At 49.6% G+C, this 66,980-nt stretch overlaps 6 protein-coding genes and 1 non-coding gene across 12 annotated transcripts in view; 4 read left to right on the top strand and 3 right to left on the bottom strand.

Moving 5' to 3' along the window:
- The window catches only part of C2CD2L (C2CD2 like), a 10,007-nt gene extending 3,066 nt beyond the window's left edge, over positions 1 to 6,941 (bottom strand). For both annotated transcript variants that reach the window (XM_043900790.1, XM_043900796.1), the window contains exons 1-11: positions 6,163 to 6,941; positions 4,098 to 4,193; positions 3,405 to 3,524; positions 3,138 to 3,248; positions 2,934 to 3,050; positions 2,725 to 2,836; positions 2,474 to 2,582; positions 1,502 to 1,566; positions 1,281 to 1,408; positions 1,017 to 1,191; positions 1 to 87 (exon numbers count right to left, since the gene is read on the bottom strand). The exon at positions 1 to 87 is cut by the window's left edge and continues 15 nt beyond it. In XM_043900790.1, the coding sequence (XP_043756725.1) occupies positions 1 to 87; positions 1,017 to 1,191; positions 1,281 to 1,408; positions 1,502 to 1,566; positions 2,474 to 2,582; positions 2,725 to 2,836; positions 2,934 to 3,050; positions 3,138 to 3,248; positions 3,405 to 3,524; positions 4,098 to 4,193; positions 6,163 to 6,516 (1,474 nt within the window). In that variant the 5' untranslated portion in view covers positions 6,517 to 6,941. The remainder of the gene's footprint in view (positions 88 to 1,016; positions 1,192 to 1,280; positions 1,409 to 1,501; positions 1,567 to 2,473; positions 2,583 to 2,724; positions 2,837 to 2,933; positions 3,051 to 3,137; positions 3,249 to 3,404; positions 3,525 to 4,097; positions 4,194 to 6,162) is intronic.
- A 4,249-nt stretch (positions 6,942 to 11,190) lies between these two features.
- Positions 11,191 to 16,040, top strand: DPAGT1 (dolichyl-phosphate N-acetylglucosaminephosphotransferase 1). Its single transcript, XM_043900772.1, has 9 exons — positions 11,191 to 11,555; positions 11,854 to 11,974; positions 12,147 to 12,360; positions 12,633 to 12,779; positions 13,883 to 13,967; positions 14,516 to 14,704; positions 15,019 to 15,106; positions 15,273 to 15,428; positions 15,512 to 16,040. Exons 1-9 carry the CDS (start codon positions 11,395 to 11,397, stop codon positions 15,575 to 15,577), a joined length of 1,227 nt encoding a protein of 408 aa, XP_043756707.1. The 5' UTR covers positions 11,191 to 11,394; the 3' UTR covers positions 15,578 to 16,040.
- A 218-nt stretch (positions 16,041 to 16,258) lies between these two features.
- On the top strand, positions 16,259 to 18,119 carry LOC122693233 (histone H2AX). Its single transcript, XM_043900787.1, has one exon. It carries the CDS (start codon positions 16,860 to 16,862, stop codon positions 17,289 to 17,291), a length of 432 nt encoding a protein of 143 aa, XP_043756722.1. The 5' UTR covers positions 16,259 to 16,859; the 3' UTR covers positions 17,292 to 18,119.
- Positions 18,120 to 18,438: 319 nt separating this feature from the next.
- HMBS (hydroxymethylbilane synthase) lies at positions 18,439 to 25,707 on the bottom strand. The gene is made up of 14 exons (XM_043900780.1): positions 25,514 to 25,707; positions 23,102 to 23,155; positions 22,677 to 22,749; positions 22,257 to 22,306; positions 22,112 to 22,167; positions 21,653 to 21,730; positions 21,368 to 21,445; positions 21,178 to 21,253; positions 19,960 to 20,073; positions 19,674 to 19,712; positions 19,433 to 19,552; positions 19,155 to 19,208; positions 18,933 to 19,019; positions 18,439 to 18,848 (listed from the first exon to the last, which is right to left on the bottom strand). The coding sequence occupies exons 1-14, from the start codon at positions 25,544 to 25,546 to the stop codon at positions 18,675 to 18,677; spliced, it is 1,086 nt and encodes a 361-aa protein (XP_043756715.1). The 5' UTR covers positions 25,547 to 25,707; the 3' UTR covers positions 18,439 to 18,674.
- A 3,316-nt stretch (positions 25,708 to 29,023) lies between these two features.
- Positions 29,024 to 39,333, bottom strand: VPS11 (VPS11 core subunit of CORVET and HOPS complexes). The gene is made up of 16 exons (XM_043900766.1): positions 39,110 to 39,333; positions 37,944 to 38,092; positions 37,711 to 37,846; positions 37,225 to 37,388; positions 36,373 to 36,620; positions 35,457 to 35,658; positions 34,907 to 35,058; positions 33,862 to 34,048; positions 33,045 to 33,191; positions 32,547 to 32,735; positions 32,282 to 32,443; positions 31,719 to 31,858; positions 31,425 to 31,627; positions 31,126 to 31,297; positions 29,651 to 29,873; positions 29,024 to 29,527 (listed from the first exon to the last, which is right to left on the bottom strand). Exons 1-16 carry the CDS (start codon positions 39,294 to 39,296, stop codon positions 29,363 to 29,365), a joined length of 2,826 nt encoding a protein of 941 aa, XP_043756701.1. The 5' UTR covers positions 39,297 to 39,333; the 3' UTR covers positions 29,024 to 29,362.
- Positions 39,334 to 39,382: 49 nt separating this feature from the next.
- HYOU1 (hypoxia up-regulated 1) lies at positions 39,383 to 60,050 on the top strand. 5 transcript variants are annotated; one of them, XM_043900752.1, is made up of 26 exons: positions 39,383 to 39,503; positions 49,543 to 49,640; positions 49,882 to 49,975; positions 50,164 to 50,242; positions 50,397 to 50,551; positions 50,675 to 50,751; positions 51,179 to 51,360; positions 51,609 to 51,724; positions 52,807 to 52,999; positions 53,212 to 53,346; positions 53,489 to 53,571; positions 53,664 to 53,796; positions 53,967 to 54,154; positions 54,397 to 54,535; positions 55,057 to 55,117; positions 55,253 to 55,332; positions 55,832 to 56,017; positions 56,115 to 56,287; positions 56,370 to 56,457; positions 56,567 to 56,689; positions 56,821 to 56,954; positions 57,036 to 57,120; positions 57,738 to 57,978; positions 58,071 to 58,118; positions 58,391 to 58,444; positions 58,558 to 60,050. In XM_043900752.1, exons 2-26 carry the CDS (start codon positions 49,550 to 49,552, stop codon positions 58,626 to 58,628), a joined length of 3,009 nt encoding a protein of 1,002 aa, XP_043756687.1. In that variant the 5' UTR covers positions 39,383 to 39,503; positions 49,543 to 49,549; the 3' UTR covers positions 58,629 to 60,050. The 5 variants fall into 5 exon arrangements, with proteins under 5 accessions (XP_043756687.1, XP_043756685.1, XP_043756694.1 ...); XM_043900750.1 differs by lacking the exon at positions 39,383 to 39,503 and adding an exon at positions 48,430 to 48,561; XM_043900759.1 differs by lacking the exon at positions 39,383 to 39,503 and adding an exon at positions 48,431 to 48,561 and having other exon boundaries at positions 58,394 to 58,444.
- Positions 60,051 to 64,494: 4,444 nt separating this feature from the next.
- LOC122703552 lies at positions 64,495 to 64,598 on the top strand. The gene has a single exon (XR_006343519.1). It is a non-coding gene; the product is annotated as a U6 spliceosomal RNA (small nuclear RNA).
- Positions 64,599 to 66,980: the final 2,382 nt, after the last annotated feature.

Genomic DNA, 66,980 nt, shown 5'->3' with positions numbered 1-66,980 from the left:
ACGTGCTGCTGGGGCCACCACTCTCACTCAGCACAGTCGTCGTCTTCTCGGTCACCTCCACCTTGGACGGGGAGCGGGAGGGGGAGTCTGGTGGGTGGGGGAGGGTCAGTGAGCTGGGAGGTGCTTTAGAGTGGTCCCCACCCCCTACTGTCTTTATTGAGAGGCAGACTTTGGCTGACTCATGGCTAAGGCATGATTAATCACAGGGGTGACTAAGAAGATGCCTTGGGGACAAAAAGATACCACAGGAACCAATAGGAGTGTGGGAAAGAGCCAGGGGGCCCATCAAGGGCAAGAAAATACTGAGAGTGTGCCGAGATGGCATAGAGGTCCAGTAGAAGTAGGGGAAATGCCATGGGACCCGTAGAGCTGGGAGAAATGTCATGGAGAAGCCCTGGGAGTAGGAGAATTGCCGCTGAGGTCACTGGGTTTGTTGGAGGCTCCCTCGGGCTGCTACAGGTTGAGGGGTGAGGGAGGGGCAATTAGGCAGCTGGGGCTGGGAAAAGGGAAGAAGACAGACGTGTGAAAAGAAAGAGGGGAACTTGGGGAGGTGGAAGTATGAGTACTGTCGTGGGGGCTGGTAGGTCCAGGCTTAAAGGGGAGAGGGCTAGTTAGGGAAATGGACAGATGTACGGGAAAGTTTAGGGCTTCCCTGGTGGCTCAGATGGTAAAGCATCTGCCTGCAATGCGGGAGACTTGGGTTCTATCCCTGGGTCAGGAAGATCCCCTGGAGAAGGAAATGGCAACCCACTCCAGTATTCTTGCCTGGAAAATTCCATGGACTGAGGAGCCTGGTAGGCTACAGTCCATGGAGTGGCAAAGAATCGGACACGACTGAGCGACTTAACTTTCACTTTCAAGGGAAAGTTTGAGAGAGGCATAGGCGATATGGAAGATGTGGTCAGAAAACAGAGGGAGTTGGAATTAGGGCTTTCTTTGCCCTCTCCCTGTCCTGCCATGGATCTGCAGTCCAGGGCCCCTGGCTAGAGCTGGGCTCCCAGGCTCCTCCTCTTTACCTAACTTGCCATCTACCCGGGGCCGGGACTGGACAGTGGTGACCGTGGTGACAATGGTGCCATCCGGCATGATGGTCCGGTCCAGCTCAATCTTCTTGGTAGGTGTGATGCTGGGGCGTGGAGTCGAGGGGGTGGAAGTGCCCAGGTTCCGGGGGGAACCCTCCTCATACTGAAGCTGCCAAGGGGGGAAGAGGAAAGAGGCAGGGCCTCAGGACTGGCCTTCCCCCGGATCTTCCCATCTCCCCCCCAGGGGCAGCTTCTCACCTCTATTGCCATGGTGGCTGCCTGCCCCAGGGCTTTCCCGGGCCCAGGGGTGAGTGGGCATACCTGTCTTCGGGACAGTGGTCTGGAAGGGGAGGCCACAGACAGTGTGGCCTGGCCCAGGAGTTCAGCTGGGGAAAGGGGTGGCACTGTGAGTTGGGTCCATGACCAGGCGGCCCCACTCAGCACCCACCCAGAGGTGCTCCTTCCTGCCCCATACTCACTGTCTCCACAGCTGCTACTCCTCAGCACTTTGAGGATCAGCTCCCGGCTCTGGGGGCCCAGATCCCTGTGGCCAACAAGAGGTGGGGCAGGGAGGGGGAAGATTAGCAAACTGAATCCACCCTTGAGTTGATCACAGGCCAGAGGCAGAGAGTGCGTGCATGTATGCTCAGTTGTGTTTAACTCTTTGCGACCCCATGGAATATAGCCCACCAGGCTCCTCTGTCCATGGGACTTCCCAGGCAAGAAAACGAGTGAGTTGCCATTCCCTCCTCCAGGGGATCTTCGAAACCTAGAGATCAAACCTGCATCTCCTGCATTGGCAGACAGATTCTTTACCACTGAGCCACCTGGGAAGCCCAGAGGCAGAGAGAGATGGATGTAAATAAGATGGAACAAGTGTTCCAATATGCTTCCAAAGACAGACTCTTCCTTAGAAAATGGGATGGGGCTGAGCAGGGACCATACTCCTCAGCTGGGCATTCAGATCTTCCAGGTTCCTGCCTTTCTAGTTTCTATGTTGAATCACCCTCTCTTTCTTTTACTCAAGTTGTTCCCTCTGCCATGAACCCTTGGTCTCTCACACTCCGTTGAAATCCTACTTTTGTTCAAAGGTGTGGTTTAAATGCCACTTCCTCTATGAAGCCTACTCTGATCTTTATTTCTATGGAATTAAGCACCCTCACCTAAGCACTCCCATGGCACTTTTCATAAACCTGGACTGGAGCACTTATACCATCTTCTTGACATACATCTGTCTCTGCTTTGAGCCGGTGATCAACTCAGGGTTGAGGTAGGTGCATCTTGGTCATGTCTGTAGCCCTTGGAACTAGGCCAGGGCCTGGCATACAATAGAGGCTCACACCAAAAATTAAGACCTGAAAACAGCTGATTCATGTCAGGGCTCTGCTGGAAGGACTTGATCTCAGTTCACCCGTGGGAGCAGGGGTGGGGGCTGGGGAGTCACTCCTTACAGTGTCAAGTCCTCGCTCCACTCCACCTCAGGCCCAGCCCTCGTGGGCTTGGTCCACTTCTGTTGCATGGGGTTGTCAAGCTCAGCTACACAGCACACTTCCCCAGTGCCTGTGAGGAACCAGAAACATAAAAATGCTCATATCCAAGCTGAGAGGCCATTGAGTAGTAGAGAGGTCATACCCTGGGCAGAGGGGCCAGGAACACCTGCAGCCACAGCCTTGGTAGCCCACCAGAAGCTTCTGGCTCTCACCTTCCAGCTCACCTCCCAGGTGAGATGCTCGAAGCTGCCTTAGGAATAACCGGATAGGTCTGGGGATGGATGGCTGGGCCTGGGGCGCTGTGGGTGGCTTCTCACTGGGAACCTAAGAGCAGGAGGAGGTAAAAAGAGCTGCAAGAATCCCAACACAGTACACTGGAGACAACATGCACACAAACTATTTGCTTGGAGTGCCTACTCACCAGGCCCCCAGGGGCAGAGCAAGCCCTAAGGTTGACCATCATAGCTGGCTGGGTGCTGACTATGGCATCCTCAATCAGCTCCTCAATAGTAGAAAGCTCTACTTGCTCCTCACCTCTCTGCGGGGAGGGGAACAAGGAGGTGAGGCCCTCAGCTCTGCCTCCCCCTCCCTGTTCTGTCTCTTCTCTCCAGCCCTTCCCCCTTACCTCCCTGGCCTGCAGCTTGGGAAGCACCGTCAGGCTGAGATCTGGGCGATCGGTGAAGGCCCAGGATACAAGCAGGCCTTCGCCAGGGATTTCCTCCAGGTTGACTTCCAACTGGGGACAAAGGGACTGGGTTGACTTGCCCCACTCCTCCAACCCCCTAGGACCCTCTCTTCCCAAATTCCATCTTAGAGAGGAACCAAACAAAAAAGGCAGAGGCAACTGAACCTCCCACCCCCTGCCCAACTCAGTTTCCCACACCCCCTCCACCTGTGTTGGTGGCAGTGTCAGAGTGACGTGGTAGGTCTCCATGGAGACGGCAGCGGGGGACTGCTGGGTCACAGAGACTGGGAACATCACCTCCTCAGCAGAGAGCTGGCAGTGCAGCACCTGAGACAGCCGAGGCACGGAGGCAAGGAGGGTTAGGCATGGAGGAAGGATGCTCAACTCGGCCCTGCCCTGTCCTGCCTAAGAGTGGGTCAGCAGACCCCTCTCCAGTTTCCCTTGGGAATCACTTTTTGGGGGGTCCAACTCTTTTGTGACTCTTTTGTGACCCCAAAGACTGTAACCCGCCAGGCCCCTCTGTCCATGGGATTTCCCAGGCAAGAATACTAGAGTGGGTTGCCATTTCCTTCTCTAAGGGGATCTTCCCAACCCAGGGATCAAACCTGAGTCTCCTGCATTACAGGCATATTCTTTACCACTGAGCCACCAGGCAAGCCCCTGGGGTAGTCATAAATCCATAAAAGAATGATAAAATTCAGACTCCTCCAAAAAAATGCAGATATGCACACAAGTACTACATTTTGCCTGTAACTTCAATGGGATTCTCCAACCTCCTGAAGTCAATTCTGGGATTCCTAAGGCATTCACAGACTTCAGGTTAGAACCCTCAAACTAAAGGGAACTCAGGATCAGCCCCCACCCCAGTCCTAAAGAAGGCAGTACCCATCAGACCCTTACCATGGTGCGCTCTGATTGGTCTACACAGGTCACATGACTAATGCTGGCTTTGGGTGGGAGTTGGGGCACCTCCTCAAAGGCGATTTGGATGGAGCTCTGGGGGAGGAATGTGGACATAGGATCAGGTCTCTGGAGCTGCCCCCGCAGGGCTGACCTAATCAGTTGCTGGCTAGGCCCTGGCACTGCAGAGGCCTCAGCTGCAGGCTGGCTTCTGGCCCCTCCTTGGCTCAGGGCTTTAGGACAGGAAGTGTTTCTTTTGAATCCCACCTCTTTAGGGGTCTGCAGCTGTGAGGCAGACCTGGGGAGCTAGACCACCTCAGAGACCAGATCACCTTGAGCTGAAGACCCTAGATTCCTCCTTGAATGCCAGGAGCCTTCCTTCTTCCCCCACCTCTTCCCTACCCCTGAAGAAAGGTGTGCATAGAAAAAAATAACAGTAATAAAGGTGTTGGTGCCACCTATATATCCTAGCTGGACGGGAAGAGGCACAGCTGAGCCAAGGGTGAAAGCAGTAGGGCCACTTATTCAAGATAAGAACTAAGCCTTCTTCCAGCTAAATGGGATGTGGAGGCACAGGAGTATGACTCTACCCATATTCTTGGAGATGAAGACTAGCTCAGCATGGCCTTGGGGAAGTTTACCAGAGGAACTGGGAAGAAAAGCAAGCTCAGAGGGCTCAGGGGCCAGGGACCTGGCTAATTCCTCAAGGCAGAGAGTAAGGTGGCATTAGGGAGCAGAAAGCTGCTTAGCTTAGGTGTTGTAAGAGCTTCCTAATTCTTCCACAGCAGTGGAAGCAAACTGCTGCAGCCCCATCCAGGGAGCAGGATGGGAAGAAGTGAGGAGGGGGCACAGCCTGAGCACAGACAGAAACAAATCTATAGGGCTCATTTGCCTGGCAAACTGGGGAAAGCCAACTTCTCTGCTACTGTAGCAGTCTTGTCTGAAGGTCAGGCCAAGGGAGATGGATGGTTAGAACCCCAATCTCCCCACCCCCTCCAAGGGAGGCTAATGTCCAGCTGAGTCAGCTATCGTGGGGAGTCAGTCCTGACAGAGGGACAAGGTCCAGGGAGAGCTGGGTGGAAGACTGAGTTCATGGTGCAGACTGACAGATGCCATCTGGCTTTCTGGTCAGCTGGGTGAAGGAGGAAGAGCAATTTTTTGTGTGTCTACTTCTGTTTCCAGGCATCTGGGCAGCTAGTTGAGTGAAGCCCTCCAACTAGTGGTGGCTGGAAATGGAGAACCCTCTGAGCAAGGCGGTTCATAGGCTGTGAAGGCCAAGATGAGTGGGGACCCCAAGACAAGGAGGTCTCCACTTCCCACTCCCACCTCAGTCTTATGACCATGCTTCCTGCCCCACTTCCTGGGAGGCCAGCTGTTGGTGGTGCAATGGGAGGAAGTAGGCTGGGCTGGTTTGTGACTGACCCTCAAGGGACTGCTCTAGGCTCATATGCTGGGAGAGCTATGGATTGTCAATCTCCTTTCCACCTGAACACCTTTCCTTCCACACAGACATGGCAGGGAGCATGAAGAAGGATGTGTTAGACTGGAGCCATGAAATTACTGAGGGATTGGGGGTGGGTGGGATTCAGGCTTCTCGGGGACCTGCCTGGTCACACCAGGGATCTGGTGCATGAAGTGCTGACTGGGTGTGGTGGCAAGAGGACCAGGCAGATTCTTTCACAGGTGCACCTGTCTCTTTTCTACGCCTGCCAGCCCTGCTCTCCCCCCACTCACCCCCCTCCACACACACAACTAGCACCCAGGCTAGGCGGAAGTGCCCTGGGGCACAGGGATTAGTGTTGCTATGAGAACAGCAAGTTGTGCACCGGTGTGAAGCCAGAGAGTACCTAGACCACAGGAATAGAAAATTTGGGATATAGCTGGATTTCCACAACGCCCAGTCACACCTGAACCCTTCTCTCTGACCCCAGAGGGGAAGAGATGCCATGGGGTTCCTCAGTTGATCCCCACCCCCATATGGTCCTCCTGGCCTGAGCAGTCCTTCCTCTAAAAAAAAAAAAAAAAAGGCAGAGTGGGGGGACCATCTAGGTCCTGTCCAACTCACCCCATCCCTGCAGGCCTGCTCGTTCAGCGCTCGCACCCAAGCCCGCTGCCAGTTCTCCCGGAAAGACTTGAAGGCGAAGAGAGATGCCAGAAGGCCCCGGACGCCTGGCTCCTCGGGTGCGCCGGCCCGTGTCGCCCTTAGCCTCAGCAGCGAGCGCCACACGCCCAGCTCCCGCAGGGAGCCGGCGGGCTCGGCAGCGAAGGCGGGTCTCTGGCCCCGGCCCCCGCGGGCCCGCGCCAGCCACAAGCCCCGGGCATACTGCAGCAGCCAGCCCAACACCGTGAGCAGTGAGGCGGCGAAGAGGATCAGCAGGGCTGCCCAGCCCACGTCCCGTTGCCCCCAACCCGGATCCATGCTCCGCGCGGGCTCCGGTCCCGGTTCCAGCTCAGGCTCAGCCGCTGCCCCGGGGGAGCATGGCCCGAGCGGGCCGTGGGGCGGGGGCGGGCTCCCCCGGGGCTGGGCGCGCGGGATTGGGGGCTCTCCGGGGTTGGGTGCCCGGGACTAGTGGGTGCCACAGATCGAGGGGAGGAGGTTCCTGGGGGGGTCGCGACGCCGGAGTCCCTCTCTCCGTAGTCCGGGGCCCTCCTCGGCTGATCCACCAGTGCGACCGGGTTAGTCGCCGGCCAGCGCCCGACTCCTCCCACGGCGGGGGCCCCGCCGGACCCGGGCGGAGACTTGTCTGCAGAGACGCTGTGGCTCACGGGCCGGCACCGGCTCCCGGAGGGCTGCGTGCGCAGAGCTGACACTGACAACACGGCCGGCCCCCCGCCCCCACCCTGCCTTAAAGGAGCCGCACCCGCGCGGGGCGGGGCTTAGGGAGCCGGGAACTCCAGCTCTGGAAGACGGTGGGAGGAGGAGCGGAACGGGGAGGAGGTTCCTGGGTGGGAAATGGGCGGGATCTTTAACTACCCCGCCCCATCCTGGAATCGGGGGTACTCCTGCTCTCCTGAGCTCAAGGTAAGAGTAAGCAAGAGTAACTGCACTCACCAGAGATGCCGCCTCTGCTTTCCCCTACGCTCCTTAGCTTTCCGTAGTCTGGACCCCTGTGGGGTTAAAAAGGAGGTACCCCCTGTGGATAGCATCAGCCCCTTATCCCAACACTCCCAGGTTCCGCAGCTTCTTGGTTCCTATGTCCTGGCCGAAGCTAGGCTCTGGGTGTGTAGCTGCAGAGCATCCCTCCTAGATAGAAGTGCCTGGCAGAGGTCCAGCTGATACCCACCGGAGAGACGGTGAGAACATGGAATATTGACCCCCCTCATCCACTCCCATCCTTTGGGGCCAGGACGAAGAGACACCCTATTAACCTCCTTGCTCGTGTGGAGATACTTCCCAAGCCTGGGGCTGCTTCTGTTTTTAAAAATAATGTATTTCCATAGTAACAGCTTCTGCCTAAGGAGCACGTGTAGAGGGGGTGGTAATGAGAAGGGAGCTGGCAGTGCAGCACTGGACTATCAATAGATTCAGCCAGAGGACTGAAATATGTGATATCTCAGCACGCATCCAAAAATGATGTTATAGGTACACTCTGGCCTCAGAATCCATCCCTTTTCCTAGATGTAAGGGGATGGATTCCATTCCCATAGGACAGAGGCTTGTCATTGCTTCCTGGAGGCAGGGGAAGGAAAATTCTACAAAAGGATTCGGAATCTCCATTCCCCAAGAGGCTCCTTTTCTCCACGTACATATGGCAGGCCTTCCTTAGAGAGGTAAACAGGAAGGTGTTAAGTATCTCTCTCCCAAATCCAGTCATTACTCTGAGCAATGAGCACATGGAAGTAAACAATGTCCTCTTCAAGTGTGGGGTTGCAGAGCTAAGCAGAACCTGCCAGGTTAGCGACAGGGTGCCTGAGCCACGGGAGGTGTAGGAAAGCCTGGGGCATTCCCAGATTTCACTCTAAGGAATGGGGTGTGGGTGACCTTGCTGTGGCCCTGCCCATGCTTCATCACTGGATCCCCCAAACTATAGGTTTCCCTTGTAGCTCAGTTGGAAAAGAACGTGCCTGCAATGTAGGAGGCCGGGGTTCGACTCCTGGTTTGGGAAGATCCCCTGGAGAAGGAAATGGCATCCCATTCCAATAATCTTGCTTGGAGAATCCCATGGACAGAAGAGCCTGGCGGGCTACAGTCAATTGGATCCCAAGAGTCAGATATGACTTAGCAACAAAACCACAAACTACAGAAGTCTTAGAGTGTGGATTTTAGGGGCAAAAAGAGTGGGGACCCTGTCTTAACTCATCTCTCTTTCCTCATATTCAGTCAAGATACCTTAATACAATGAAGTCACCTCCTTCAGGAAAACAATCATGTTTATATCAGTTTGTATCCCTACAGTACTTAAAAGTTTCCTAAGCACAACTTCTTTGTAATTTTAAGAAGTCTAACAGAGGGACTTCCCTGGTGGTCCAGTGGCTGGGACTCTCTGTGCTCCCAATGCAGGGGCCCCGGGTTTGGTACCTGGTCAGAGAATTGGATCCCACGTGCCACAACTAGGAGTTTGCATGTCACAACAAAGATCGAAGGTCCTCCGTCACGTGGCTAGGACCCAACACAGCCAAATAAATAAATATAAAGAAGCCTAACAGAAAATATTCCAATATACATGTAAACACTGAGAATTTCTATACTGTTTCCATCTTTTGAAAATCTATTTGTATCATCCAAGTGGAATGGGAGATCTTGGGGCTTGCTGATAAAGGAGAGGCAGGAAGAAATGGAAAAAACTCAGTTGCCTGGAAAAAGCCACAGATATGGTCCTGTAAGTATCATAGATCCAAACCCTCCAAAGCTGTCTCATAATGACTTGTTCAGCACTGTGAAACATTTCTAGGACAGTCTTTTCAGGCAATCGGACTTAATAATGCATTGGCTTTGCTTACTGGAAGGCACTCAGGGCTCCCTAGCAGGAGGTGTGCATATCAGACCTTGCCTGCTCAGCCCAAGAAACCAGCTGAAACCATTGACAACCCACCTGATCCATGGATCCTAGGATGAGCGTTAGCATATAGGCAGATGCTTTGAACTTGTATCAGGACAGGCACAAAATTTCAAGTGTGCCCAATCATGCGTTTGTTCCTCCTTGTGAGTCTGATAATCAACTGGGCATTTACCATCATGGGAACAAAAATATTCCGATTATATAAGAAGTATCCAAGTAACCATGTTCTGATAGTAACATGTATTCATGGACCTTGAATCCCCGGTGTCTTGTTTTTGAACAAGTCCCCTACCCTCTTCCAGTGGGGGTTGTAGGGGAGGGCTAATGATCTCTGGAGAAAAAAGAGAAGACAAAGGTTCCCAATGCCAAGATGGGAAGATTTATTAGGATTGGCCTCCTAATAAAACAGGAAATAGATACAGATTATTCCTCAGATCTCCAGGGAGTCTCAGTCTGCTCCTGATCAACAAGATAACTGAATGCTGCCTCCTCTGGGGCTCTCACAAGCTCTTCCTTTCCACCTGCTCCTGGTGTCTCATTTTCCCTGTTTGAAAGGCCCTTCCACTCTTGTCACATACTGAAATCCTTGGAGATATTACTCTTCCTCAAGGTCCTCTCACTTCCCCTGGTCACAACTAATTGTTCTCTCCTATTGCCCTCTGTACCTCTTTCAGATGGAGACTGATTATATGTATGGATGCCTTCTATACAGATATCTGTGTGATTAGCCCCAGGGGGACACCCTGTGGAACAGAAAACACTTTGCCTCTAGGGGGTTTCCAGTCTAAGAGGCACAGATGCACACTCATGTACCTATGTGCAGCTGCACACTCACACACAGAAAAACAATACCAGTGGGATAATAAGTACTGAAAAACTGGTGGAATACAACTATCAAGTAAATACTGGCTTGGTATATATATAAACCATATATATGGCTTTATGTTGTTAATCAGAGCCACCTTCAAGTAGAAAGGACATTTGAGAGACACGATGGACTACCTTTGGCCTAAAAAGAGTCAACCTGACTCTGACTCCTATTCAAAAGAATGAAGAAACTATCAGCATACTTGAGTTCTCGCCTCAACTTCCTCGTGATGATTTCTTCCCTGAGGACTGGAAATCATTTGCCACCTAAGAGCCTGTGAATGCGTGAAAAAGGTAAACAGGTGCCAAGCAAAAGGCACCTGAGCTGAAGGGAGAACCCTGCCTGGGAATTCCTCAGGTTACAAGAAGCCAGCCACTTTTGGGTCTGCTTCTCCTATTTAGTTCTTTCCAAAGCCTCGGCCTCACCTCCTCGGACTGGAAGGCTGCCACAGTCTAATGATCCAGTACGAAGGAAAGTCAAGTACTGGGTTAAATCCAAGACCTGAGAGCACTCCCCGCCCCATCAGTTCTGAAGTGCGCAGCTATGTTGCCCGGCAACTAACTGCTACTGCGGGGGTAGAAGGTGGGTGGGATGATGAAGGAAAAGTACCTGAATCAAGGACACCGGAAAACATGAAGTGGGAGGGGCTTTTCAAGTGTCGGCGCTTAAAATTTACTTCATCTTCCAAACTGTAGCTGAGTTTCGGGGAACTGAGTTGTGTTTACCTTGGCTTCCTTCTCAACGTTGACTACCTTGGCAACAGGTTTTCTACCAGGAGCAGGTGCTGCTCCACATCCTTATCCCGCCTGCCCCCTTCGCCCCCGCCCCTTGCTTCCTGTAGCCATCTTCCCGGTTTCTGAGGCGTCCCAGAGTAAACGCCAGGCATTGGCTCTTTTAGCGTGACCAGCGGAGGCCAACGGAGCTAAGCCTGACGTGGAACCAAAAATAAGCCGCGTCAGACACGTGGTACAAGGAGGCGTTCATCTTGGAACCTGGCAAGGAGTTTTTCCCCTCTGGGCTGTACATCTTTAATATGATGTTGGGAAAGAATCTGCTTTTGTTTGTCCTTCTTTAATTGCTTTTCCAGATCCCTGGTGATAATTCATCTCTCGAATAAAGGGTGTGGCTTAAAAATCACACTTCTGTCCCCACTATTATGCCCGTATTAAAAATGGCCGCCTCCTTCCAGTGATCGTTGCTCTGCGAACTAGATCCGGGCGGAAACAGTGGGTAAGCAGAGGCAGAGAGGCAGAGCCAAGGTTGCTTCATAGAGGCTCGCGGGAGTCCCGAAGGCGGCTCAGGTCAGAGTTCTTGGGTTTTGCTCAGGCTGCTGTAGGAAGAGCCAGCCTGTGGGGAGCGGCCACACCTTACTGCTGGAGCTTGCCCATTAGCTAAGAAGGCGGCCGAGTGGGCCCCCTGGCAGGTCACCATGTGGGCCTTCCCGGAGTTGCCGATGCCGCTGTTGGTGAATTTGATCGGCTCGCTGATGGGATTTGTGGCCACACTCACCCTTATCCCTGCTTTCCGAGGCCACTTCATCGCCGCGCGCCTCTGTGGCCAGGACCTCAACAAATCCAGCCGGCAGCAAATGTGAGGGGCCGGGCGGGGGGGAAGGGGTGTGGGCAGAGGCGGGGACTGGAATGCTTGACTGCGCTCGAGACAAAGCGCTAACCTAGGAGCCAGCCCGGGATTCTGGGAGGTGGAGGGCAGATCTGGTTAGTATTGGGGAAGGGATGGAGGCGGAAAGGTGGGACCCTTGGGTGTATCTGGGATTCCAGTGGTGGTGCCTTTCCCCGCCAAGTTAGGTGACGGTACTGCTTGTATTAGTGAGTGACCACGCCCCCTTTCCTCTTTTCCCCTCTCCACCTGACACACTGCTGGGCCACAGCCCAGAGTCCCAGGGAGTGATCAGCGGTGCTGTTTTCCTTATCATACTCTTCTGCTTCATCCCTTTCCCTTTCCTGAACTGCTTTGTGGAGCAGCAGTGTAAAGTCTTCCCCCACCATGAAGTAAGTGGGTTAGTGCGGGCGGCTGCCTGGGGCTAGGGCTAAGAGTTAGTGACGACAGTTGGGGTTATTTGGGTTTGCGGGGAGGAGCTGAGAACGAACGAAAAGACGGGTCTTGAAAGGAACGGTGAAGTGGGAGTAGACTGGAGCCATGACATGCCCGAGCCTCCCCCAGTTTGTGGCCCTGATAGGTGCACTCCTTGCCATCTGCTGCATGATTTTCCTGGGCTTCGCGGATGATGTACTGAATTTGCGCTGGCGCCATAAGCTGCTGCTGCCCACAGCTGCCTCACTACCTCTCCTCATGGTCTATTTCACCAACTTTGGCAACACGACCATTGTGGTACCCAAGCCCTTACGCCCGATCCTTGGCCTGCATCTGGACTTGGGTGAGTAGCACGGCCACTTCTGCCCCTATGACCCCTATTTCAGGGCACCCTTGCCAACCACCCCCCTACCCCGGGGGTGGGGGGGCGGTGTCTGGCCGAGCATCCTTCCTAGTGCTCCACATTCTCCTTCCTGATTTGTCCCCCCATGTCTTCTTAGATCCTTTTGTTGACCTTTCATCTCACACTCGGTCCTCACCGCTTTTGTCAGAAGAATATCCTTAAATCCTCATTCCACAGGCGGCATTATTTTTCTTACTGTCTTCTTCCCGCAGGGATCCTGTACTATGTCTACATGGGGCTGCTGGCAGTGTTCTGTACCAATGCCATTAATATTCTAGCAGGAATTAATGGCCTTGAGGCTGGCCAGTCACTCGTCATTTCTGCTTCCATCATTGTCTTCAACTTGGTGGAGCTGGATGGTAGGTGGGATTGGAACAGGGAGAGAAGTCTGAGTATTAAGGAAACGGCCTGATCTCTGGCTTTGGGGAATTCAGAAAAAAAATGTGATATGTGAGTAATTATGGAAAATAAGGGGAGCTATTTACCTATTAATAGTAAGTTACAAATAGTAACTAAGATTTGTTAAATGTGAGATAGAAAGCCCTGCCATTTATAAAGGGATTGTCACTAATAGGTAGGCCATGGTCTTCTCCTATTGAACATAAACAATTTTATAAAACCCCAAATCAGACAGGGTAACTCTTCTCTGTGACCAAAACCAGACCCCCTCTATAACTGTGTCTGAGAATAGACAAAACCACAGGAACACAGTACATCTCACAATGACCAAGATCCCCTGCTGGCTAAAATGAGTGGTTGCTGGTTCCTTCTGATAACAGCTCAGTTCTTCTCACTTCTTGGATAAAAATTATTAAGCTTCTCAATCATGGCACTAACACTGCTGACAGCACCCAGGGCAAAACTCTGCCTCCTTGCATCCTCCGCAGAATTACTTAAATCATATAACAAGTCCTCCTAACACCTCCTTACTGAGGCATCCTAAGGTTCCCCACAGTGTGTGGGTTCCAAAGTGTCCCTTGTTACACCTCAATAAACCTAGCTTTGACTCCAGGCATGTTTCTAGTGGTCTATGGCTGAAGGACCTCCATAAGTGCTTATTAAAGTTAAGCACTTTAAAAATGTAATCTCACTTTAAACTCTGTAGCCACTCTATGTGGCAGGTATTTTTATCAACCTTTTTTCACAGATAAGAAACTGAGACTCAGAGAGGTTAAATGTGTCATGATCAAGGTCACTCAGGAAGTAAAGCTGACATTCAAACCAAGGCGTGAATGGTCTGAACCAAATGTAAGACAGTAACTAGTTTAGGAGGGGTTCATGAAAGAGGTGAAGTATTGGAAATTGCCTGGGTGATATAAAAGGGGTAGTACGTCCTTGAGACTTTAGAGAGGTGGACTGTATAGCTTGGGACAGAACTTAGAGACAGAGGAAAATAGGACCATGATGTGCAGGGGAAGTGGACATCAACCTTTCCTTCTTTCTTTTTCCCCTTCTTCCAAAGGTGATTATCGAGATGATCACATCTTTTCCCTCTACTTCATGATACCCTTTTTTTTCACCACCTTGGGACTGCTCTACCATAACTGGTAAGTAGGCCTGTGGACAGGGGGGACAGCTCTTTGGACATGTGGCAAGTATCGTCCTGATTGTGACCCATCTCCTGATACAGAGGCTAAACCTGCACATCTCTGTATTGTTCTCTGGGTCTTTAGTTGGTAATATTCTTAAGTCTTGGGCTTCCCCAGTGGCTCAGCGCTAAAGAATCCACCTGCAATATAGGAGATCTGGTTCAATCCGTGGGCCAGGAAGATTCCCTGAAGCAGGACATGGCAACCCACTCCAGTATTCCCTGGGAAATTTCATCGCAGGCTACAGTTTATGGAGTCACAAAGAGTTAGACATGACTGAGCAACTTAGCATGCATGCATTCGTAAACCAGTCACTTGGGCAGATGCTGTGGAGCCCCCAGGAATAGAAGGAATCAGGGCCTTGGTTCCTGGAGAGTTGCTGGGAGAGCAGGAACCCTCTCTGAGCCAAATCTAGCCAGGGCTAGCCCAGTGCCCAGGATGTGTGATGTGAGATAAAGGATTGCTAACACCTCTTGCTGCTGGCTCAGATCCTCTCCCCCACACAGGTACCCATCTCAGGTGTTTGTGGGAGATACCTTCTGTTACTTTGCTGGCATGACCTTTGCCGTGGTGGGCATCTTGGGACACTTCAGCAAGACCATGCTCCTCTTCTTCATGCCCCAGGTGTTCAACTTCCTCTACTCACTGCCTCAGCTCCTGCATATCATCCCCTGTCCTCGCCACCGTATGCCCAGGTAGCTTTGGGGCTTGAAAGGGACAACGTAGCTTTGTCACTTGGGATGCCTTAGACGTTTGCTGTGCAAAGGGAGTGGGCCCAAAGAAGGGCTCTCTCCATACAGTTAGCCCTTTATACATTACAGAGCACATTTAGTTACATGATCTCATTTAATGTTCACAGAAGCACAGATCACACAGAAGTATGCAGCAGAATCAGAAATAGATCTCAGGGTGTTTGACTCTACATTCAGTGCTCTTTCTATGAATTAACCACAGTGAGGAGAGTTCTTGGTGTAGTGGCCCAGTCACATGAAGCTCTCTTCCCCCGCAGACTCAATACCAAGACAGGCAAACTGGAGATGAGCTATTCCAAGTTCAAGACCAAGAGCCTCTCTTTCTTGGGCACCTTTATTCTAAAGGTAACAGGGTAACAAGGAGGTAAGGCTCTAGGCTGCCATTCTGAATTCAGGGAATGGGAAAACCTAGGCCTACATCAGACCCAAGGGGAGTTTGCAAGCATTCAGCAGATCCCACTCCTGAAGCATAAGTATTAGCAAAAGTTCTCTCCACTTTTGGCCCCTCCAGGTAGCAGAGAACCTTGGGCTATTGACGGTGCGCCACAGTGAGAATGAGGACGGTGCCTTCACGGAATGTAACAACATGACCCTCATCAACTTGCTACTTAAAGTCTTTGGGCCCATGCATGAGAGAAACCTCACCCTCTTCCTGCTGCTGCTACAGGTGCAATGCTCTTGGGGGTGTGGTTTACACCTCCTTGTCTCCCTTTCTCCAGGGTTCTTACTATAGTTCATTTCTCCTTGCAGGTCGTCGGTAGTGCTGTCACCTTCTCCATTCGGTACCAGCTTGTCCGACTCTTCTATGATGTCTGAGTCCCCTGATCCATTGCTCTTTGCCTCACAGCCTCCAGGGTTCCTGACTCAGGCCAACATCTCCTGGACCAAGACTGCCAACTGGCCCAGGCCTCTCCCACCCTTCATTTTCCTCCAGATTTTGTTCTCAGCATTTCCTTTCCCGTGATTATTGACACCTGGGCCTGTCTTGCTCTCTAATGACTGGTGATTGGACTTTGCCTATGGCTTTCTTCAGCTTGCCACTCTCCCTCTCCATCCCATCTTTGCTGCCTCCTAAGTTGGGGTACTGTAGCTTTTATGCAATTGCCCACAACTCTGACACTCAAGGAAAATGCTGGACTTGGAGACAGAACCCTGGCTGGGGATAGGGACACAGGTTCAAAGGTGACTTGACTATAAATTAAGTATCCTGATGATTAAGAGTAGACCGGGGGGCCAGGTGCTCCCAGTGGTGACAATAAAGTATTGTCTTTTTCTTGTTGTTCCTATAGGTGTATTTCCTATATGGGCATTGTAGGGTGGATGGGGAAGGTTGAAGGAGGTATTTCTTCGGAGAGGATGCCTATCTGTGTCCCATCCTTTCTTTCTTTCTTTTTTTTTTTTAAGCACATTAGGCGCCTCCTAGCAAGAAGTGATCAGAAAGAACAGACCAGACAGAACATGTTGAATAAATGTGAAATCCTTCTGCTCAGGTGGCATATAGAGCCATAAGATTGGCGTTATCTGTTCTCTGGGGTAGGATTGGACTTTCAGGGGGTCTCATTCCTTCCCCTTTTCACTCTCCTTTTGCCAGGTAGGAGGAGGGAGTGACCAGACCTAGGACGGGAGGCAGAGGTAGTTGTGGTGTTGACTCTTTTCCTTTAAAAGTCCTAGGCCTGCCGTGCGCAGACTTCCCAGACGCTCTTGAGGTGGCTTCCGACTCTACCCTTCTTGTCTTCCGGTTCTGGGCTCGGGCTGTAGCATTTAAATCTGGCGCGCTTCACTTGGATTGGCTACAGCCGAGACTGGCTGGCTGTCGGCTAGTCTCTGCGCCTCCTCGCCCGTTCCCCGGGCAAAAGGTTTTCAAATTCGACCAATCGTCGGACGCGTTCCCTCAGCGGAGGCGCGTCACCGAAGAGTTAACCGCAGCCAACCAGAGGCGGGTATTAGAGAAAAGAGCCAATCAGGAGGGCGCGGGGGTGTGCCCTGAGGGGCTTATAAGGGCGGCCCCTGGGCGCGCGCGGAAGCGTTAGACTGCGGCGGGTGGTAGTTCCTCTGTTTTGTTAGCCCTTCTCCTCACCGCTCCTCTACCTCATACAGCATGTCGGGCCGCGGCAAGACCGGCGGCAAGGCCCGCGCCAAGGCCAAGTCGCGCTCTTCGCGAGCGGGCCTCCAGTTTCCCGTGGGCCGCGTGCACCGGCTGCTGCGGAAGGGCCACTACGCCGAGAGGGTGGGCGCCGGAGCGCCGGTCTACCTGGCGGCGGTACTCGAGTACCTCACCGCTGAGATCTTGGAGCTGGCGGGCAACGCGGCCCGCGACAACAAGAAGACGCGGATAATCCCCCGCCACCTGCAGCTGGCCATCCGCAACGACGAGGAGCTCAACAAGCTGCTGGGCGGCGTGACGATCGCCCAGGGAGGCGTCCTACCCAACATCCAGGCCGTGCTGCTGCCCAAGAAGACCAGCGCCACCGTGGGGCCGAAGGCGCCCGCGGGCGGCAAGAAGGCCACCCAGGCCTCTCAGGAGTACTGAGGGCGCCCGTGCCGCCACCGCCCGGCCCTCCCCTCTACACCACAAAGGCCCTTTTAAGGGCCACCACAGCGCTCACGGAAAGAGCTGGGCCACTTCAGGCTCCGGGCCGGGCGGCCGCGCGCTCGCCCCTTCCCGGCCCGCCCCTCCCCCCGCGGCTCGCTCCCGCCGAGGCTCGGCGGAGGGCGTGCGTTCGAACGCCGCCCGGCCCTGCGAGCGAGCTCGTGACTCTGCCGGCTTGGCCCCAGAATGCCGATGGGCTGCGGGGAGGCCGCGGCATCTTCCGGAAGGCTGGGCCGGCCGAGCTGACGCAGGGCCGGGGAGTGCGGGAGGAAGGTGAGTCGGTGCGGACGGTCGCCGGCGAGGCCGTGTGCTCTGCTACAGCTCGGTGCTTCGGACTGGACTCGATTGCCGCCGCCGGCGGAGTCAATCGGTCGCTTCATTTCGTCCCGGGACCCCTTTTGCTGCCGGATCCCGGGCCCCGCAGGTCCGCGCTCCCTCCATCTTCATTCGCAGGCCTGTGCGCGTCCCGGAAGAAACCCTTCGCGGCGTGAGCGTCTCCAACGGTAGCCGGGCTTGGGCGGCGTGGGGTCTGCGGGAGCCCTGCCCCCGGGCCCGCCCCTCCTCCCCGCTCCCTTCCCGGCGGGTCCACTCCGCCAGCCAAGCACCTAGATACCAGCACAAGTCCGTTAATCCCCGTCTGGACTGAGCCGCCTTTGGCTTCGGAACTGGAATTTTGCAGCTAACGCATTCAAAACTAGTACTTTAGGTATTGGGGGGAGTTTCAGATGGACTAATTTTATTAAAGGGTTGTTTTTTTCCTAAAGAAAAGTGAGGTGTCTTCATTTTGCGAAAGGGTTGTAGAGTCGACTCTAGATATGTAAAGGTAGTGGGAGAGGGGAACCGATATAAGGCTTTACTGTTAACTGGAGCGGCAAATTGTAGCTTATTAAGATGATGGGTCTTTAAAAAAAAAAAAAGGATGGGTCTTTCTTGGCGTTCCCTGGGAGACACTTGATTCTGTCAGAAAATGGGAACTATTGACAGGCGTTTTTCAGGAGAACTTTGAAAGGGTCCTAGCCTCTGAGATCAGGCATAAATAAAGGGTTTTGAGTTTTGTCCTTTTCTGCAGCCCCACCAAAAACAAATACCACCTTCAAATTTGGTTTATTAGTAGAACTGGTTACATTCAAAGGCTGTGGCTTATTAAGATTTTTTTTCTCTAGAGAGGAAGCCCCCACCTACTGGGGAGGCAAGGCCCCACGGTGAGACAAGTCTCTGCCCCTGCAGTTCAATCCTGTGGGGGTAGTCACTCCTCAGGTAGCAGAGGGCTAGGGTGTAGGCACCAGGCACCAGCAAGGCAGGCACCTGTGCCCCACAGGCCAATTAGTGGGCTTCATTGAGCTGCCGTGCAACATCCAAGATGTTCTTGGCGCCTTTGTTCAGCAACAAGGTGGCCAGACTGATGCCCAGGTTCTCAGCAGCCAGCTGGGGTTGTCGTGGAATGTTGCGGGCAGTGATGCCCACCAGCTGTGGATCATCCTCAGGGCCATCTTCATGCTGGGTAGGGAAGAAGGGTTGGGTTTGGTGAGAACGAAAGGGAAGCTAACATAAAGGTGTGCCCCCTCCCTCCAGCCCTGGCACCTGGACAGGGACGTGGATGGTGGTCTGCATGGTGTCCTGCATGGTCTCTGCGCCATTCAGACTCCAGACTCCTCCAGTCAGGTACAACTGGGAAAGAAAATGGGTGCCTCAGTAGACTGTCAGAGAGAACTACTTAGAAACCTGTGTTCTTCATGCTGGTGGATACACAGGGGAAACGCCAGAGTCCCTTCCCTGCCCTCCCACCCATCTTCCCCTGCTTACTTGCCCATCCTTAATAGTTGTATGCACTGCCACTGGCACACTGCAGCCTCCTTCCTGCAACAAGTTCTCCCTGTTAGCTTAAGACCCTTATCACCACCCTGTAACCAGAGCCCACAGATACACAGACCCCCGCTAAGGACATAATGGAAAATGAGGCAGGGGCCCAGACCTGTCCTGTCCATTCTTAAAAGAATGAGTTATGACTAAATACACAGCATTGAGAAATCTCCCCATTACCCTTCCTAATACCCACCCCTCCACAGGAGCACAGGTCCTACCAGGTGCCTCAGGAAGGATCGTTCAGCAATGCAGCGAAGTAGAGTCTCAGGATCGTGCAGCACACCCACCAGATCCAAGATGTCCTGGTCTTTGGCTCGAACTTCCACACCCAGAGCCCCCTGATGGGAAAATAGCCTAAGATACCAGTGCCAATCTTTTCCCAGCCAATAGAGCTAAGGGACAGTACTTGGTTGAAAACAAAAGGGGACAACAATACATGGCTTCGCTGGTCAAGCATACCTGACCCACAGCATACATGCACTCCTCAGGGTGCAGGATCTGTGGGGGCAGAAGAGACAGTCAGAAGGGTGGAGGTAGGGGTGCCCAGAAGCACACAGCACTGAGTTGGGGTTTCCCTACCTACAGAAAGCCTGGATAAGCAAAAGTGGGAGTCCAGCCTCTGATCCCCAACCTTCCCAACCTGGGACTCATTTCCAGCTTGCACTGGCTAGAGGTGGGTATTCAGAAAGAATACAGGCAGGAAAGAGATGAAGATAACTAGAGAGGGGAGAGGGACAGGCCCTACCTGCCCCACCCGGTTCTGCCAGCCCATGCGCTGCAGGCCAGCTGCAGCCAGGATGATGGCACTGAACTCCTGCAGCTCATCCAACTTCTGCAGCCGCGTGTTGAGGTTTCCCCGCTGTGGAGAGACGCTAAGGACCACAAGATCTGGGCAGGCTGGAGCCTGATACTGTTTCCTCTGCCTGAGTCTAGCTGCTAACTTCTCACCTTTGAGTTCTCAGCTTGGTGACAACTGCTAACACTTACTCATACTTGCTATATGCCACACACTGTCCTGAAGTGCTTTATATACATCAATTCACTGAATTTTCACCAAAGCCCTAGGGTGAAAGAGTAGGTAGTAGTAGTACCATCTCCATTTTACAGATGAGGAAATGATACAGAGAGGTTTTAAGTTATTATATTTAACCTTACCCAAGGTTACAACACCTCTGAGAAGCCTTCCTTGACCCTCAAGTCTGTTTAGATGTTTCAGCTATAAGCCTCCAGAGAATTCTCTACTTTCCACATTGAAGCACTTAGCAAATACTACTTTGAAAATCAGCTTTACAAACGTAACTGTAAAAATCAAAACAATATGGTGGAATATAAAATAAAAATGGATTTATGGTTACCAAAGGGGAAAGTAATGGGGTAGGGATAAATTAGGAGTTTGAGATTAGCTGATACAAACTACTACATACAAAACAGATGAACAACAAGGCCCCATGGTATAGCACATTGGAACTATGTCCAATATCTTGTAATAAACCACAATGGAAAATAATATGAAAAGGAATATGTATATATATGTATAACTGAATCACCAGAAGTTAACACAACATTGTAAATCAACTATACTAAAATTAAAACGTTTAATTAATTAAAATGGAAGCAACTGCCAATCCCACTGCCTCCATGTAATCATTATTCAGCATCACTCTGTATTGTCAATGCCTGGTTGTCTGTCTCCAGAACTAAAATGTAAACTATGTTAGGAGGGACAATGCTGATCTTCCTCACCATATCCCCAGTGCCAGGCACTTGCTTGGGGCTAAAAAAACATGAAAGGATTATGAATGGATGGATGGATAGATGGGTGGGTGGATGAATGGGACGACATGCAGTCCACTGCATTCACAGTCCACTTCCTCTGGAAGTCCTTCCCACTCACAACTCCCAGGGCCCTCTGGACTTTGTCTTCCTCCTTGGCTGCTGCCTCCTCCCTTCTCTGAAAGGATACAATACTCTTGAACTCCAGATGTGGGAACTTTCTCTGCAGCTGGGCTGCTCTCCGCAGGGAGCTAGTTCCTACCACGCTGTGCAGAAAGATGGTTTAAAATTATATTTAACCCTAAGCAGGAACTGTTCTGAAATCTCCTCCTTCCGCCCCTCCATCTGCTGTACATATCCCAAGATGCCTGTCCACTCACCTCTTCTCTGGCAAGGTTTCTAGAGTCTTCCCAACAAATTTTGGGTGAAAGACAACAGCATCATAGGGGCTCTCCCGCCTGGAGGTGGAGAGGTCATCGAATGAGGGAGGGATCTCAGTTCAGGTCACTTCCAGTCTCTCTCAACAGTCAACTAACTAGCATTTTCTGAGTTTTCTGCCATGCATGACATTCCTTAGGTTAGGGGAGACAGCCTAGAGACAGAAGGCCAAGTTCCAAGGGGAAAAGTCAAGGTTATGTGATTTCCCTGACTGGCAGGGATCTTACTTGCAGACAGCTCCAATGGTGAAGCCAGGAGGAAGCACCGTGGGCAGGTCCTTCAGCGAGTGAACAACCAGGTCCACTCTAGGGAGAAGGGAGAGAGGCAAGAAGAAGGGTCTGAGCAGCAGGCCCCAACCCTTCTCCACTCACTCCTGCCTGTTTGTCACTGGTGGAGCCTAGAGCAGTTCAGGAAGCAGGCATTTCTGAGACCTTGGGTCCCTGAGACTTGCTCCCCCTCCTCTCTTCCCTCTCACCCCTCTCCCCCAGCCAGTCCAGCACCCCAGGCAGCCAGATGGCTGAGATCCAGGATTCTCTCCTTTTCTGAGGCCTGAAAAACTCACATTTGAGCCCCTCTCTAGCCTACCCAAGCATTTAAGCCTAACAGTCTAGCTGACACCCAGATGTGGTGTGCACTGGGGTCCTAGTGAGAGCTTGGGAGGGCGTCATGCTCCCGATTTCACTTACTCATTCCTCTCCAAGGCATGCTCCAGCTCCTTGGTAAACAGGCTCTTCTCTCCAATCTGCCAGGCAAGAAAGAACTTCAAGGTGAATCTTTGGGGGAAAGGAAAGAGGAGCAGAGAGGAAAGGGTTGGATGAAAAATGGTGTTACCTTAGAGAGCGCAGTATCAAGAATCTTGTCCCCCGTGGTGGACATAGCAACTGAAGAGAAAGTCAACCAATTAGATGCTCATGGAACAGCACTTACTGAGCCCCTCCTAAGCCCAGCTCTTGTGCTAAGATCGGCACTGGATACAGAGGCACAAAAGTGCCAGATCATATCCCCTGAGAAAGTACAATCTAGGAGGAAGACCAGACACAATCATAAGAAGACCCAAAGCAGAAGATGTTAAAATGCTAGGCTAGCCCAGCTAAGCTCAAAGCTGGAGGTGTTCAGAGGAGGAATGGGCCCTCCAAACTGGGGATAGCCAAGAACTCTCGGAGGCAATGGGACCAGGCTCTAGTCAAAGAAACCCCCTCCAGCGGGGGTAAAAGCTTCCCATCAGCTTCCATTCCTGTCCAGAAAACTCACTTATTTCAAACTGCAGGCCTGGGTATAAAGCTTTCAGCGTTGCCACCACGCTGTCCGTCTGTATGCGAGCCAGCTGGGGGGAGAAATTCAGGTTAACCCTGTAGTCTGGTGACTGCCCTAGGCTAAATCCTCACAGGGTCATGGAGATCCTGAAGGGACTGGAATTCAGAGAGGGGACTGAATGGCCACCTAGGAAGGGGAGGGGTCTGGAGTAGGAGTCCTCTGTACCCCCAATAACTTCCCCAGCCTAGGGACTATCTCTTCACAGAATGCCATCTATCATTCTGCATGGGACTTAATGCTCAGTCACCCCATTTCCTCCATCCCCAGGCTGCTGAGAACCCTCTGGGCCCCTCAACTTATCATAATACTATGAACAAAGAACTCTTCTGACAAACCTCCTCCACCCTGGTACCTGCACTAACCTGGCTCTTGCGGGTACCCACTCGAATCACTCTCATCTTTGGGGTGTCTTCTTCCTGCAAAAAAAGTCCCCAGGTTACAGTCCCCGCTGCTGTTCGAGGTCCTCAAAACCTTGTCCAAGAACCAGAGTCACTGGCTTGGAATAAAGGATCCTCAGCCCCTTCTCTGTGGCCACCTGAGCCTCAGAGTGGGGAAAGACTCTCCAAGACAGTCCCTTTAACTTCCCTAATACCTTCTGCCTCCTCACAGATCCAGAGAAGCAGAGACCAGAGAGAAGCGATAGTAGGACCCGCTGTTGCTGTAATGCCAAGGACACTAAGCCTGAAGCCCATCTAAGCAAAGGCACCAGGAATGCTGCACCCAACCAGGTGGATAGAGAGATAAGGCCCATCAGCCTGGCCCCAGAGAGGGCGGGCCTGCAGCAGGCAGGGGCAGGGCAGCTGGGGCCACACAGGGGAAACTTGCGCTGAGTCACTGAGGACAAGTTCAGCATCCCCAACAGAGCAGCACTCAAGAAAGCTTCAGAGCTACCTAGGTACTATAAGACCTACCCAATAGCTGCCACACTATGGATCCCATAATCTGGTTGGTATGCACATGTAAAGGACTGGGGTCAATAGATCTGACATATAGTCCTGCTCAGCCTCTTGGCAGGGTGACCTTAAATTCACCATCTTTGTTTTTTATCTATAAAGTTATTTGTTCATCTATAAAATGAAGTTTGCACTCAAGTATCTTCTGCTTTTGATATTCTATAAGGCTAAGAGAATAAGCTGTCTAATGTCCCTTCAGCTAGAATGTGGCCTCTGATTTCACCAAGAAGGAAATATTAGGATGTCACAGACCAAGCCAAGAACTCAATGGGACATACCTCTTCCTCTTGTCAGGGTATCTTGGACAAACGTAATCAGTGCCAACCTGGGAGAACTGAGTTCTCCAATCTGAGGTCCTATTTCTTTCCAGATCAGACAATAGCCCCTACAGACACTATCAACTTTCCCTATTCTGGAATCTTCATCCTATGGAGTTCTTCTGCAGCCAGGTATCTGGGGCCTCTGTTACTAGAGGACCTAACAGCTGGTTCCTCTCAGAACTCTAGTCTGCTCCACAGCTATCACTTCTCCAAAAAAGAAACCCTAGGGTACCCTGAGCAAATTAGACTAAGCTCGAAATGACAAACATGGCCACTAAAATTCTGGGCCACAAGGAGCCCACAGAAACATCCCAGAAACTGCTATGTTCAAACTATCCCTTAATTTTATTGACTCTGCACAGCATATTCAAGTAAAAAGATCCTTATCAAGTACGTATATACTAGAGCTATTGCTATCAATCTTCATAACAACTTAGCAGGTAGAGAGGAACCATGTTACAGAAGCAAAGGCTGGCTGTGAAGAGCAAAGCAACTTGACCAGGGCCACAGGTTAAATCATGGGTGCATGCCTGTGCAGGCTCAGTCATTTCTGACTCTGTGACCCCATGGATTGTAGCCCACCAGGTTCCTCTGTCCATGAAATTTTCCCAGCAAGAATGCTGGAGCAGGTTGCCATTTCCTACTCCAGGGGATCTTCCGACCCAGGGACCGAACCTGTGTCTCCTGCATTGGCAGGCGGATTCTTTACCACTGAGAGTTGGAATCCACACCTTGTTACTTCTAGTCCAGCTCTCAGGTATGTCAACAATGGCAAAGAATCCCACTCCTTACCAGCAGGTAGTTCCGGAAGAGATAAACAGCTTCTCCCCTCCTTATCTCAGGCTGACTTTGGCCTCACCAGCTCTGCACTTTGCATCTGCACAAGCCCAAAGCTAGGACCCCAGGCTAAGGATAGGAAGGCTCGAGGGCGCTCCCCACCCACAAAGGTAGTAACTCAATGGTACCTCAGCGGGGGAATTTTGAGTGTAGTTTGGGGCTAGGTGGCCGTTAAAAGAAAAAAAAAGGAGAGAAGGTGCACTTCCAAAACGTTTGTGTGTAGTTCGGAGACTTAGAGGTACGCTCTCCTCCTCGATCCGAAGTGCCTCGGACCTGTCTCGAGTGAAGGGATCCCATGGAATAGCACCCTGTCTCCTGTACATGAATTTTCCTGGGTTGGGTCACTAAATCTAGAGCCGTGGACTCCAGGCCTCATGGAATGCCGTTCAGATCCCCGCAGCAACGTGGTTCCAGTTCGAGACAAACCTTTTGCTCTTAAGTCTGTCCTCACCGTTCACAGATTCCCCTAGGGCAACACGGATTTTAAGGGCAACCCAGCTACTGGCCCTTTAAAAACTATTCGGGCCAAAGGGGGTTGGGAAAAAAAAAAAAAGACAGATAATCGTCCCGACCAATAGGCGACGGAGAGTGGCAACTTGGGGCCAATCGTTGCACCGCTAGTGCGGAAGACTGAAGTTGAGAGGGTCACCGGCTCTGAACTCACCTCCGTTGCGGCCGCGTTGCCATTACCAGACATGGCTGTGCTCAGCAGGTAGGCCGGAGGCTGCGGCCAATGTCCTCCGGTGTCGGGGAAGCCGAAGACCCCTGCAGGCCGGACACTGGGCTCGCGCAGGTCTCCAGCTTCTCCAGCAGCCACACACTCCCGGCTCCGCTAAAGGACTACGTCACTTCCAGCGCCGCCCGACGGGGCGGGACTTCCCCTGGGCGGGAATTAGAATGATTGCAACAGCAAAGACCTTACCTTGGGTTACTATCGCTAGTGATATTGCAACCTTGCTTTTTTAATTTATATGCAGAGTACATCTTGCGAAATCCCGGACTGGATGAAGCACAAGCTGGAATCAAGATGGCCGGGAGAAATATCAATAACCTCAAATATGCAGATAACACCACCCTTGTGGCAGAAAGCAAAGAATTAAAGAGCCTCTTGATGAAAGTGAAAGAGAGTGAAAAGGCTGGATTAAAATTCAATATTAAAAAAACTAAGATCATGGCATCCGGCCCCATCACGTCATGACAAATAGATGGGGAAACAATGGGAACAGGACAGACTATTTTCTTGGGCTCCAAATCACTGCAGATGGTGACTGCAGCCATGAAATTAAAAGATGCTTGATTGGAGAAGGAAATGGCAACCCACTCCAGTATTTTTGCCTGGAAAAGTCCATGGACTGAGGATCCTGGCGGGCTGCAGTCCATGGGATTACATGACTGAGCATGTGTGCACGAGGGTGGAGGGAGATGGGTTGGTAGCAATAAAGTGGGAGAACTAAAAATAAATAAATAAATAAAAGACGCTTGCTCCTTGGAAGAAAAGCTATGACAGACCTAGACAGCATATTAAAAAGCAGAGACATTACTTTACTGACAAAGGTCTATCTAGTCAAAGCTATGGTTTTTCCAGTAGTCATGTAAAGATGTGAGAGTTGAACCATAAAGAAAGCTGAGCGCCGAAGAATTGATGCTTTTGAACTGTGGTGTTGGAGAAGACTCTTGAGAGTCCCTTGGACTGCAAGGAGATCCAACCAGTGCATCCTAAAGGAGATCAGTCCTGAATATTCATTGCTAGGACTGATGCTGAGGCTCCAATACTTTGGCCACCTAATGCAAAGAACTGAGTCATTGGAAAACACCCCGATGCTCGGGAAGATTGAAGGCAGGAGGAGAAGGGAATGACAGAGAATGAGATGGTTGGATGGCATCACCAACTCGATGGACAGGAGTTTGAGCAAGCTCTGGGATTTGGTGATGGACAGGGAAGCCTGGTGTGCTGCACTCCATGGGGTCGCAAAGAGTCAGACATGACTGAGCAACTGAACTGACTGAGCGCCCCTACTCTCCAAGGCTAGCTCTGGTCTTCATTGTTTTGAGACCCAGGCCCAACTATTCATTTTATTTTTACCTAGCCAGTACTGATGTCCTGTGGCTAAAATATGCTCTCCAGATTTACCCACAAAATAAGTTCTTTGTTGTCCCTACCGCCCCCCAAAAGTAAGTCAATAAGCCAAAAGTGGGAGTCCCTGAGAGGAAAAGGATATTAAGCCATACTATGCAGGGTTGTGGACTTCCTAGGTGGCACAGTGGTAAAGAACCTGCCTGCAAGTACAGGAGACACAGGAGATGCAGGTTGGAACGCTGGGTCCAGAAGATCCCCTGGAGGAGGAAATGGCAACCTACTCCAGTATTCTTGCCTGGAGAATCCCATGGACAGAGGAGGCTGGTGGGCTACAGTCCAGGGCATCTCAAAGAGTCCAACATGACTGAGCACCCATATGTGTATGCAGGGTTGGAAGTAAGGCTACTTGAGCAATTTACTATGACCCCAGGCTGGATTCAAAGTCTACAAATGAAAAGGGCATGCTCTTGAAAGTTAATCATCCAGAATTCTACAGCTTTATTTCCTTAGCTGTGTCCCAAGCAATTAGTGCAGCTTATGCAGTGCTTCTGCTACAACCCTGAAGTAGGCAACATTTTTATTTTTATTTTAAAAAATATTTATTTTGGGCAGGGCTGGGTCTTCATTGCTGTGTGGGCTTTTCTCTAGTTGCAGTGAGCCAGGGCATTTCTATTTTTAAAATGAGTCAAAACTGGCTCAGAGATCCAAGGTCATGCCTAAACACAAATAACTGTGAAATGGGAGTGCCAATACATTATTAGTGTTAGCCAGGAAAGGACTTGTTAGTAACCCATTAACAGTGCTAATAACTGTCTATTAACCACTTCCACAAATCTGGACACCTGTCGTCCATACCAGCCCCTGAGGACTAAAAGCATCCAAACTTGACTTACCTGTGTGTGTTTCAAAAGCATCTAGTATTTGACAGAGATGTTTTGCAGTTGAACTTTAAAAGATATGGGGTGGTCAACAGCCCCAAAGCAGATGAGACCTGGTGGTGTCCTAAAGCTACCTTTTCTTCATCACCATGCCAAGATCCCTGCCCAAGGGGGCTATCTGTACACTACCAGGTACAATTCCTGCCATGTGCAAAAAAGCATGGAAGACTGTCATGCCCAGGCTGCCCCCCAAAATCTCTGCCCCTTTCCTAGAGTCTGACCTGTCTGCCTCCTATTTTTTGAATTCCCTTACTCCCCTCCTTGCAGGGAGGTGTCTTTAGAGCATGTGCTCTCTCTTCTCCATTCCTTCATCAGTGAATTCAGTTTCTGCTCTCCTATGGCATTTGCAACTTCAAGCAAAGGATCCATTGAGGAGTCACCAACCTGCTGGGGACCAATAACACATCCATTGATTGGCTCCTTAAAGCTTCATAACAGCCATACCAGAAAGATGTTGTAATTCCTTACGCATAGATGAAGAACTGAGGTTCAGAGAAGGTTCAGAATTGCCCTAAGTGGAACTAGGATTCAAGCTCTGGACAGCTAACCCAAAGTCTGTATTCTCAGCTGCTACCAATGTAGTGCACTCCACCTTTTCTAAACACTGCATAAATCACAATGTCCAAGTTACTTCTTTTAATCAAACAGACCCATAGGAGCAATTTTCCAAAGGGCAGTGTAACCCAAATGACACACAGACACCTATAACAACACAAACTTCAGCTGACAACTTCCAAGGGAGAAAAAAATGTTTCATAAAGGCCCTTTTTATCCTGCTTATCATCTGGTACTTAATACAGCAAGACACCGACCCACCCATTATGAAGGCAAGCTTCAGTCCAAGGCCCCTCACCAGAATCCGCCTCCTGCCTGAACACGTTGTCCACACAAGAGCCAGAGACCAGCCTTACTACAGAGTAGCCTCAGTCCAGGCTGCTCTTGGGCCTCAGGCCTTAGCCTTTGCAGACGTTCTTCAGTAGACTGAACTGTGCTAAATGCCAGAGGCCTGGCTCCTTACTGGCATGAAGTCTCATTAACATCATCTTTAAGGAACTCTGTAGCAAGGGAAAGGACGCTCTAGGAGAGCAGAGGGAAAGAAATACATTTTGCAGTTAAGAATCACCAGGAAGTCTCCACAATAAATCCTTCAACCCCGAAATCATTATATGTTTTTATTTATACTCTGGGAGCCAGGACCCAAGCACAGCCTGGTGCTCTTGGATAGAGAATAAAGCAGCTATTGTCCAGACTCTGAGGTTACTGAGGTACCCTCCCCCGCTGGTCTGGAATGATCTACACTGCTCAGAAAGGCAACAGGAGGAAGAGTGGATTGGCCAGCCAAAGGAGGAGGCAGGAAAAGAAAGTCCCCTTAAGTCCTGAGGGCAATGGCATCAGATGAGAGGGGGGTCCTGGGTAGGTCTCCCCGACTCCTATGCAACAGCGCTGTCTCTGCGCCCCTGCTGCCGGGCCTCTACCGTCACCCCCTTCCCACTAGCGCCTACGTGCCCCTCCTGGCGTGCATGAGCAAGTCGCGCTGCAGCCCGGCCTCCAGGCTCGCAGGCAGTCGGGCTGTGGGCGGGTCGGTCAGCAGAGTCAATTTGTTGAAAACCCCTCGGCCAAAGTAGTCAGCAATCACAGAGAAGCTGTCGTTGGAGCACTTGAGCTGAGGAAAGAGAAAAGGTCGGAGTCAGAACCCAGAGGAGGAGAAAAAAAAAAACAGTAGCCCTCCAGCACTCCCCGCCTCCCAGTGGGTGGGGCAGTCATGTGGCCACGCCCCCCGCCCCACCTGGTGCTGGAACTGATCGTGGAGATCTCGCTTCTGTTCCTGGGCCCGGATCATATCCATGACCTTGCGGTTTTCAGGGAGGCAGGTGGGGCAGTCAGCGTCACTTTCTGAGTAACTCTCAAAGCAGTGTTGGTGGAAGGAGTGGCCGCAGAGAAAGTGGACTGAGGGCAGCTCCAAGGCACTGTTACAGATGCTACACTTGGTCTTCTGGAAAATCTTCGGACTACAGGCAAAGGAGACCAGAAGAGTGGCAAAGAGTGAGGGCAGGGCCAGGAGCCATGTGGAAAGAGACAGCTCGACAAAACAAGGAGAGCGACGTCCCCATTAAGGAATGACAAGGGACTCCCTTGAAGGTCCAGTGGTTAAGAATCTGCTTGCTAATAATGCAGGGGACACAGGTTCAATCCATAGTCTGGGGCAGCTAACTCTGGGCCATCCGATTACTGAGCCCATGCTCTAGAGTCCACAAGCTGCCAGCTACAGAAGCCCACACATCCTAAAGTCCATTCTCATCAACAAGAGATGCCACCACGATGAGAAGCTCAAGCACTGCAACTAGAGTAGCCCCTCCTCACCACAACTAGAGAAAGTCTGTGTGCAGCAACAAAGACCCAAAGCAGCAATGAATGAATGAATGAATAGGAACTACGAGGCCCTGATCTTCCTACCACCTAAAGGAGGTCACAAGAGGGCCCCACGTTGGGCCTTCAGGGAGTCTCAGCACACTCCCAGCATGTCCATTCAATCCATGGGGGGATTGCTATCTCTCTTTCAATTTCCACTATTGCCACTAAATTCTTTCAGGTCTTAATTGCATGTGACCCTTTCCCTTTCAACAAGACCTTTCCTGGCCACTTTATCAATTACAACACACCTAAACCCCTCACCCTATTCCTCTTCCTCAATTTTCTTCTTAGAACTTAGCACCATCGAATACACTACAATAGTATGCTTATTTAACACGTTTACTGTCTATCTCTACCTCCATAACATAAGCTCTGTGAAGGCAGGACTTTTTCTCTGTGTTAAGAATGGGGCTTGGGACAAAACAGACTCAGTAAATATTGATGGAATGAAGAAACTGGACACAACTTAGTGACTAAATAACAATAACAAATATTTTATAAAGTTAATGGCAAAGTTAAGGGTTAATGTCTACTATAAATACTTGTAAACTATCCACTTTTTTGTCAACGTTTTTTACTTCCGAGGGCTTCCCACCACAACTTAGATGTATCTTTAGGAAAGGTAAAATACAGGCACATATAGAGAGAAAAGTACCTGCTACAAGATAACAAAACCCAATAAATCATGTTCTATGTAATAAATCATTCTTTGGAATTCCCGCATTAAAACAGATCTTCAAGAATGAAATGCTGATACTTACTCCATATAATCCTTTGTATGTAAAAAATGACACCCTGTGAAGAACAAGCTTATCCCTGGATACCTCTACACTCCTGGATGCCAAGTACCTTGCCTTCAGCTCCTGGATCTCCTGGCGGATGCGGGTGGTCTCCTCTCGGTAGCGCCGCACCCGGAGCTCGTCCTGGGCGATCTGCTGGCTCTGTTTCTGCAGTTTTTGGACCAGGTAGTCCCGGATGACAGACAGGGTGGCCGTGGAGTTGTGGGCCAGGGTCTGCACCACTGAGATGGGAGGAAGCAAAACCATGAAGCACGCAGCTCTCTGGACAGAGCTGAAGGACTCCTGCCCCAGAGCCCGACCGCCAGCAGCCTGCACCCACCTAGCCACACAGCCCGCCCCCCAGAGTACCTAGAAGGGGTGGCATGAGGTTCTTGCTCTCGATGTGCTTGAGCACAGCCGCCACGTACTCCTTGCAGTCCTCTTCCTTGCGGGCAAAGTAGCTGAGCGCCTGCTCCCACAGGGAGGGCTCCTGCTCCCCGTGGCGCTCGCACACGGCGATCACCTGCCGGTACTGCTCATGCTGCATGTGGTAGTGCATGATCTGCTGGAACCTGCAGCCAGGCGGGGTGTGTGTCAGCGGCTGACCCTCACTCACACGAGTGACTCAGCTCTGCCCCCTCCCGAGTACCCCCTGACTCTTACAGTTTGCCCTGCTCATAGAGGTAAAGGACTCCATCCTGGAAGTCGTGCATCTGGCAGAGGACCAGGGCCTTGTCAAAGACATCACAGAAGCGGCCACTCTTCAGTAGGGAGATGGCCTCTGCGTGAAGCTTCTCTTTGACCTAGAAGAGGAGGATGGAGCTGCCGGACATTAGGGGAAAAGTGACTCCTAAGCAAAGCAACTACTCTTCCCCTCACTCCAATTTCCTCTTTTTTCTCCCCAGTATTTATTTATTTAGGCTGCACTGGCTGTTAGTTGTGGCATGCGGGATCTAGTTCCCCGACTAGGGTTTGAACCCAGGCCCCCCGCATTGGGAGTGCAGAGTCTTAGCCTGCCTAAAACTCTGGTTTTAGACCAGCAGTGAAAGTCATTCAGTCGTGTCTGACTCCTTGCAAGGAAGTCTTCAATTTCCTTTTCATGGGGAACCATTTAGCCCCTCAGGATGAGGTGTTATTGATCTAAAGCGAGCAGCAAGTGGCAACCAGGGAAGAAATGGAAGGGCTGTCTTTTTCTCAACACCTCTGGTAGCTCTGCCAGGCCTCACCTGTGGATCCTCCTCGTGGGCCCAGTTCTGGAGTCGCAGCTCAAGCAGCGTGTCATAGATGCCCTGCGGGGAGTCAGGCTGCACCTCGCTCATGTGCTCTAGGAACGCTTTCAGCTCTCGAGGGTTGTTGGCAAAGATGGGGATAAACTCCTCCGAGTTGGCCTAGGATGGCAAGGGACGAGAGAGGAGGCCAAGTGAGGGGGCCTGCTACCCGTGCCCGAGATGACCCCCGTATGTTCAAAAGCCGTTCTCCCTGAGGCCTCACCCTGCAGCCTGGAGCCTCCCTATCACCTCGGCCTTCAAGGCTAGGCCGATAGTCGGTACAGAGTCCCTTCAGCAGCTGGGTTGTCTGCTCTGGTATATGGTGCATGAGGATCTTGCCATAGCGTTTCATGTTGCTCTCCGCCTGCTCAAAAGGCAGCTTGCCAATATATCGGAGGGCTTCCTGATAATTCTGTGGGGACAGAAAGGGCAACGGAATTGCATGCTCCTGCCTCACCCATCAAGACACATTTTATTTCCATTACTATTTTCTTCTTCGGGCTCCCTGCGTGGATTCTCCAGTTGTGGCACACGTGGGCTCAGTTGCCCCACAGCATGTGGGCTCTTAGTTCCCTGACCAAGGACTGAACCCATGTTCACTGTATTGGAAGGCAGACCCTTTAACCACTGGGCCCCCAGGCAAGTCCCAGAAGGTACTTTCATCATCCCAGGGATATCCCAGAAAAAGAACACGGCTGCCCGAGTCAGGAGGCTCACCTACCTTGATGTCCTCTAGCTGGATCTTTAAGTACCACTCATGATGAGCGTGGTTCTCAGCCAAATAGAGGGCGTGAGAGTAGTAGCCAGCCTGCCGGAGGACCTTGATGGCTGTCTCCACATCAAAGTGGACTTCACTCTCACTCTTTGTCTGTCAGGAAGACGTTAGACAAAACCATTCACAGAGAGGTTGTGGCTGGGCAAGGGAAAGGAAATATGCATCTCATTCTAAGACCAGATTCTTAAGGTAATAGTAAGGTGGATTTTTTTTTTTTTTTGGCCACACTGAGTTGCATGTGGAAACTTAGTTGCCCCACATCAGGGAGCGAACCCATGCCGCCTGCAGTGGAAGCAAAGTCTTAATCACTGGACTTCCAGGGAAGTCCCAAAGATGATGCTTTTAAAACATAGTTATCCTGCCTCTCCACAAGTGTTCCTCTGCCTCTACTGTTAGAGGGATGTCTCTGGGGACACTGGGCTTCCTGGGGCTTAGATACCACAAGAAGTTCTGGCATCAAGAAACAAGAGGGGGGGATTCCCTGGAAGTCTGGTGGTTAGGACTCTATGCCTTCACTGCTGGGGGCCCAGGTTCAATCCCTGGTTGGGGAATGAAGATCCCACAAGCCGCACAGTACAGCAAAAAAAAAAAAAAAAAAATAAGAGGGGAGACAGGAGAGAACTCACAGAAAAGGCTATTTCTCTTCCTTGCCTACAGACCAGAGGACCAGAGGGTTCTGGTTCCTAAATACAGGCAGCTCTTCCCTCTCCCTGCAGTCCTGGTGAAGCCCCTCAAGAAACCCTCTGCCAGCACCACCCTGCACCTTGATGAACTCCTCCAGCTTCGAGCTGTCCTTGAGCTTGGTGTAGCAGTTGAGCAGCAGGGTGGTGTGGTCGGCGTTGGCCAAGGACTGCCGGTGCAGGGTCTGCAGGTAGGCTGTCAGGTTATGGATGCGCTGGGCATCGAGGAACTTGCGGATCACGTACGATGGCTCCAACTTTCCAATGGTTCTAGGGAGACACAGGTGTCCAACAGCATCAGGATCATCATACTTCTCAAACTTTCATGAGCGTAGGAATCACTTGCAGGTCTCGAAATGCAAATTCTGTTTCAGCAGGTCTGGGGTGAGGCATGAGATCCTGCAATTCTCACAAAATCCCAGGTGGTATCGATGCTACTAGACTGGGGACCAGAGGAGCAGCAAGGCTCCAGAACACTGGTTCTGAAAACAGGAATTCTAGAGAGGTTGGCAAAGAAGCTAGACAGGGTCTTAGAACCCTTCACTAAGTCAGAAAACTAATTAGTACCAAGGAAAGAAATGGTGGAAACAAGAGATGAATACCCTTTCCCCTTTAAAGAATTTGATCAAAATGAGTATTAACAAAGGCCAAGCTAACATTTAAAATAACAGGTACTTTTCAGCTCAACTTCCTTGAGAGCTTTTCTGGTAGCTCAGACAGTAAAGAATCTGCCTGCAATGCAGGAGATCTGGTTTCAATCCCTGGGTTGGGAAGACCTCCTGGAGAAGGTTACCCACTCCAGTATTCTTGCCTGAAGAATTTCCATGGACAGAGGAGCCTGGTGGGCTACAGTCCATGGGGTCACAAAGAATCAAACACAACTAATGACTAGCACTTTCACTTTTCATCAGCTCAACTGCACACTGGTCATGTAGCATCTGACCCTAAATATTCCCTTTCCAATAAGGTATACTGTCTCCTCATTTGAGGCATCGCAGTTTATGTAGGAAAAAAGGACAATTCACGATGGAGTCCACCGTCCGCCCCAGTCCCCAAGTGCAGATTTCAGTCTAGCTGGCTCTCTGTTCCCGCATTCACAGGTATATCCTAAAGCGCCTCCAGACTGACCGGATATACTGCTGGACAGCACCATCATGGTTGCCCTTGCTGTAGAGATGGTCCCCATACTGCATGAAGATCTGGGCCAACCCATCACTGTCCAGATGCTGGCTCTTGGCCAGGTTAATCGCCATCTCAAATAGGTTCTTCTTAAACAGCATCTGGAAAGGAAGAGAGATTAGAAAACTGGAAGAAGGAGGCCTGAGAAGACACCTTCCCAGAATGCACCCACAACACACAAGCCAGACGGTTATGAAGTTCCAATCAGCCTAGATCTTAGGGTGAGACCCCCAGACACCCCAAGACTAACATTAGCTCACCTCACTAGGTTCTCTGCAGGCAGGCAGAGTGGACCCTGAGAGTAGGCTCAGGCCCCCAGCCACTGCTTCCCTCTAAGGCCACATCCCAGGCCACTGACCTTGGAATCTTACCCTAAAGAGGCTGAGTAAGGCTGTGACCCAAAGGGAAGGAAACACCCTGGCCAAGGCGACTTGGGGAGTCTGTTCCTAGAGCCGTGTCTGGGTGCCCATAGCCAGCTCTGGGAACCTGGTGGCCTTGCCTCCAGTTTGGTCTGTGTGTCCTTCTCCTGCAGTGCGTGGACCCGCCCATCCCGCGTCAGCACGTACAGGGAGCCCCACTCAGCAAGCACATCCACTACATCCTCAAAGACAGCGCTATAGGCTATGAACTTGTTGCACAGGTCATAGATGTTGAGAATCTGTTTGTCAGAGCTCTGGGAGTCCCGGCTGGTAAACTCTGACCTGGGTGGGAAAGAAAAAGCACCGGATATTTATCTGTACCACCTCAGTCTCAGCTCCCCTCTATTTCCTTTCCCTTGACAACTCTGGTGCTACCTATTCCTCCCAGAACAAGTCACTGCTAGCAGCTCATCCTGCAATACACGTAGTGCTGGGAGCTGTGGGAAGAGTATGTGTAGACCTGATCTTACCTTTAAGGATCCTATAGTTAACACAGGCAACAGACTGAAAACTTAAGTATATTCCAACATCCAAGATTTAACAAATAATTAGTGCTGAATGAAAACTAATATCTGACAAGGATTGCCTGCAACACGCTGAAGATTCTGTCCCACTTTCTGATGACTCAGGAAAAAAAGAAAGAAAAACCACCCTGTGTTCCATCTCCCAGCATTTTCCAATCTGTCCACTATTCAGTCCCTTGTTCCTCTACCCAATTCATTTCGCCCAAGTAATTAAAAAACCTAATACCAGGCCCCAAATTCCCGGGACCATTCTAGTGCAGAACGATTGTTCAGCAGATGTCTGCAGCAAAAGCACACTTTTCAGCAAAAAAAAAAAAAAAAAAAATGTTATAACTGAGTCTAGGTGTAAACACCTCTACAAAAAGTACAAAGTAGGAGGCTGACAGGATGTAGGCATTGGGAGTTTGAAATCAGGTTAATTCTAGGGAACAAGCCCAGGCCACTCCCTTTTGCTTCTCCATAAAATCCTTACTTGGGAGAAACCTTCCGGTCACGGGAGACAATGACAAGATAGCCTCTAAACCAGTGAGCGATGAGTTTATGGCCCTCAAAGGCAAAGCAGGGCCCACGTTCATCAGGCTGGTACAGATAGACACATTCATCTCCCGCCACTATGAACTGCAGGTCCTGAGAAGGGTCGCTGAGGGCTGAGCAGCGCAGGCCACAACCATGGGTGTCCAATTCCACACGAGGATAGTCCTTTCCAGAAACTATGTAGGACTGTGAGAAGTGAGAGAGGGGTTAACAGGCTCCCTTTGAGGAGGTGGCATCTAAATGTTCCCAAAGGTATCCCCACCTCCATACTGGCTCTCTTAATTCTTAGCACCCTAAGACTTTACCTGGATGCTTGCCTTCTCCATTAAATGGGCCATTACCATCACCCATCTACTAAATATATAAGCAGAGACTACATTTTCTTCCTCTGTACACACTATCACTACTTACTACAGATATTCAGCAAGTAAGAGAATTTTACTGCTTTATCAGAAAACTCTGGCTGAAAAGAAAACAAAACTATTGGTGTGAGTAAGCTGTTATATTAGAAGCACAAGAACCAAAGAAGTAATTTGTCCAGCGTCAATTAACAAGCCTATTAAAAGAAAAACTTATGTCTTCTGCTACAAGCCCAAGAGTTCTTTTCCTAGCTCGAACTCTTCCCAGTCTCCTAATTAAAGAAATAAAATATTAAGTTAGGTGAATGTTTCAAGGCTATGATTAAAAATATAATAACCTCTTTTGTCAGTTCCTTACCCTAGCCCACTGAGCAATAAAAAAGTCTTTCCTACCTGCCCCTAACAGTCATACCAGGAGGCGCTGGTCATACCTGAACATTCTCAGTTGTCACAACAAACAAGTGAGTGGTCTTTCCCGCTTGGCGAAAGGCCAGTCCAGTAACAGGATAGTTGCCCTTGTGCAAAATCTGGGTCTTGCTATGTCGGTCCCGAGTGATGTCCCCTTTGTTCAATGTAACACTGCCATCTGTGAAACCTGTAGGAGAGCGGGGAACAGCATTTTATTGAGGTTGAAAAGGCACAGAAGCAGAAAAAAACCTTTAGAGGCACTTTTTAGAAGTGATCATCTTTCTCCTCATACCCACCCTCTCCAGTGGTTACCATGAAAATTAGGCCTCACGGACTTATTTTCAAAGAACAAAACTAAATGCTTTCCCATCCCAAACTTTAAAATCTCAAAAGGCCTCACTTTAGTATAAAATGGTCTCATGAAAACAGTGAAAATGAGCTGTAGAAGCAACTCTGAAGGAACTCTATAAAGAATCATGGGGTGTTAGCTTTGCCTTCTTTCTTCTTACCAATGGCCATAAAGTTGAGATTTTCATGGACAGTCAAACAAGATACAACAGTTGGTTCTGTCCCCGGGATGGCAGGGAAGATTCGAGTGCAGAGTGGATTGCCACCATCTCTCTTCTCCAGGTTCCAGATCTTTACCTGGGGATAGACCTCAGATGTGTGAATGCTAGTCACCCTCCAACAAATAATCATTCCCAGGCCTCTGGGTCTTTCTTGTTTCCCTTCTAGGACTCACCAGGGGGTTGATGCCTTCTTCATCCTCACCAACAGAGGCCAGAATATTGTGCTGCTTCAGTTGGTACAGGTGTGTCACCCGTAGTTTGTAGGCCTGGAAACCTGTAAGCTGTAGGGAGCGGGGCAAGAACCAGATCTGGCCTTCCATATGTGCAGAGCAGTCAAGGAGCCTCCTTTCCAAGGGGAGATTCTTACATTTAGGCCAAATAACAACTACCCCCCAGGGCTTCCCTGGTGGCTCAGATGGTAAAGAATCCACCTGCAATTCGGGAGACCTGGGTTCGATCCCTGGGTTGGGACGATCCCCTGGAGGAGGGCATGGCAACCCACTCCAGCACTCTGGCCTGGGGAATCCCCATGGACAGAGGAGCCTGGTGGGCTACAGTAACTGGGGTCCCAAAGAGTCAGACATGACTGAGCACAGCACAGCACCCCAGTGGCTCAGCTAGTCAACAACCCACCAGTGCAGGAGATGCAAGAGACGGGGGTTTAAACCCTGGGTCAGGAAGGTGCCCTGGAAAAGGAAATGGCAACCTGCTCCAGTATTCTTGCCTGGGAAATTCCATGGATAGAGAAGTCTGCATGGGCTTCAGTTCATGGAGTTGCAAAGAACTGGGCATGACTAAGCACACATGCACAATAAAAAACAAAATCTACACAACTGTTTAAATTTTTCAAGGTTTTTTCCACATATTATCTCTGGAAACTCCCCATTTTAAAAAGAGTGGAAAGGCCAGAGATTAGGGGCAGCATTATACAAAACAAAGCCAAAAAAACCATGGTTTCATTTAACTCTTCTCCCACAATATGGGCTGGGGAGATAATAACACCTTACATATTCATCTTTTAAAATCAACTTGCATCTGTTCTTTTGATCGACCTTAAAAACAAAAACCTTGCCCAACTGTTATTTTACGCCCCTTTTGCAGATAAGGAAATTGAAGTTCAGAGAGGTTAAACGACTTGCCCAGGATTATTCGCTCATTTGGCAACACGTTAAAGAGAATGGACTTCCTCCTTTCTTCCCCCAGACCACAGAAGGAACATTGAGCGCCCATCTAAAGGAAACTGGCACGTAACACGAACCCCTCTGACCGACAGATTTCATCCCAGCTGGATCTCTTCAGGGATTCGAGGAGGGAAGGGACAGCTCCAGAAGAAGGATATCTCCAAAGACTAGGCTCCCTCGGCCTGAGTCGCAGACTGTGATGCCAGGAGGGAGGCAAAGGAACTTGGAAGCAGCGGGTCCAGAGGCAGGCGCGGCTCCGGGAGCAGCCCCATCATTGCCTTGTGGCTCCTTCACCAGCTCCTTGTCGAAGAAAACGAAGCGCCGCCACTGCAGGTAGGTCGCCATCTTGGCCGAAGGGTCCCCGCCTTCGGGGAAGAGGTCACATGACAGGAGCCGGCGTATCACATGACCCGTGGACGGCCTGGAGTCTGGGTGCACCTGCGCTCTCCTCTCGAAGTGACGGCTTCCCTCTGCTGGGACAGTGGGCGCGGCCGCTTGAAGCAGGGTTCACCACCCGCAGCTGTCTCCGCAGTTTTCGGTGTTGACGCCTCTGTAAGTGCCTTGGCTGAAATGCTTCTTAAGAGCTAGACTTTCACCTCTCTGAGCATCAGTTTCCTCTTTAATTAAATTGGCGGGCAGTGAGGGATCAAGATGAGGGATGACACGCGATTTGTGAATTGTAACCCGCTGTGCCTAGATGAATTACCTTCTGCCTCACAGGACTGTTTTGAGGCCTCAGTGAATCGGTGTATATGAAACTGGTTTTTCGGCTGTAGGAAAGGAGAAATAATATCAGCGGTTTGTGTCTGCCTCTAGGTACAGAGTGTAACTATAGTCAGTGTGTTTTTATGTCCCACTGTCAGAGGCACGGCGTTTATTGGGCACCTAAAACATGTTTCTTAAGGAAGCTGGGAAATACTTCTGGGGCACAAATTCCAAGAACCTGGGCTTTCTCTCCTTGCCATAATGACAGGGTATAAGCAGAGTATAGCAAAGAACCTTGAAGCCGCGGCACTGAGCACTGCCTGATTTTATAGGTGATAAGGGTCGAAGACACTTCATGGTACCCACGGGTCCCAACTTGGCCTAAACCAGCTGTCTGTGTGGAAAGCTGCAGGTGTGCTGTGTTTGCGCCACTGGAAGCTACACATGGGAGTGACACAGAGTCATTTGAGACAGTATGCAATATGAAAAAGTGGCCGTATGATTAGTATTTGTGAAGTTTATTTTTGCATCCCTGCCCCCCACAGCTTATTTTCAGAACATGTTAGGCTTTATTCCCTCCCTGGATTCTCAGCAAGCAGGGCCTGTGTGTTGCTTATCGAGAACCAGGTCTAACAGCCTGGTAGATACTCCAAGTGGATTGAAGTAATGGATGTGGATGATTTTCCTCTTACCCTCTCCTTGATCTAGTTGATGGGAAAAGTTGTGTCTATTTGTCTAAATAAATAAATGAGGGGAGGGCACACAGATTTCCTGATTTTCAGCCCAGATTTCTTTCTTCTTTGTCACGCAGGTATTAGGACTGTTTTGGATCTCAGTCTGTGGGCACAAGCACAGATAGGGGCTAGATGGGACCCGCTTTCACCTTTGAGTTATGTCCGTTATTAACGCCATGGATAATACTTGTTAAAGGAAGCAAAGTGAAAGCAAAGAGATCTGTGAACAGTGGAATGACATCTTTGTTGTTGATGTATTTGCTCCCCCTACTGTCCAGTGGTAGAGGCTCTGATGTCTAAGCCACTGGATCTTCTGTTGATGAGGGTACATGCTCGCTTCCGCAGCACATATACTAAAATTGTTGATGAGGGTACATACGCAGAGACTGGCCCTCCAGGGGACCCGTGGCACCTGTTCAGACTTGCTCCCTTTCTTTCTTTCCTCTTTTTGACAAATTTGTCTTTGGTTTTCCTGGAATTGTACTAAATGCCCGGCATATATACATGAAATAGACATGGTGCCTGCTCTTCAGGGAGCTTGACCACCACCTTAGGAAACAGACATAAAAAGGACTGACAGTAGTGAGCCCTTAATTTCTTTTTTCTTAAATTGAAGTAAGTTGATTTAAAAATAAATAAATACCAAAAAAAAATAAAAAATAAATAAATAAATTGAAGTAAGTTGATTTACATTGTTTCAGGTGTACATCAAGGTGATTCAGTCATATATATATACTTTTTCAGATTATTTTCCATTATAGGTTATTACAAGGTATTGAGTATAGTTCCCTATGCTATACAGTAGGTTCTTGCTGTTTATCTATTTTATATAGTAGTGTGTATCTGTTAACTCCAAATTCCCAATTTATCCCTTCCTTCCCCTTCCTTTCCTGTTTGGTAACCATAAGTTTGTTTTCTATGTCTGTAGTCTATTCCTTCTCTTTAAATAAGTTCATTTGTTCATACTTTTTTAGATTCCACATATAAGTTATGTCATATGATACTCGTCTTTAACTTACTTCATTTAGCATGATAATCTCTACGTCCATCTATGTTTCTGCAAAAGGCATTATTTCATTCTTTTTATGGCTGATATTATTAATATATATATAACATCTTCTTTTTATACCACATCTTTATCCATTCATCTGTCAATGGACATTTAGGTTGCTTCCATGTCTTGTTATTGTGAATTGTACTTCTATGAATATTGGGGTACATGCGTCTTTTCAAATTAGAGTTTTCATCTTTTTCAGATACCAGCCCTAAATTTCTTGTAGTGAATTATACCTAACAAGGTGCTTTCACTCTTCATAGACTCTTCATAGCAATCACCTGCAGAAGTATCATTATCTCTGATGAGAAACAGTCTCAAAGAGGTTCAGGTGATTCTCCCTGAGCAAAAACATCAAAGTCCTTTGGAAATAAAACGAGTTCTTCAGTTTCCTGACCTTTAATTAAGTAACTTCCCCCGGGGTGTGAAGCTAGGCTACACTTGTCAGAACATACACCAGGATCTTCTTTTCTGAATCCAGGGACTTCAGTGTAGTGAGGATGTAAGAAGGCAGACTACACAGAAAGTGACTGTGTGTTCAGATTCACTTCCAGTTCTGCACACTAAGAACTGGAGTTCTGAAGGGACTGAAGGTAAAGACGCAAATCAAGTCTTTAGCTTGAAATTAACGCGCTCATGACTCAGAATCAAGAATTACCCAGCAATGCCCTCTCTTTTGCACTTCAGCAAACTGCTGCCCGTGATGTACAGCAGTCATATCCACTAGAGCAAAACAGGAACACTTCTTGTTCCAGTTACAAACTTTTATTTTCTATCATTCCCCCCACACACACACATCTGGCTCTCTGGGTAGAAACCATTTTCTTAACTACTGAAAAGTCTGGGTTTTTTTCTCTTAGCCCCTAAAAAGGCTAGCAGCAGTTTCCACTTTAGGAACAAAAAGGTCAACCTAGTAAACTCAGAGGTCTTACAGTATAAGAGAGCGCAGGGCTTCAAGGCAACCGTGAAACAGGAGAAAGGAGCAATTAGCTGATTATTGATTGTGAAAATCTGGCCTGCAAGAGGGAACTTCCTCATGAATTTGGTAAAGCGCTTAACCAAGCTTTTAGACTGCAGTGGTGCATATCTTTTAGTTTTATTTCTCTAGACTGAAAAAAAAAGCTAACTAGTATGTATTTGGTGCTTAGGATTCCCTAGCACTGTGTGAAGCACTTTATCCCCTTCTTTAATTTTGACACCAACCCTGTGATGCCAAAAGCTCAGCTTCTCTGTACACAGGTGCTGAATCAAATCTCAGAGTTTTGAGTGAAGTGGAAAAGGATAGCTTTATTAGTTTGCCAGGCAAAGGGGGCCACAGTGGGCTAATTCCCTCAAACTTGTGTGTCTTCACTTGGAGAAGATAGTGAGTTTTAGAGTAATTGTTCAAAGAGGGTGTGATCAACTTGTGGACATTCTTCTGATGGGTTCATGATGATGCAAGAAGTCAGCATAATTAACCTTCAGGTCAACTAAACTGAGGTCTGCATGCTTGTGGGCAGTATACCATCATTAACTATGTCAACTTCTCTCACCTGGAAGGGGTTTCAGTATCTGCAAAGTAACTCAAAGATATTGTTGTATGTATCCATTGATGGGGAAACAGGACCTTGCCCCAAGACTGCTCTTGACTGTTTGTTTCTCCCTGGTCTCACATCCCCTCCCTTCCCTAGTTAACAACTGCTTGAATCTGCCTACTGGAACTCAGGGAAAGTGATGGAGGCTGAATGAAGGCTGTTTCCTACAATCAAAGAAATGGGGACACAAAGCCCTTGTGCCCAGGAGCCCTACACGCCCTTTTTGGTATGACCTGTGAGGCATGTATCTGCATGCCTCTTTGAAAGATGTTGACACTGAGGCCTAGGAGAGCTACACAACAGACATTTCTTCTGTAATTCTAAAAATATTGCTATAAAAGTAGGAAAAAACTTATCCTGGTGCTTCTCCTAAGTTTACAGTAAATAAACCATCTAGTCTTTTGTGTGACACAAAATAATTTCTGAAATTATTATTGAAATGTAACATGCAAACAGATTAAGTGTACATACTACAATCCATTGAATTTTCACAAAAGCCACTGCAACCAGCATCCCCACAGCCAACCTTATGCCCTCTTCTTACTGTGAAAGGGTAAGTACCATCCCAACTTCTATGACTAGAATTTAATTTTGCCTGTTTTTAAACTTTATACAAGTGAAATCATAAACTGTGTGCTCTCTGGTTTCTGTCTGCTTTCACTGAATACTGTTTGTGGGATTTATTTAAGCAGCTGAATGTAAGAGACCAATTGCTCTATAGAATTCCATTGTGTGAATCTACCACTATTTATTTGATCCAATTTTTTTTTACACAACTTCACATGGCACTCAGATCTTAGTTCCCCCAAGGGATCGAACTTGTGGCCCCACCAGTGACAGCACTAAGGTCTAACCACTGGACTGCCTGGGAATTTCCTATCGATACAGCTATTGCTGGGCATTGGGGCAGTATTCCATTTTAGTGCATTTTGAATTAAGCTATTACAAAGTCTCAGTGAACAAAGTCTCTTAGTGAATATGTTCAAATAGATACATACCTAAGAATGGGGTAACTGGGTGACAACACATTTTTTAAATTCTCCTGGACCAGGATGTTCACCATAATTGACATTGGCCTCAGCCCTTGACATGGTTATATAATGTATGCATGGTTTATAATGTATGTATGTGCTGTGACTTAGGTGTTCATTTTATTCATGTTCTGTGAGATGGCAGCTTTCTCCCTTGGGCTTCTGCACAGTGTAGGGGAGGGGAGATAGTCCTCAAAGGTTATTGTTGTTCTGGAGCAGAACTAGTGGATTCAGCTGTCTTGTGCTGTGCTTAGTCACTCAGTCGTGTCCGACTCTTTGCAACCCCATGGACTGTAGCCCGCCAGGCTTCTCTGTCCATGGAGATTCTCCAGGCAAGAATACTGGAGTGGGTTGCCATGCCCTCCTCCAGGGGATCTTCCCAACCCAGGGATTGAAGCTAGTTCTCCTGCATTGCAGGCGGATGCTTTACCGTCTGAGCCACCAGGGAAGGAGCTGTCTTGGTTCATCTAAGTCAAATGTTCTACATTAAAATTTTCCCACTGTTTTACACCTTGCTCTTGTGAAACTCCAATCTGGTCAGAGAACAAAACAGGTGACTCCCCAGAGCAATTGCACCTGCTGCCCCTCCCAGGGGGACAGACATCCAGGTTGAGAAGCATAGCTGCTGCAGACTGTGCTCCCACCAAGGATATTCTGGGAGTGGGAGCTCACATAAGGAGCAGGACAGACTGACTTTCTTACTCTCCCAGTAAAGCCATTCAGTGATCACAACAATCTGTGGGAAATTCTTAAACAGATGGGAATACCAGACCACCTTACCTGCCTCCTGAGAAATCTGTATGCAGGTCAAGAAGCAACAGTTAGAACCAGATATGGAACAATGGACTGATTCCAAATTGGGAAAGGCATACATCAAGGATGTATATTGTCACCTTACTTGTTTAACTTATATGCAGAGTACATCATGCGAAATGCCAGGCTGGATGAAGCACAAGATGGAATCAAGATTGTTGGGAGAAAGAAGTAAAATAAAGTGAAAGTCGCTCGGTCGTGTCTGACTCTTTGCGACCCCATGGTCTATACAGTCCGGAATTCTCCAGGGCAGAATACTGAAGTGGGCAACTTTTCCTTTCTCCAGAGGATCGTCCCAACCCAGGGATCGAACCTAGGTCTCCTGCATTGCAGGTGGATTCTTTACCAGCTGAGCTACAAGGGAAGCCCACCCAGAGAGATTAATCAATAAACTCAGATATGCAGATGACACCACCCTTATGGCAGGAAGCAAAGAACTAAGGAGCCTCTTGATGAGAGTGAAAAAACTGGCTTAAAACTCAGCATTCAAAAAACTAAGATCATGCATCCGGTCCCATCACTTCATGACAAATAAATGGGGAAACAATGGAAACAGTGATAGACTTTATTTTTGGGGGCTTCAAAAACACTGCAGATGGTGACTGCAGCCATGAAATTAAAAGATGCTTGCTCCTTGGAAGAAAAGTTATGACCAACCTAGACAGCATATTAAAAAGCAGAGACATTACTCTGCCAACAAAGTTCCGTCTAGTCAAAGCTATGGTTCTTCTGGTAGATGTGAGAGTTGGACTATAAAGAAAGCTGACTGCTGAAGAATTGATGCTTTTGAACTGTGGTGTTAGAGAAGACTCTTGAGAGTCCCTTGGACTGCAAAGAGATCCAACCAGTCAATCCTATGGGAAGTTTGTTCTGAATATTCATTGGAAGGACTGATGCTTCAGCTGAGGCTCCAATACTTTGGCCACCTGATGCGAAGAACCAACTCATTGGAAAAGACCCTGATGCTGGGAAACTTTGAAGGCAGAAGGGGACAACAGAAGATGAGATGGTTGGATGGCATCACCTACTCAATGGACATGAGTTTGAGCAAGCTCCAGGAGTTGGTGATGGACAGGGAAGCCTGGCGTGCTGCAGTCCATGGAGTCGCAGAGTTGGACAGGGCTGAGCAACTGAACTGAAAGTCATTCAATAGGTTTTTAATAAGTGTGCAAAACTGTGAACATACTTGTTTCCCAACAGATTGACTTCTGAAGGAAAGGACAGGTCATTCCCATCTCTGGAATCCCAATACCTAGCACAATGCCTGCATGCAACACAGGGCCAATAAATGTTAAAGTGCATATTCTGTTTGAAAGAGTCTACCCTACTGAATTGGGGAAGGAAAGGGCAGCCCACTCCAGTACTGTTGCCTGGAAAATCCCATGGACAGAGGAGCCTGGTAGGCTGCAGTCCATAGGGGTCACAAAGAGTGACTTCACTTTCACCCTACTGAATAGGTGGTCAAAAGTAGAGTCAGTTATTGAGAAACAAAATCTTGGGGACTTTGCTGGTGGCTCAGTGGTTAGGAATCTGCCTTCCAATGCAGGGGACACAGGTTCAGTCCCTGGTTGGGGAACTAAATCCCATGTGCCACTGGGCAACTAAACCCGTGCACCACAATAGGCTTAGAAAATAAAATCTTTCTCTGTGAAACTGAAATGACAACTTCTATGTTCATCAGTATGACTAAATAACTCCCATGCTATGGAATGTTCTACAGCAGTAAACAAGATGAATGTGTACATTGGTATGGAAAATACGCCATGATTTATTTTAACCAAAGAGAAAAAAAAGCAAGTTGCAAACAAGCTAATTGTATAACCTTTTATCATTTAAAAAAGACAACAGCTACATGTTTCAAGAGACATACATGTATGTAAATAGAGGAAAAGACCTAGAATGTTACACATCTAATAACAGCAGATAATTCTAGAGATTGTGGATATTAAAGAGATTTAACTTTATGGTATAACTTTTTACAAGATTACATTTGTATATTATTTGTGTAATTAATAAATTACACAATTTATTGTATAAATTTATTGTATAAATCACTGGGTTAGTTTCAAGCGAATTTCTATTTCTGCCAATTTCTCTACTACCTGAAGACTGAACTATTCTTAAAAGGAAGGAAAATAGACCTCCCCTTGATACTGCCAGTAGCTTGATCTTCTAAGCATAGACACCAGACTCAAATCTGAACTCAGCTGGATCTGTTTACTTTAACCTTTGCTTTTTGTAGCTTTTAGTCACTAAGAGGATGCTGTCTACAACTGTACATATATATAATGACCTGGCTAGGGGAACCTGCCCCCCTGCCTGAATGTTAAAGTGCCTTTATTCAGCTCCTATGGATACACTCTGACCCTGCCCACCTGTGAATGGTTACAGAAAAGAAGAAATTAACACATCCCTTCCCTGATGCTTATTTTGCAGGATTTATTACCTTTTTACTTTACTTCCTCACCACCTCCTTCTCTCTGTTCTATAAAAGAAACTGACAACCAGACCCCAATCAGATGGTACTCTAGGGTGCTGGCCTGCCATCTACTTGGTTGCCAGGTTTTCCAAATAAAGTCTCTAGTCTTTGCCTCAACACCTTGTCGTCCAACTATTGGCGAGTAGACAGAGCTTGGATTCTGTAACAGCCCTGAGCATTATTAAAAAATGTAGGGAAAGGACCAGATAAGATTTCCTTAACCAAGCCCGGGCTGTCATAGGCAAGGCCTTCAGAAGAACCTTCTGTAAAGGGAGGCCAGGCAACGATTTCATGAGAGGAAGCAGTGATACCATATTTAAGAAAAGTACGCTGATGTCAATAAAACTGGAAAAAGAAAGTGTTTTGTCTCAGGACCATGCAGATTTCTATGGGATTGTGAAGGACAGAGAGGGGAGTCAGGAGCACAGATACCTTTCCGAGGTGTTTTAATTCAGAAAGAAAGTGAACAGGCATAAAGGAAGAGAAACAGGAGGTGGTGCATCTGTGCTTAACCAATTACAGCCTCACAAAAGCGTCTTTTGTGTCAGGGATTTGCAGTTCGGAATGTTCTTTCTCAAACTGGAGTAAAAGCCCAGGCCAACTTCTGCCACTAATACAAGCGTTATCTCCGACTCATCAGCGAACACCTCTCTTGGTGGCTTTAGTTTCCGCAAAGAAACAAAGCGGGGGTTGAGGTGGACTAAGCAGTCGTTCTCTGATTTCCAGCCAAAGCCTAGGGCAGTTCAATACCGACCAGCAAGCTAGCACCTCTTCCGCGTGGCTGCCTCGGGGATGCAAGGATGCCTGCTCCCCGGACGGGGCTCCCAGAAGACCAGAAGAAGAGGCCCGAGTGCTGGACTGCCCGTTTGCCAACTCGCTCCAGGCACCGGCCATTCCAGACCCGGGCAATCAGACCTTCAGCGCCGCGGCCTTAAAGGTCCCTCGAGCTCACCGGGATGGACGCTGGGCCGCGCGTGACGTGGACCAATCGGCAGCGGGCATCGGCGGTTTTCCTACAACTGGTTGACTGACCTCTCCTTCGCCTTCGCTGCGGCGGCCGGAGACGGAGGAGGGGGCGGGCCTAGGACGTGGCCCAATGGGGACGCGCGCCGCGGCGGCGAGGGGCGGGGCCAGGCCCGCGGCGCAGGGCCGGGCGGCGGAGGCGCCAATGAGCGCACGCCGCGTCCGGGGCCGGCTGGTGCGCGAGACGCCGCCGAGAGGTTGGTGGCTAATGTAACAGTTTGCAAGCCGAGGGGAGTTGTGGAGGGCGCGGGTTTGGGGGTCGCGCTGCTAGCCTCGTGGGTTCGTCCGGCGCTGCGTTTGTCCCAGAGCTGGGGCTACGGGAGCGGAGGCGAGAGGTAGCGGGGGTGGGGATGGCGATGGGAACCGGCCACCCTTAGAGGAGGCAACGTGCTAGCTCCGGGGGCGGGTCAGTAGAGGGAGTGAGGGCCGCACGGACGCCGGTGCGCTTAGCCCCGCAGCTCGGTCCCCGGGGTGCCTTCATGTCTTAGAGGTGGGCTGGCACCCGTTTCCGGGGGTGGGAGCCGCCGCCGCTTTTGGGAGGTGAGGCTTAGGTGAACTCGGAATACTCGCTGTCTTCTCGGCGCGGAACCTTATCGTTCCAGGCACAGCGTCTGTGTAGGCAGCGGGGCCGAAGATGGGATGGAGAAGGGGAGCGGGAGGGACAACCCGAAGGGATGCTGAGGACGAGACGTGCCCTTTTTCCATCCCTGCCTCCTCCAGCGTCACCATCTCTCAGTTCCCGGCCAGGCCCGGCCAGGCTTTCCCCGCCAGCGGGGGAGCTCCAGGTGTAGGGAGGTAGTCTAGTCCTGAGCGGGGATCCCTGGCGGCACCCCAGGTGTGTGACGGCAGGGACAGTGCTGGGGTGCGCCCGTAGAGCTGCCTATGCAGTGGCCGGAAGGCCTTGATCTCCTTCCTCCTGGCCTGTTACCATCACTGTTTAGGGATGTGGTGGCCAAAGGCTTGAATCCCCAGTGGTTCACCTGGGCTTTCCTGTGGTCACTACTGAAGGTGGTGAGAGTGCTTGGTTCTCATTAGAAGGGAGAGGAGGGGATGTAGCCTGTCCTGCCCTGGGTGAGGATGGAGTAGGTATGAATTTTAAAGCTTCTCTGTTGTGGATGAGGTTCTGCCTCCTTCACTCAGGGCATCCAGTTACAAGTGTTGTTTGTCTTCTCTCCTAGGGACACAATGGTAGCCACAGTCAGAAGGCAGAGGCCGAGGAGGCTAGCCTGTTGGGCCTTGATGACTGTGCTCTTGGCAGACCTGTTGGCACTGAGTGGTATGTACCCCAGCAGAGGCGTCAAAAGAAATATAAATGAGTGAATGATGGATGACATGTGGCGGGCAGGCGTTATGAGGCTGATGAATGGGAAACCTCTCGGCTCTTAGGTTCCCAGACCCAGATGTTTTTGTTTGTCTGCTGCTGTCACCTTCTCCATGGAAAGCGGTGTGCTTTGATTAGCGGGGCCTCAGGAAGGCGGGGAAAGAGAGGCTAATTGACAGATCTGTTTCCCCTTCAGACACACTGGCAGTGATGTCTGTGGACCTGGGCAGCGAGTCTATGAAGGTGGCCATCGTCAAACCTGGAGTACCCATGGAGATTGTCTTGAACAAGTGAGGGCGGCCCCAGGGTCGGGTGGGGAAAGAGGGTCCGCACCTGAGGCCCAAGTGTGGTCTTGGTAGTGCCCTCAACAGACTTTGTGTCTGCATTATTGTGGGGTGTTGTATGTACGTGGGAGTGTTGAGTCTCCTGAGAACACATCCTGCTGTAGGCACGTCGCCCCAGTGTGTCTTTTCCTCAGGGAGTCCCGGAGGAAAACCCCAGTGACCGTGACCCTGAAAGAAAATGAAAGATTCTTTGGCGACAGTGCGGCCAGCATGGTGAGCTCACAGCCCACCCCCTTCCCAGAAGCAGTGGGCAGAGGAGAGGCGATGACAGACTCCAGAGTCTTGCTCCCTGGTCAGTCTCCGAGGTAGGTAGGTGATGGCGGGTTTGGGAGTCTTAACATTCTGCTCTTTCTTTACCTCTTCTCAGGCCATCAAGAACCCAAAGGCTACGCTGCGTTACTTCCAGCACCTCCTGGGGAAGCAGGAGAATAACCCGCATGTAGCCCTTTACAAAGCTCGTTTCCCCGAGCATGAGCTGGGCTTCGACCCGCAGAGGCAGACTGTGTACTTCCAAATCAGCCCGTGAGTGCCCTGCTGGGGAAGGTGGGCTCAGGGGGCCTGGTGGGATCCCTGTCAACATGTGCTCACCACTGTCCTTGTGTGGATGCCGGGCTTTCCTCGCCGCTAACCATCCCCCTTCCCCAGGCAGCTACAGTTCTCGCCGGAGGAGGTCCTCAGCATGCTTCTCAACTACTCCCGGTCTCTGGCTGAAGATTTTGCAGGTGGGTGGCCAAGGTGGGGCCAGTGGCAGCCACGTTCCCTGGAGACAAATGAAGGCAGTTCTGAGTCCCCAGGAACATTTAGTAACATCTGATGACATTTTTTGTTGTCACAACTGGGGAGCTGCAGCCACTGCCATCTTGTAGAAGCCAGGGGTGCTGCCAGTCGTCTTAGACTGCACACCTCTGCCCCCCAAAACAAAGAATTATCTGGCCCAGGAACTTTCCTGGTGGTTTAGTGGTTAAGACCCTGAGCTTCCACTGCAGGGGACACAGATTCAGTTCCTGGTTGGGAAACGAAGATCCCACATGCCATGTGGTGTGGCCAAGAAAAAAAAACATGTAGCCCAAAATGTCAACAGTGCTGAGACTGAGAACCCCCATCTAAGGTGTGGAGCTGGTGGGAACCCTATTCTGTTGTCCCCTGTAGAGCAGCCCATCAAGGATGCAGTGATCACTGTGCCAGCCTTCTTCAATCAGGCTGAGCGCCGAGCTGTGCTGCAGGCTGCGCGAATGGCTGGCCTCAAGGTGCTGCAGCTCATCAATGACAACACCGCCACCGCCCTCAGCTATGGTGTCTTCCGCCGGAAAGATATCAACAGCACTGCCCAGGTGAGCCAGGGAGGAGCTACCGACTGGCCTGGCAGGGTGGCTGAGTCTGATGATGGAAGCCACTTGGCTTGTTTTGCATCTTATTTGCATGCTGGGCTTTGACAAATGCAGCAACAGCCCCCTCTCATCCCCTTTTAGAGTTGTTTGATTTTCGTTTGAGTCAGTGCAGCCCCTTGGAGGCAGGCAGGCAGGCAGGCACCCTGGAGTTGGGTTAGGTTCCAGTGACAGTGGCCTTGATGTCTCTGCAGAATATCATGTTCTATGACATGGGCTCAGGCAGCACCGTGTGCACCATCGTGACCTACCAGACGGTGAAGACTAAGGATGCGGGGATGCAGCCACAGCTGCAGATCCGGGGTGTGGGGTAAGTGGGTGCTGTGAGGAGGGCTGCTTGCTGAGATACCCTGGGGTCCCAGTTTCTTCTTGGAGGGTCAGCGGCTTCACTTTCCTGCTCCCTGCAGGAGTACTCTCCTGGCTAAAGCATCAATCTTTGTAGGATACCTCTCCTAAAGAACATGGGGTAGATGGAGATGCAGGGAGACAGTTTGGGAATGTTGAAGGGCAATGAATGTCCCAAGCTGCTTTTGAGGAAATCCACAAGGCCATCGGCCACATGAGGAGTGTCAACTTCAACTATTTTTTTGTTCTTGGCACCTTTGGTTTACTTATTGTTGATGTTATGTTATTTCACGAACGTGTTCTTTTCTGTCCACCTTTACCGCTTCCACATTAGTCCAAACTGCCATCACCTCTCACCTGCAGAATAGGATATCTCACTGCTGCCAGTGTGGCCTCCCTCCAGTTCTTCCACATTTCAGCCAGAGGGTTCTTTTCAAACCTGTCTGTATCTTGTTTCTTTAGAAACCCTTCAGTGGCTCCACACCTTTGTCTTGGCCTATAAAGCCACCTGTATGTGCCCTGACAACTCCAGCTTGGCTCTGACCCTGAGCTCCAGCCGTCTTTGCCCTCCATTGAACTTACACACTCTTGTTCTCTCACACCTTACCATCTGCCTAGAATGTTCTTTTCTCTCTTCTTCACCTCGTTAACTCCAGCTCATCTTCAAGTTTCAGCTCCAGCATCGCTTCTTCACAGAACTTTTCCAGACATCTCTTAAATAGCTGAAATTTCACTTAATTTATGTTCTAGTGGCATCATCTGTTTCTCTGTTATAACACAGAGGATTGCTAAAATTTCACAGTGTGGTTGATTGCTCAATTATAAACTGTTTGATAGCAGGGGCCGTGTCTTTTTTTTTTCCCCTTCTTACAGTTGTATTTCCGGAGACAAATATGTCATTTGGTGCCTAGTAGTTAACAGTTGAATAAATGGCCAGATGGACTATCGCTGAGAGGTGTTAGCCGTGGGGGTGAGAGCCAAGTTCCTGTGTGGATGAAGGGACCCCGTGTGTTCCTCACACTTTTCCCTCTTCCCTTTCCTACACAGGTTTGACCGTACCCTGGGGGGCCTGGAGATGGAGCTCCGCCTGCGTGAGCACCTGGCCGGGCTCTTCAATGAGCAGCGCAGGGGTCAGAGAGCGAAGGATGTGCGGGAGAACCCTCGCGCCATGGCCAAGCTGCTGCGTGAGGCCAATCGGCTGAAGACCGTTCTGAGCGCCAATGCCGACCACGTGGCCCAGGTGCTCACACGTGGCTCATGAGGGCAAAGATTGCCGCCTCCCCCACCCCAGAGGGTGGAGGACCCCGCCATCCTGAGGTCGATCCGGGTGGCCCATCCCTTGTTCCCGTGCTTCCTGCCTGCCTCCCAGCATCCTGTTCCCTTGGTGTCTGACCCACCCACCCAGAGAGCAGGACCCGGGTGAGTGCCCTGACCTTCCTGTTCCTTTCCCAGATCGAGGGCCTGATGGACGATGTGGATTTCAAGGCAAAGGTGACTCGAGCGGAGTTTGAAGAGTTGTGTGCAGACTTGTTTGAGCGGGTCCCTGGGCCCGTGCAGCAGGCGCTGCAGAGTGCAGAGATGAAACTGGTGAGGCAGGGTCATTGAGATGGGTGTGGTGGGGAGACAGGCGGGATGGAAAGTGAAGAGGTGGCAGGGAGGAGGGAAGAGTCTGTGCTGAGGAGGAGGGTGACCTCGGAGCTGACCCCTCCCCTGCTTTCTCCCCGTGCAGGATGAGATTGAGCAGGTGATCCTGGTGGGTGGGGCCACTCGCGTCCCCAAAGTGCAGGAGGTGCTGCTGAAGGCTGTGGGCAAGTGAGTGTGGGGCCTGAGCAGCAGGAGGGCTGAGGGGAGGGGGGCCGGGCCAGGCTGCAGATGGATGGTCCTGAGCCTTGGGACATTCACAGGGAGGAGCTGGGGAAGAACATCAATGCTGATGAAGCCGCCGCCATGGGGGCCGTGTACCAGGCGGCCGCGCTCAGCAAAGCCTTCAAGGTGAAGCCCTTTGTCGTCCGGGATGCGGTGATCTACCCCATCCTGGTGAGTAAGCCTGTGTGCTGGGGTGGCAGGCTCCCCATACCTCTCCCAGGGCCATCTCCACTGTGTGCTCGAGCCTGTCCCTCTGTCTTCTTGCTATTGGCACTCCCCACCCCTTTTCCCTCTGTCCCTGCTCTGCTTCTCCAGCGGGCCTCCCCTCTCCTGCCATGTAGGTGGAGTTCACGAGGGAGGTGGAGGAGGAGACGGGGGTCCGCAGCCTGAAGCACAATAAGCGCATCCTCTTCTCCCGCATGGGACCCTACCCTCAACGCAAAGTCATCACCTTTAACCGCTACAGCCATGACTTCAACTTCCACATCAACTACGGTGACCTGGGCTTCCTGGGGCCTGAGGATCTTCGGTGAGGGGTGGGGCCAGCTGGGGACTCCAGGGAGGGAGTGGGTGGGGTCTGCGGGTGACACAGGGGAAGCAGCCTGTGGGCTTGGGCTTGGGTTTGGGCTGAGCTGCTTCTCTGGGAGGTGCTTCCATCCCAAGGGTGTCCTGGGGGAGGGCCCTGTGTCTCATACCCGGAGGCTGTGTAGACTAGAGCTTGGAGGCAGGCTTGCGGGGGGCTCCCCTGAACGGCTGTCTCCTCCCACCCAGGGTATTTGGCTCCCAGAATCTGACCACAGTGAAGCTAAAAGGTGTGGGTGAGAGCTTCAAGAAGTATCCCGACTACGAGTCCAAGGGCATCAAGGCTCACTTCAACCTGGACGAGAGCGGCGTGCTCAGCCTGGACAGGGTGAGAGCAGGAGCCCCCGTGTGCCAGGCGGGGCCCAGCGCCACCAGCCTCTTCCACAGTGGTTCCTTGTGGTATTCGAACATGGTCAATAAAATGGGTTTGGGAGTTGGATAAAGCTTGGGCTAAACAAGGGATCTGGTGTGGGCCATCCCAGAGCCTGTGAATGCTCCCGGACGTTGTAATTTTCAGGGTCTAGGATGGCTGAGAAACCTGCTTATTACCAACAGCTGAGGGGATTTGTATCTTTTAGAACATACTGTGGGCAACAATGGCCCTTTCTGTTGAGTGGAGGAGTGTGAGGGGGGAGAGGGGGGAGCTCCAGTCCCCTCCTCAGAGGGCTTGTAATCCACAGGGGTGGAGGAGACTCCATCCAGGAGCCCTTGAAGGAGGGGGGGCGGCCGGCTAGCACAGCTGAAGTTGTGCACACGGTTGTGCCTGAACAGTAACCCACGAGGCAGGATGTTTGTGGAGAAAAGGTGGGTTAGCATGTGCCTGTCTTCACCTTGGATCCCTGTTCTCAGGTGGAGTCTGTGTTTGAGACACTGGTGGAGGACAGCCCAGAAGAGGAATCTACTCTGACCAGTAAGATGAGCGTGTGCACGTGTGTGAGAGTGTCCTTGTGTGCCTTCCAGGGAGGTGGGCAGGCCTTGCCCTTAGGGTTGGGGCTGGAGTCCCTTCTGTGGTGCTCTTTAAGTCTTTGGGTTTTCCTCTTTCTAGAACTTGGCAACACCATCTCCAGCTTGTTTGGAGGTGGCAGCACACCAGATACTAAAGAAAATGGTACTGACACAGTCCAGGTAAGGCCAGGATGGAGCCAGGGAGCACGGAGGACGGTGCATGGGACCAGGCGGCAGCATGGTTTGGGGTGTCGACCCCAGCTTCTCAGGATGTGATAGGCCCCGCCTCCTTCTAGCCTGTGGAGAAGGGAATGGCCACCCACTCCAGTAATCTTGCCTGAAGAATTCCATGGGCAGAGGAGCCTGGTTTCTACAGTCTATGGGGTCGCAAAGAGCTGGACACGACTGAGCGACTTTCTTTCTTTCCTCTTAGCCCGAGCCAGGTTCACCACACCCTTCTCTGGACTCTGAGCCATCCCAAGGCTCACTGTCACCTCCAGACACTTTTCCTTTGTCCAGCTAGACTGCCTCAGTCCAGACACCCGTTGCCCATTTCCACACAGTGGTCTTCTGTCTCCCCTAAGCTGTGTCATGGGCAATGAGTCCTTCAAAGCGGAGCCAGTCCTGATCCACGGGCCCTGCTGGTGACTCTTCAGAGGTTGCGTCTGCTTGTTTCCAGGAGGAGGAGGAAGGGCCTGCTGAGGGGAGCAAGGATGAGCCTGGAGAGCAAGCAGAGCTCAAGGAGGAAGCTGAGGCCCCAGCGGAGGACACCTCTTCGCCCCCACCCCCTGAGGCTAAGGGGGCTTCAGCCCCTGAGGGAGAAAAGGCCACAGAGAAAGACGGCGGGAACAAGCCCGAGGCACAGGTGAGCAGAGAGAAGTCGGCCTGGACCCAGAGCCATCCCCGCCTGTGCAGGACAGGAGGGATGATGCTTTCCTGACACCCTCATCTCTTCCCCACAGAAGCCAAGCGAGAAGGGGGAGGCGGGGTCTGAGGGTGCTCCTCCAGCCCCGGAGGAAGAAAAGAAGCAGAAACCAGCCCGGAAGCAGAGGATGGTGGAGGAGATCGGGGTGGAGCTGGTCGTCCTGGACCTGCCCGACTTGCCCGAGGACCAGCTGGCCCGCTCGGCCCAGAAGTGAGTAAAGGCTGCGAGCGTGCGGAGGGTGGGCGCAGGGTGTGGAGCGGCACCTCTTACGCCTGCTGCCCCTCGGCCACAGACTCCAGGACCTGACACTCCGGGACCTGCAGAAGCAGGAACGGGAGAAAGCAGCCAACAGCTTGGAAGCCTTCATCTTTGAGACCCAGGTTGGTGGGCTGGGACACAGGCCTGCCTCAGGACGAGGGACGGGGTGGGGGAGGAGGGTCCTGCCCCGAGGGCCTGCTTGCACGCCTGTGCTCTGGCGCACCTCCCCAGGATAAGCTGTACCAGCCTGAGTACCAGGAAGTGTCGACCGAGGAGCAGCGTGAGGACATCTCTGGGAAGCTCAGCGCCGCGTCCACTTGGCTGGAGGATGAGGGCTTTGGGGCCACCACAGCGGTGAGCGGGCTCCCCAGGCATGGCGGGCAGGATGGGGAAAGAGAAGAGAGCTGGAGTGTGAGGTCATAAAGAAGGATGCAGGGCGGTCGTCCCCTAACCCCTCTGCCCTCTCCCACCCCCACACCCATCAGATGTTGAAGGAGAAGCTGGCTGAGCTACGGAAGCTGTGCCACGGGCTGTTTTTTCGGGTGGAAGAGCGCAAGAAGTGGCCTGAACGGCTGTCTGCCCTGGATAATCTCCTCAATCATTCCAGCATGTTCCTCAAGTGAGTGGCCCCTCTGCTCGTCTTCCCCACTCAGTCCCGCCCCTGTCCCTCCTAGGCTAACTGTCTCCCCTCTGACTGCAGGGGGGCCCGGCTCATCCCAGAGATGGACCAGATCTTCACTGAAGTGGAGATGACAACGTTAGAGAAAATCATCAATGAGACCTGGGTAATCCCTGTATAAATACTTAACTGGAGACTTATCTGGCAAGGTGGGCCGTCTTTGGCAGTGAGGGAGATGCGGAGAAATGGAGACTCAGCAGTCTCTGCCTCCTGGCTTGGCAGCTCGTTGGAAAGGCAAAAGATGGCTGTGTTTGAGATCACGTCTGATCAGTCCCAGACCAGGGTCACAGCCATATGTCCTCGATTAGAGGGGTAGGAGCCCATCCCCGCAGGGTCAGAGAGAGCTGCTCTGAGGAGCTGGGATTTGAACTGAATGCAGAAATTGGGTCAGGGTTTGGGGAGATGAGAATGACTTGTGAGATGCAGAAGCCGTTCTGGATGTGGGGGCTGTTTTTTGAACCAGAGCACCAAAGTGATTGAAATAAGGAGAAAAATAATCAAGAGGTTCAGCTGTGGTTAGTCCATAGAAATAGGATGGAAGCCAGAAATGGGCAGTTTGGCACTCCCTTGTGGAGAGCCTCGAGGTATGTATCTGCTTCTGGGGCTGACAGTGACGGGCAGTGATTTGAGGTCTGAGGGGAAGAGCCAGAGGTTGGTTGGGGTGTGTTTCGTCTGGGACAGAGGCATCTGCTGGCTCCAAGCCTGTCCTGACCTCGCCCACAGGCCTGGAAGAACACAACCGTGGCCGAGCAGGCCAAGCTTCCCGCCACAGAGAAGCCCGTGTTGCTCTCGAAAGACATTGAGGCCAAGATGGCGGCCCTGGACCGCGAGGTGCAGTATCTGCTCAATAAGGCCAAGTTCGCCAAGCCCCGGCCCCGGCCCCGGGACAAGAACGGGACCCGGGCAGAGGCTCCCCTCAATGCCAGTGCCAGTGACCAGAGCGAGAAGGTCATCCCTCCACCAGGTGAGGGCCGGGGACTGGTTCAGGCATCGCTGGGCAGGAGGAAGCTTTCCCTTCCCTCTGGGGACTACCTGTTCCTCCCGGTTTCCCTCCAGGCCAGACTGAAGACACGAAGCCCATCCCAGAACCCGAGAAGGAGGCTGGTGAGCTGGGGAAGCGGACGGGGAGCGTGGATGCCACTTAGCCCCGAGGGGTTGGCAGACTGGCAGGACAGCCCCTCTCTGGACAGCCCTGGAGCTTTGAATGGCCTTTACATTTTGTAGATGGTTATTTCCAAAAACAGAATAGACCAGGTGTGGCCCACAGATCCTAAAATACTGACATTTACTGTCTGGCTCTTGTCGGAAAAAGTTTGCCAACCCCGCCATCAGCCCCTTCTTCCCTCTTGCAAAAACTACGTGTTCTTTCCACAAAGCAGGATCTGAAGCAGCAGACTCTGAGCCTCTGGAATTAGGGGGTCCCGCAGCAGGTGAGAGTGGAGGTGGCGGGCTGTGCTGGGGGGCAATGCCTGCCCTGAGCTGGGCCTGTTCCCCCCGTCTCACCTCCCTCCACCCTTTGCTCTCTTCCCCCAATTCCTCCCAGAATCCGAACAGAAGGAACACCCAGAACAGCCGACAGGACAGAAGCAAACTTTGAAGAATGATGAACTATAACCCCCGCCTCCCAGTTCCCCACTCGTCCCTGCCCCCTTCTCTCACCACCTCTATTTATTAAACACCAAGGACTGGGGGAGGGTTGGTTCCCCCCACCCCAGAGGCTTCAGTTCCTCTTCTCTCACCTATGACTGGAGGTGCAGAGAAGGGGAAGGAAGGGACGGCTTACTGGTTCCTTCTGGAATAGTTCTGTGGTTCAAACTGAAATTGTTCTGTTCCCCAACCCCACCTGCTGGTTTCCTACCCATCCAGGTCCTAGTTTGGGAGAAATCACTACTATGTCTTAATTCTTTGCCTGCGGGTAGGTGAGAGCGTGACCATCAGTAGTGGGTTGACAGACCTGGTAGTGGGAAGGGTGTCCTGGGTTGTTAGAGGGTCTCCAGTCTTTTCTGGTTGTCCTTCCCTCCCTTTTCCACAAGATCAATGCCACACTGGCCAGTGTCTGCAGAACTTTGGTTTCCAGGTTTGGTTTCTGAGCTCCTGTCTGTACTTTTGCCTCCTCCAAGGTTTTTTGCCTCTAAAAATCCCCATTCCCTGCCTCCTCCCTGTGGGTCTCCTTGCCTTCCTCTTGCAAGTTGGACAGTCCTCTGCCTTTTGGCCAGAGCCCATCCATCTGGACTGCCTAAGTCACTCGAGATCGACCCCCACCCACACGTACAACCCCAGTGGCCAGAGTAGACAGGGAGAAAGTGAAGAAGGGAATCCAGCCGCCTCTCCAGGGAGTGAGATGTGTAAGAGCGCTGTAGCTCCCCCACCTGTGGACTCTGGGCCAGGAAAGGTGTGTGGAGTGGCTGGCGCAGGGTGCCAGCATCCTGCAAGCAGCTGTTGAGATCTGCATCTTCCCGGTAGCCTGGTACTCCATGGCCCTTGGACTTCTGCCCCTCTTCTCTGCCTATTGTTCTGCCCTCTCAGAGCCTTTCCCTCACCCCCTGGCCCCCTGGGCTGACCAAAACGTGCTTTCTACTGTGAGCCACTTGTCCCAAGACCCTGGGGGCAGGAGAGACTGTGGCAAGAATGTAGAACTGCCACCTCGCTCTCTTGGAGGCATGCCTTGTGGGCAAAGGAAGGGGGTACAGGCTGGCCTTTCTGTAGTGCATTGCTCTGCTGGGACGGAGGCCCTTTACCCACCACGTTGATGTTGGGCAGTCCACCCCCCAGGGTCCCATCTGAAGCAGGAGCCAGGGCTGCCACCCCCACTCCCAGGGCATGGGGGAGCCTGGTTGTGTCTGTCTCTTGTCTTTTTTTTTCTTTTTTTCTTTTTTTTTGCCACATTGGCAGAAATGTGCCCTAAGGGTCCTATCCTGTCCTATATGTTTGAATTGTTTCACTAGCAGTTGAGGCTGGTTGGACAGATTTGAGTCAAATTGTACTTTGCTCCATTGTTAATTGAGAAACTGTTTCAATAAAATATTCTTTTCTACAGTTTTTGTGCTGTGATTTTTTTTTTTTAATGTGTTTATTTCTAGGACTTAACCTGGTAATCCAGTGGTTAAGATTCTGTGCTTCCAGTGCATGGGGCATGGGTTCAATGCCTGGCTGGGCAAGTTCCACATGCCACATGGGATGGCCAGAAGAAAATATGTTTATTTCTTAAATATAAATAATGCATGTTTATTATGGCAAGTTTAGGAGGTAAAAATTTGAATAACAAAATTACCTATAATACTACCACCAAAACATCGTTAACATTTTGAACTTAGTTGAGATTCATGCATATAATTTTTCTTCATGAAAACAAAATTGTTTTATTTTTCCTCTGACATTATTTGGACCAGGTATTTTTAGATGATAACCATTTTTAAGGTAACAGTCTCATTTTACAAATAAGAAATTGCAGTTCAAAGAGGTTGAGCGGTCCAAGGAATCAGAGGTATTGAGAGGCTCAGCTAAGTTTGAATGTAATACTGACCCTATAACCCTTCTCTTGTTATCCTGACACAGGAATGTATTGCTACAGCTTCATTTGTACAACAGTTGATTTGGTAGTTCATTGGTTGCAATGAAGCCATGTTTCACCAAGGGAAAGTCACTGTAGTCATTAATCATTTACGTGTCTAAGCAGTTGAATAAAAAATGACCATGAAGGTTGTGTTTTTCTATAAGGCTTGAACAATCAGACAAGTTTTGAGCCTGAAGCTTTTTTTTTTTCTTTCCCCCAACAGACTTTTTAAGGGCAGTTAGGTTCACAGCAAAATTGAGCAGAAAGTACACAGAGTTCCCATATACCCTCTGGCCCCATACATGCCCAGCCAACCCCAGCATCAACATCCCACACCGGAGCAGGTGGTTTGTTACTATCTATGAACTATTATCATAAATATTACAATCTGTGGTCTATCACATAGCATACAGGGTACTCACCGTCCTAAAAATCCTCTGTGCCTTGCAGATTCATCCCTCCCTCCCCTTTATAACTCCTGGCAACCACAGATCTTTTTACTGTTTCCATAGTTTTGCCCTTTCCAGAATGCCATGTAGTTGGGAGTCCTATGGGACATAGTGTTCTTTTCAGGTTGGTTCCTTTCACTTAGTAATATGCATTTAAGGTTCCTCATTGTCTTTTCGTGGCTTGACAGTGTCTTTTTAGCACTGACTAGTGTTGCATCCCAGGGACGGTGGAGCCTGTTGGGCTGCTGTCTATGGGGTCGCACAGAGTCGGACACAACTGAAGCGACTTAGCAGCAGCAGCAGCAGCAGTGTTGCATTGTCCAGATGTATTATAATTTAAACATTCACCTACTAACGGACATCTGGGTTGCTTTTTCAAATTTTGGCAATTATGAATAAAGCTGCTTTAAACATTTGTGTTCAGGTTTTAAGTTTTCTATTCATTTGAGTATGTAATTATAATATGTATATATTTAAAGTTAACATCATGACCATGTTATTAGCAATTTTTAATATATTCTTATTTTTTTAAATAATTTTATTTACTTATTTAGGCTGCAGTGGGTTTTAGTTGCTCTGGTGGACTTTCTCTAGTTGCAGCGTGCAAGCGTCCCACTGTGGTGGCTTCTCTTGTGGAGCACAGGCTCTGGGTACATGGGGTTCAGTAGTTGGTGTACGTGGGCTCAGTAGTTGTGGCAAACAGGCTCAGTTGCTCTTCCACATGTGAACTCTTCCTGGACCAGGGATGAAACACGTGTCCCTCTTGTTGGCAGGTGGATTCTTATCCTCTGTGCCACCAAGCAAGTCCAGTTCTCAATTTTTAAATAGCCATTTTTCTGCAGGGTTGATTTTTTTTTTCCCTCTAGTTTCCATCATCAGGCGGGCATCATCAACAACTTTGCAGTCCTCTGACTAGATATACATGGTTTATGGAATCTTTTCCTCTATTATTGCATACTTAGTGTTTCTGCTTCTCAGGACTATAGACAACAGGATTCAGACATAAGGTTGTATTCATGATCTCTTAGGTTACATTAAAAAGGCAGGAATATTTAAGGCAACGGTTATCAGGAGTTTTGCCAGGGGGCAGTTGGTAATGTCTGAAGGTACTTTGGGCTGTTGTAACTGGGGAGAGGAGTGAGGATTTCTAATGAAAAGATGTCAAGGATGCGACTAAAACATCCTGCAATGCACAGAACAGCCCCCCACTACAAAAAATTACCCAGCCCTGGGGAATTCTCTGGTGGTCCAGTGGTAAAGAATCCACCGTGCAATGCAGGGGACACATCTCTGGTCAGGGAAATAAAATCCCACAGACCTCAGAGCAACGAAGCCTGTACACTGCAGGTACAGAGTCTGTGCCCTTCGTGGAAAGACCCCAAGTGCTGAAACTAAGACCAGATGCAGCCAAATAAATAAACAGAGAAGAAAAAGAATTACTCAGCCCTAAAAGTCAATAGGGCCTTCCCAGGTGCCTCATTGGTAAAGAACCAGCTCGCCAATGAAGAAGACGCAGGTTCAGTCCCTGGGTTGGGAAGATCCCCTGGAGGAGGAAATGGCAATCCACTCCAGTATTCTTGCCTGGAGAATCCCATGGACAGAGGAGCCTAGTGGGCTATAGTCCATGGGTTCACAAAAAGTGAGACATGGCTGAGTGACTGAGTGCACATGCATGCAAATGTCAATAGTACTGACACTGAGCAGCCCTGATATAAATTCTCGTAGTATTTTCTTTCAATTCTTTGCTAATGTGTGTGGGAAGCAGCGCTGTTCACTGATTAAGAAAATGGGTTCTTGGAACTGGGCTCCTGGCTATTCCTGAGACAAATCTTTCGGCTTTGGTATTTCTTGCCTTTTTAAAGGAAGATGAGACGCAAGCTTGAATGATTTCTAAAACCAACACCGCATTAATATTAAAATTTTGCCAACCTGGTAGATGAAAAGTGGCATCAATTTTATTTCATGATTGAGGTTGAGCATCTAATTGAAGAACCATTTATATTCCTCCTCTTGGTGACATTTGTTCTCTAACATTTGTCCATTTTCCCATTAGGTTGTTGGTCTTAATGATTTTTAAGAATTCTCTATGCATTAAAAATCAATCCCTTGTCCACCACTTATAAAGATAATGACTTCCCTGGTGGTCCAGTGGCTAAGACTGCCCTTCCAATGCAGGGGTCCTGGGTTTGATCCCTGGTCAGGGAACTAGGTCCCACATGCCACAGCTAGAGATCCTGGGTGCTGCAACTAAGACCCAGTGCAGCCAAATAAATAAATACATAAATATTTTTTAAAACCTACAATAATTAAATTTGTACATTACTGGCATATAAGAAACATTAGCCAGTTACTAAGAATTCTGAAACAAAAAGAGAAAACAACATGGGGATGGTAAGTAGAGGAATTAAGAAGAAGGAATTTGTTTTGTTAAGAGGATGATACCAATTTTGAACAGCTTAAGGCACTGATGGAAAAATCAGCATGACTATGGATCTTAATAATTGATGATATGCTTACAAAAGACTCACTTTAAAGAGACAAATAGGTTGAAAATGAAAATACAGAAAATGATATTTCATGCAAATAGTAACCAAAAGAGAGCTGGATTATTTCATTATTATTATTTATTATTATTATTAAATACCAATTTAAACTTTAAAACAGACATTAAAGGGGACTTCCCTGGTGGTCCAGTGGCTAAGAATCTGCCTTGCAATGCGGGGGATGTGAGTTCCATCCCTGATCCAGAAAGATCCTGCGTGCCAGCAGAGAAACTAAGCCCATGTGCCACAACTAGAGACCCTGTACGGCCAGGAGAGACCCCACATAATGCAGTGAAGATCCCCTGTGCCCCAACTAAGACCAGATGCAGCCAAATAAACAAATAGTTTTATTTGTTAATTTTTGTTATAAAATTTGTTTATAAAATTTGTTAATTTTATAAAATAAAATTAAACAAAAATAGACATTACAGGACTTCCCTGGTGGTCCAGTGGCTAAGACTCTGTGTCCCTGATGCAGGGGGTCCAGGGTCGGGGAACTATATTGTACATGCCACAAATAAGACCTGGTGCGGCCAAATAAATGAATACACATTAAAAAATAAAACAGTGAATTTTGTGCTATATGAATTATATCTGAATTTTTTAAATATGTGTAATTAGTGTTATTATTGTTTTTATTTTTTTAGTGTTATTATTTTTTAAATTTGCTCTGTGTAAGCAGTCATATTATAAAAGGGGTATATATAGAGAGAAAATTTTGTAGGGCGGAGTAGTGACTTATTTCTGTTTTTTCTTGATCAGTATCTTCAGACTATTCTCTGTTTTTTGTTTTTCAAAGAGTCTAGCTTTGATACACTGTATTATAGTTTGTTTTTTGTTTCCTTAATTTCGGCTATTATTTCTGATTCCTTTTATTTTCTTTGAATTTATTTTATTTAAAAACAATCTTAAAAAAAAAAAAAAAACAATCTTAGGTGCTCGCTTCGGCAGCACATATACTAAAATTGGAACGATACAGAGATTAGCATGGCCCCTGCGCAAGGATGACACGCAAATTCGTGAAGCATTCCATATTTTTGTACCCTTCGAGGATTTAAACTTCTTGAAAATAAATAAAAGTGTGGATTTAAAACAAAAACAAAAACAAAAAAACAATCTTAGGGCTTCCTTGGTGGCTCAGTGGTAAAGAATCCACCTACCAATGCAGGAGACATGAGTTTGATTCCTGGTCCAGGAAGATCCCACCTGCCACAGAGCAAGTAAGCCCATGTGCTGAAACTACTGATCCCGTGCTCTAGAGCCCGGAAACTCTATTGAGCCCATGTGCCACAACTACTGAAGCCTGCATGCTCAGAGCCTGTGTTAGGCAACAAGAGAAGCTACATCAATGAGAAGCACATTCACTGCAACAAAGGGTAACCTTCACTTATCGCAGCTAGAGAAAGCCCTTGCAAAGCAACAAAGACCCAGTGCAGCCAAAAATAAAATAAATAAATAATAAAATATATATATATATATAGTTTTTTAAAAAAAGAATTGTAGATAATCTGAGGCTTTTGATGATGTTATCCTCCTTGAGAGAGGAAGTTCTTTTGGATATTGTAGGTTGTGTAGGGGAAAATTGCCTTTTTTTCCCCCTAAAATTGTATTCCCCAGTTTTATTGAAGTATAACTGTCAAATAAAATTGTGTTACACGTCAACTGTATTACAAATAAAAGTATAATATTATTTAAAGTGTAAAAGTGATGATTTGATATATGTACGTATTATGAAATGATTCCCAAATCAAGTAAGTTAAGATCTACTCTCTTAGCAAGTTTCAAGTACAAAACTAGTTATTAACTATAGTCACCATGCAGTACATCATTAGATTCTCAGAACTTGTTCATGTTATATCCTTCGACCAACCTCTCTCCATTTCCCCAATGCTGTAGCCTCTGACAGCCACCACTTTGAGTTCAACCTTATACTTTTTGGCTGTGCCAGGTCTTAATTGCACCATTCAGATGCTCTAGCTGTGGTGCTTGGGCTTAGTTGCCCTGCAGCATGTGGGATCTTAGTTCTCCGACCAGGGACTGAACCTGAGTCCCCTGCATTGGAAGGTGGTTTCTTAACTACTGCACCACCAGAGAACTCCCCTTTGTCCATTTTTAAATTGGGATATTTGGGGAGTTTTTGCTGTTGACTGGGAAAAGTTTCCTTATATATTTTGAAGGTTAATCCTTACTGGTTTGCAAATATTTTCTCTCATTCTGTACATTGTCTTTTCATTTTTTTTTTTTTGTTGTTGTTGTTGTTGTTGTTTCCTTTGCCATGTAGAAGCTTTTTAGTTTGATGTAATCTCATTTGTTTATTTTTGCTTTAGGTGCCTGCACTTTTGGTGTCAAATGAAAAGGAAAAAAAAAAAACATTGGCACAACCAATGTCAAAGAGCTTTTCCGTGTTTTGCTCTAGGAGGACTATAGCTTCAGCTCTTATGCTTAATTCTTTAATCCTTTTTGAGTGGACTTTTGTGTATGGTGTATGATAGAAGTCTAATTTTATTTTTTTGTATGTGGTATCTCATTTCCCAAATGCCATTTATTGAGGAGATTTCTCCCGTTGTGTATTCTTGACACCTTCATCACAAATTAGTTGACTGTATGCATTCGCGTGGGCTCAGTCACTTCAACAGTGTCCGACTCTTTGTGACACCATGGAGTGTAGCCTGCCAAACTCCTCTGTCCAAGGGATTCTCCAGGCAAGAATATTGGAGTGGTTGCCAAGATCCTCCAGGGGATCTTCCTGATCCAGGGATCGAACCCAAGTCTCCTGTGTCTCCTGTATTGCAGGCAGATTCTTTATTGCTGAGCCACCGGAGAAACCCCAGTTGACTGCATATATGTGGGTTAATTTCTGGGTTCTCTATACTGTTTCATTGATTTATGTGTCTATTTTTAATGCCAGTATCATACAGTCTGATTATCCTAGCTTTGTAATACAATTTAAAATCAGAAAATGTGATACTTCCAGACTTGCTCTTCTTGCTCAAGATTATTTTAGCTACTTGGGATCTTTTGTGGTTCCATATGAATTTTGGAATTGTTTTTCTATTTCTGTTAGTAATGCCATTGGAATTTTTATAGGGATTGCACTGAATTTGCAGCTAGCTTTGGGTAACATGAACATTTTAAGCATTATTAATTCTTTCAATCTACAGACACAGACTATCTTCCCATTTGTGTCCTCAATGTTTTTCAAAAATGTTTTATAGTTTTCAATATACAGATATTTCACCTCCTCAGTTAAATTTATTCCTAAGTATTATATTCTTTCTGATGCTACTGTAAATGGGATTGTTAATTTCTTTTTAGCCTTTTAAAAATATTATTTTTGACTGGGTTGGGTCTTTGTGCTATGCATGGGCTTTCTCCAGCTGTGGCGAGTGGAGGCCGCTCTCTAGTTGTGCTGCACAGGCTT

The sequence above is a fragment of the Cervus elaphus genome, chromosome 1 (genome assembly GCF_910594005.1).
Source record: "Cervus elaphus chromosome 1, mCerEla1.1, whole genome shotgun sequence".
NCBI classification, from domain to species: domain Eukaryota; kingdom Metazoa; phylum Chordata; class Mammalia; order Artiodactyla; family Cervidae; genus Cervus; species Cervus elaphus.
This window is presented reverse-complemented; position numbering and strand designations above follow the sequence as displayed.

What these genes read in the sequence shown, in the direction of transcription:
- DPAGT1 (XM_043900772.1), top strand. Translation starts at nt 11,395, where the DNA reads ATGTGGGCCTTCCCGGAGTTGCCGATGCCGCTGTTGGTGAATTTGATC. An exon ending in AAATCCAGCCGGCAGCAAAT is followed by an intron (nt 11,556 to 11,853) that starts GTGAGGGGCCGG and finishes GCTGGGCCACAG; the next exon opens with CCCAGAGTCCCAGGGAGTGA. An exon ending in TGGGCACCTTTATTCTAAAG is followed by an intron (nt 15,107 to 15,272) that starts GTAACAGGGTAA and finishes TGGCCCCTCCAG; the next exon opens with GTAGCAGAGAACCTTGGGCT.
- LOC122693233 (XM_043900787.1), top strand. Translation starts at nt 16,860, where the DNA reads ATGTCGGGCCGCGGCAAGACCGGCGGCAAGGCCCGCGCCAAGGCCAAG.
- HMBS (XM_043900780.1), bottom strand. Translation starts at nt 25,546, where the DNA reads ATGTCTGGTAATGGCAACGCGGCCGCAACGGAG. An exon ending in AGGCCTGCAGTTTGAAATAA is followed by an intron (nt 22,307 to 22,676) that starts GTGAGTTTTCTG and finishes CTTTCTCTTCAG; the next exon opens with TTGCTATGTCCACCACGGGG. An exon ending in ATCTGGAGTTCAAGAGTATT is followed by an intron (nt 20,074 to 21,177) that starts GTATCCTTTCAG and finishes GTCTCTCCACAG; the next exon opens with CGGGGAAACCTCAACACGCG.
- VPS11 (XM_043900766.1), bottom strand. Translation starts at nt 39,296, where the DNA reads ATGGCGACCTACCTGCAGTGGCGGCGCTTCGTTTTCTTCGACAAGGAG. An exon ending in AGGGAGCCTAGTCTTTGGAG is followed by an intron (nt 38,093 to 39,109) that starts ATATCCTTCTTC and finishes ACTGCTCTGCAC; the next exon opens with ATATGGAAGGCCAGATCTGG. An exon ending in CTCTATGAGCAGGGCAAACT is followed by an intron (nt 31,628 to 31,718) that starts GTAAGAGTCAGG and finishes GCCTGGCTGCAG; the next exon opens with GTTCCAGCAGATCATGCACT.
- HYOU1 (XM_043900752.1), top strand. Translation starts at nt 49,550, where the DNA reads ATGGTAGCCACAGTCAGAAGGCAGAGGCCGAGGAGGCTAGCCTGTTGG. An exon ending in AGAGTGCAGAGATGAAACTG is followed by an intron (nt 53,347 to 53,488) that starts GTGAGGCAGGGT and finishes CTCCCCGTGCAG; the next exon opens with GATGAGATTGAGCAGGTGAT. An exon ending in CTGGCCCGCTCGGCCCAGAA is followed by an intron (nt 56,288 to 56,369) that starts GTGAGTAAAGGC and finishes CCTCGGCCACAG; the next exon opens with ACTCCAGGACCTGACACTCC.